The sequence below is a fragment of the Abrus precatorius genome, unplaced genomic scaffold (assembly GCF_003935025.1).
Source record: "Abrus precatorius isolate BTA unplaced genomic scaffold, Abrus_2018 Scaffold3, whole genome shotgun sequence".
NCBI classification, from domain to species: Eukaryota; Viridiplantae; Streptophyta; class Magnoliopsida; order Fabales; family Fabaceae; genus Abrus; species Abrus precatorius.
Window position 1 is genome coordinate 16730386 of NW_020874373.1, and position 59895 is coordinate 16790280.

General features: G+C 33.9%; 3 protein-coding genes across 5 annotated transcripts; 2 read left to right on the forward strand and 1 right to left on the reverse strand.

Moving 5' to 3' along the window:
• Positions 1 to 8950: 8950 nt before the first annotated feature.
• LOC113863094 lies at positions 8951 to 11229 on the reverse strand. The gene is made up of 2 exons (XM_027496513.1): positions 10844 to 11229; positions 8951 to 10311 (listed from the first exon to the last, which is right to left on the reverse strand). Exons 1-2 carry the CDS (start codon positions 11186 to 11188, stop codon positions 9385 to 9387), a joined length of 1272 nt encoding a protein of 423 aa, XP_027352314.1. The 5' UTR covers positions 11189 to 11229; the 3' UTR covers positions 8951 to 9384.
• Positions 11230 to 17549: 6320 nt separating this feature from the next.
• On the forward strand, positions 17550 to 32797 carry LOC113860647 (alpha-mannosidase At3g26720-like). The gene is made up of 29 exons (XM_027493099.1): positions 17550 to 17933; positions 18014 to 18097; positions 18715 to 18803; positions 19067 to 19241; positions 20400 to 20519; positions 20624 to 20707; positions 20801 to 20872; positions 21266 to 21379; positions 21510 to 21610; positions 22037 to 22130; positions 22242 to 22409; positions 22489 to 22578; positions 23028 to 23093; positions 23218 to 23274; positions 23428 to 23647; positions 23774 to 23913; positions 27199 to 27267; positions 28074 to 28133; positions 28220 to 28291; positions 28485 to 28532; positions 28644 to 28763; positions 30151 to 30216; positions 30530 to 30642; positions 30777 to 30861; positions 31177 to 31287; positions 31362 to 31457; positions 31584 to 31631; positions 32111 to 32179; positions 32261 to 32797. The coding sequence occupies exons 1-29, from the start codon at positions 17739 to 17741 to the stop codon at positions 32495 to 32497; spliced, it is 3063 nt and encodes a 1020-aa protein (XP_027348900.1). The 5' UTR covers positions 17550 to 17738; the 3' UTR covers positions 32498 to 32797.
• Positions 32798 to 34193: 1396 nt separating this feature from the next.
• Positions 34194 to 58898, forward strand: LOC113862823 (probable alpha-mannosidase At5g13980). 3 transcript variants are annotated; one of them, XM_027496051.1, is made up of 30 exons: positions 34194 to 34349; positions 34451 to 34674; positions 34768 to 34851; positions 35591 to 35679; positions 35843 to 36017; positions 36126 to 36245; positions 36381 to 36464; positions 36556 to 36627; positions 37052 to 37165; positions 37297 to 37397; positions 37509 to 37602; positions 37701 to 37868; positions 37954 to 38043; positions 45002 to 45067; positions 45165 to 45221; positions 45566 to 45785; positions 45877 to 46010; positions 46208 to 46279; positions 46388 to 46447; positions 46531 to 46602; positions 54047 to 54094; positions 54277 to 54396; positions 54647 to 54712; positions 55144 to 55256; positions 56468 to 56552; positions 57033 to 57143; positions 57267 to 57365; positions 57606 to 57653; positions 58319 to 58387; positions 58480 to 58898. In XM_027496051.1, the coding sequence occupies exons 2-30, from the start codon at positions 34477 to 34479 to the stop codon at positions 58702 to 58704; spliced, it is 3054 nt and encodes a 1017-aa protein (XP_027351852.1). In that variant the 5' UTR covers positions 34194 to 34349; positions 34451 to 34476; the 3' UTR covers positions 58705 to 58898. The 3 variants fall into 3 exon arrangements, 2 of the variants coding, with proteins under 2 accessions (XP_027351852.1, XP_027351853.1); XR_003504493.1 differs by lacking the exon at positions 58480 to 58898 and adding an exon at positions 55512 to 55557 and having other exon boundaries at positions 34222 to 34349; XM_027496052.1 differs by having other exon boundaries at positions 34270 to 34349; positions 34471 to 34674; positions 58480 to 58897.
• Positions 58899 to 59895: the final 997 nt, after the last annotated feature.

Consider the following 59895-nt stretch of genomic DNA (forward strand, 5'->3'; position numbering starts at 1 on the left):
TTCTAAGTCGGTCGTAATATCAACACCTCTAACACATTCACTGGTAACTCAGGTCGATCTTCCAAGATTGTCATGGTAATGATATGTAAACAAATATGTGAAGTTTGCTAGGGACCTAACCGTGTCTCTATAGATATAGATGCATAGAGTATGGTGTATTCTACTTACAGGAATATCAAAGGGAATATCATAAAATAGATCCATCTCTAACATAATAATATTCCTGGGTACATCATCAACATGGACAACAAACTTAAAATAACATGTTCTCTGTTACTCATTAAATACATAGTTTAGTCTATTGTGTACAGAACTGTCTATTAGCCTAATTCTTTCCTGAGGCGCCGTCATCCTAGTTTCTTTAAACATTCAATAAGGACGAACATCTATTTTATCATTTAAATATAACACTATTTTAAAGACCAACATCACATTATGATCATAATCATTGAACATAAGATAACATAATAATATCAATCTCAAAAACAATATATCACATATGCATATACTCCATCATAAATTATTATATTCCTCTCTTTCATATATGCACTCTCAGTACACTGTGATCACAGATATACGATGCCTCTAGCAGTTCTTGATGTCTTACACAACTAGGTAAATAGTCACCAGTTAGCCCATGCATACGGATACAACGTATACAATAACAGGTCCTTTAGCAAAGGTATAGTTGGAGTCTAGTCAGAAAATGGGTGTGAGGCTATGTGGTCATTCGCTCTTAGAAAGAGTGTGTACACATGTGTGAATGTCGTTAACCACACTATGTTTCCTCCAGATTTTTCATCGTCTCTGGACTTTATACCTTCAGTGTATCTCAGTAACTATTCATATTAGATCCATTCAGCTTTTTACACTTATACCTACTCTTTTTTGTACCAAACTCACAACTTAAGTAAAAGGTTGTGCTTAGTAAAGCACTTCCAGGCTAAGTTCCCAATACTTATACTATGAGAATTTATCACTAACACCCAAAATCAACAAAACATACTTTTACAACAATCCAATGTCATTCAATAAAAAAAATCATACAAGAACACATACACAAAGTACTCTCCTAGGTACAAAATATTTATTATGTTTAAAATAGCAAAACAAAACCCTCCTTACCTTGAAACGAAGTTTTGAAGGAAGGTTTATAGGGGGTTTTCATAAAAGGTCCTAGCTTTTCCTAGATATCACAAAAGAGAGCATTTTGAGAAGGGAGAAATATAAAAAACAAACAAAAGTGAGAGAACTAAGCTCCAAGAGCTTACTTGGAGTTGATTGGGTGAACTTCCAAGCTCGAATTCAAAGAAAAGTCGAAGTTTAGTAGAGATTTCTGAGAAGAGATGTTAGAGAGCAGAGATAACAAGGAAGAGGTCAAAAACTTAGATTGTAATCTAAGTTTTCTAAGTTGAAAATCCTTAAATACATCTTAACTCACGATATTCTTGGCTTGCTGTAGCGAAAAAATCAGACAAAATTTCACTTTGCTCTTTGTCATTCTAGCTACAGCGAGAGCTTCTCGCTACAGTGAGAGCATTCTCGCTACAGCAAGAGAATCCTTGCTATAGCCAGGGAGTGTTAGAGAGCCTGATTCTGGATGCTCTTTCTCGTCACAATGAGAGATATCTCGCTACAACGAGAGATCCTGCAACTTACATCATTTAAACTCTCTAAAATTCAAATAACTTCACACATACAACTAATATTCAATACTAAAATAATAAATATAAAATAAGGATATTACAATATATACCAGGTGAAAGTTGCTACGAGCAACTATTTACTGTATGGATCCAAATTGTCTACCGTGGAAATTGGACACCAATTCTATTCTCCCTTAAATGAATAATTCGATTAAGAAAAAAAAACAATTTTCATTTAAGCCACTTCCCAACATTTAAAATCCAATAACAAGTCCTTGTAATGCCCCACTGTGTTGGTATCCTCTTTAAGCTCTAGTTGTTGCATTCATTCTTCTCCTCATTGTTAACAAATGCAATGGCTTAAGGAGAGACAATGTTCTATTGCTTTCTTTCAAGTGCATAGTGCTTAACGACCCTCTTTATAAGGTTGTAAACTAGAACAATAGTGACAAAACTCCTTGTTCGTGGAGAGGAGTTTCATCTTCCTTCTTTTTGCTATAAACTCTCTGCAAGCTCTTCCAAATGCCCCTAATTGTTCTCCTTTTAAAAGGTTAATGAGTCTTAATTGAGTGAAACTTATAGTTATGGATTGAACAAAGTATTTAATAGGATGTGTCTAATAAGTGCCACCATCAATTAAGATGTTTACTCAATGCACCTTAATTCTTTTTGTTTTGTAAAAAATTATTAGATTATTTTAATGATTCATGTAGTATTATATGTAACTTATAGCATGGTTCTAATTAATGATTTAACGTGATAGTCGTTAAATATAGAATATAAAGCCATTGAGAGTATAATTGAAAATACAATTATAAAGAAACTTTTCCTCCCGCTTTAAGATAAATAAAAGAATAGTTATCAAAATATGTGTATATATATAGATTGTTTTACTCATATTATTATACACATTTTAGAAATTAAATAAAAGTATTATTTCTATTTGTTTACTTGTTATTTTAATTGTGTTATGTACATGTATGTTTTAAGGTTGATGTAGAATTAAGAGAGAAAGAGAGAGACAGATTAGTGTGTTAGAATTAGATATATACTCTACAATGTGTAGAGACTCTTATATTTATAAAGATATATATACAATCCTAATAAGTCTACTATAGTTATTCATAACACTCCTCCTCAAGCTGGAGCATAAATATTAATCATGTCCAGCTTGTTACAAATATAATTGCTACGTGTCCCATTAAAGTTTTTGTAAACACATCTACTAGTTGGTCGCTTATCCTAACATAAGAGATGGATATAATCTTTTGATCAACTTTTTCTCAAATAAAGTGATAATCTATCTCAATATGTTTAATCCATTCATGAAAAACTAGATTTGAGGCAATGTATATCACCGCCTGGTTATCACACCAAAGTTACATAGGCTTAGTGCTGCAAAATCCTATCTCTTCCAATATATGTTTCAACCACATTAACCCACACCAATGTATTTTAATTTTGCACTAGATCTTGATACAACATTCTGCTTCTTACCTTTCCATGAAATTAAGTTACCTCTCAAGAACACATAATATTCAGTAGTAAATTTTCTATCCATAGATCCTACCCAATTAGCATCAGAAAACAACTCTATTTGTGCATGTCTATAATCTTTGTACACAATTCCTTTTTTTAGTGCTTTCTTCAAATACTTCACAATGCAGATTAGTGTTTTGCAATGAGTATTTGTTGAAGATGATATAAACTAGCTAATAACACTCACTGGAAAACCAATACCCAACTTTATGACAGTCAAGTAATTCAGCTTGCCTACTAATCTTCTGTATTTTTGTGGATATGCAAAAGGAACTTCATTTGCTGTCAGTTTCACTCCTAGCTCAATAGGTGTTTTACATGGTTTAGCTCTTTTTGGTTTGGTCTCAGTCAATAAGTTTAAAACATATTTTCTCTGTGAAAAGAAGATTTCTTGCTTGGAGTACATGACTTCAATGCTCAAGAAGTATTTCATAAGTTTTAAGTCTTTTGTCTGAAACTTAGTTTGAAGAAATTTCCTTAGGTTGTTGATTCCTTCTTTGTCTCTACTTGTAACAACAATATCATCAACATAAAAAACAAGTAAAATAGAATCAATATTAGTCTATTTGTAAAACATTGGTCACTCTCACTCCTCACTAATCCAAATTCTAGAATCACATCACTAAATCTCCCAAACCATGTTCTAGCTGACTGTTTCAAGCCTTATAATGGGTTTTTTAAACGACACACTCTTCCACACTCCCCCTAAGCAAAAAAGTCAAGTGGTTGCTCTATGTACATCTCTTCTTGTAAGTCTCCATGTAAGAATGCATTCTTTACATCTAACTAGAATAATGGCAATGATGCATAGTTGCAAGAGAGATGAAGATACGAATAGATAAAAGTTTTGTAACTGGAAAAAAGGTATCAATGTAGTCAATACCATAAGTTTGGGCATACCCTTTTGTAACAAGTCATGCCTTCAGATGAGCCATAGAACTATCAGGATTAACTTTCACAATGTAAATCCACTTGCAACCAATATTATGTTTTTCCTTGGGAAGAGAAACCAAATCCTAAGTATCATTTGTCTCAAAAGCCAACATTTCTTCCTCCATAGCATGTCGCCAAACATTATTATTGAGGGTATCTACAAGGGTCTTAGGAATAGAAAGAGAGTCTACACCAGCCATGAAAGATTTAACGTAGAGGATAAATGAGCAGACGTCACATAAGATGAAATAAGATAGGTACAAGATCTCTTACCTTTATAGATAACAATAGGAAGGTCAAGATCAGACATAAGATCTGTTGACACTTGAGGAGAAAATGGTAGAGGTTGAGTACCATCTTGAATATCATTAGGCACAGGGGGCACATCATCTAAAGGCTATTTCTATATGTCTACTTAAAAAACTTGAAACATATATCAACAGGTGCTAGAGATATAATATGATGTGCAAATTAAACAACAGTGTAAGTCAAGAAAGGTTCATCTACCTCATACATGGACTCAGAAGATGAGGGCTTAAAGAATAGAAGACTTTCAAAGAAAGATACATTAGAGGAATAAGATAACGACCAAGATCAGGAGAAAAACAACGGTAACTTTTTTGTAATTGAGAATAACCCAAAAACACACATTTTATGGACTTTGTATCAAGTTTAGTTACTTGAGAACGAACATCAAACATAATAAGTGCAGCCAAAAACTTTAGGAGGTAAAGAAAAAAGGGATTGTAATAGGAAAAGTATAAGTGAGGAATCTCATCATGTAACATAGATGATGACATGTGATTAATTAAATATGCAACAGTAAGAACAACATGAGCCCAAAAAAGTTTAGGAACTTTCATTTCAAACATTAGAGCACGGACCACCTTTATAAGATGATAATTTTTACGTTCAGTAACTCCATTTTGTTGTGGGGTAATAATACAAGAGGACTGATGAATCATGTCATGTTTACTCATAAAACTAGTAAAGGATGCAGAAAAATATTCTTTAACATTATCACTTCTAAGAATGTGCACACAAGTATTAAATTGAGTTTTAACTTCAGTACAAAATTACAAAATATAGAAAAGACTTTAGATTTAGATTTCATAAAAAATAGTCACGTTACACAAGAATAATCATCCACAAAGGTAATAAAATATTTAAAACCAGATTTAGAAGTAACTGAACAAGGGCCTCAAACATCAGAATGAACAAGTTCAAAGGGGGCATGAGTCTTTTTATTTAAACGAGGTCAGTAAACATTATGATTATGTTTAGTAAACTGACATAACTCACAATCAAAATTAGACTCTATACTAGGACATAATTTCTTAAAAACTCTAAAAGATGGATGACCCAGACGACAATGAAATTGGAAAAGAGACACTTTTTCATTGCTAGAAGCAATAGAAGCTTGCAGAAGTCCTTCTTCTTCCAATAGATACAGCCCATTAGATATCCTACCTCTACTGATAATCCTTGGAGTCATCGTATCCTGAAAAACACAATAATCATAAAAGAATATTACTAAGTAATTTAATGATAAAGTGATTTGTCTAATGAATAACAAATTTAATGGGAATCGAGACAAATATAAAACAGAGGATAAAGGTAAGATTGAAACCAGGGTAGTACACCTGCTGCCCTTAATATGGACACTAGAACTATTAGCGAGTGTTATAGACTAGGTAGACAAAAAGAGGAAAGGATACTTGAATTCCTAGTTATATAACCAGTAGCGCCAGAATCAATGACCCAACACCTAAAAGTAAAGGAAAGACATGCAATAAGATTACCTTTTTGGACAAAAGTGGTTGTAGAATATCTAGACGGCTGTTGGGAAATATGAAACTGAGTATACTGAATAAATTCCTTATCATTCATACACACAATACATCCTTCTTTCTTCTAAGTAGCTATATCAGACTAAGACACCAAGTTAACAAAGTGAAAGTTACCTTGTGAGTGATAAAATGACTAATTATGTGGAGGATGAGTGCACTGATTTTTGATAATAGCCAAATTTTCCATAGTTGTAAAATTGTACATTACCATAGCCTCCACTATGTCCACGACCATGGCTACTTCTACCACTACTGCGACCACCATAGTTATCGTATTGGGCTGCCAAGACAGTGTGGTCAGGAGACTTATTTTCTGCAATGCTCTTGGGTTCCTCAAAGAAAGATTGCATAACTCTAGAGAAGACATTGGTAAGATTATCAACCTGCTTACTTGATAGAATTTAAGATTGAACTACCTCATATTCCAGATCAAGTTTGGAGAGCCAACTCAAAGCCATGAGCTTCTTCTGTTGTGCTATCATCTTGTCAATGGTTTTGCAGGCTAAAAGGGATTGTATCTCCTCAGTATGGTTCTTAAACTCCAAAAAATAGTCAATTAGCTTTTGATTATTCTGTTTAGGTCGATAAATTTCTTGCAAGAGAGCATAAGAGAGCATACAACTGATTCAAATTATCAGATTTTTCAAAAATAAATTGCAAGAAGTTGTGCAAATAAATTGCAAGAAGTCTCACAACTTCTTCATGGTTTTGCAATGAGTAATAATTGCTTGTATTCGCCTATTAATAAAATTTACTAGCAACGCAAGGATCTTTTTGTCGTGTATCATCCATGTGTCAATATCCTTAGGATTGACACGTGCCATTTTAGTCAAATGATTATCCTTTCTCATTCCACCCAGGCTAATCTCAATCAAATACTTCTACTTCATATAGTTCATACCATCCTCATTCAGCATAACATCGGTAAGTTTGGATAAAGATACAATATCCATAACAGCCTCCTTATGATGCGCATCGTGCACATCTTGGTTATTACGTTAAGACATTGTATATCCACAAACAGTGATGGAATTGCCTGGATTTTTGTCTCAATGGCTAGAAAGAAACGTCGCACTCAAACTATAAATGTCGAATCACTGCATATTTTGGCTATCGGACAAAATTTTCACCCTTATAGTAGTCATGGTCGGCCTTTTCTAAAGCTGTTGAGTTTTTGTTTTTTTTTTTTGGGGCGGCGGCAACAAGGGTAAATCCTAGGAAGCTCTTGATACCATGTAGAATTAAGAGAGAGACAGATAGATTAGTGTGTTGGAATTAGATAGATATTCTACAATGTGTAGAGACCCTTATATTTATAAAGATATATATGTAATCATAATGGGTCAAGCCTGTTATTATAATCCTAATAAGTTTATTATAGCTATTCATAATAGTTGATAATAGGTCGTATGTTAGAAAACACATCAAAGTTACAATATATAGTATAATTAATTAAAGTTATTTGATTTGAGTTAGTTTTGTGATACTTGAAAGGAATCATATCACATAATAACTTGTGACAGGATGATCTAATCAACATGATGACTTGATTACCTCAATGATATACACACTTATAGTTCATTGAATCTTCAAGTTGTCACATAAGTTGTGTGAGAAATTGTTAGATTATTTTAACAATTCATATAGTGGCCTATGTAACTTATAGTATGATTTTAATTAATAATTTAATAAGATGATTGTGAAATATAAAGTAGAGAGTCATTAAATGTATAATTAAAAATATAATTATAAGGAAACTCTCTTCTCTCTTTTCATATAAATAAAAACACAGTTACCAAAATAAAGTTTACATAAATTTCTTCAAGTCTTATGGTAGCTAGAAAGAAAACACTTTCTCTCAACCATAAAAAATGAGCTAAAGAAATAAGGAAAAATTGGGATAATACCAAAAGCTCATGAACATAAAAGAGAGATCACACAAAGACAATAGGTTGCTTTCTAAACTCTTGATTTGAGAACTATATGTTAACATGAGAACAATAAAATCCAAGATCAATAAGAATAATAATTTTATAATAATAAAATTAAAGATAGAAATTACATAATAGATTAAAAATTAATAGAAATGAGCTCACATTCCTCACAATAAGTAGACCATATAGGTGACTTTACATGTTAGGATACCTTACAAATTAATAGAAATGGGCTCACATTCCTCATAATAAGTAGACCATCTAGGTGACTTTTAGACCATCTAGGTGACTTTACATGTAAGATACTTTACAACCTACAGAGCATTTGTAGCCTCCGCTCTTATATAAGACACTTTGCGTGACTTTTTCTTTACCCGTCTTATTTCTGCTGTGTTTTATCACCGGACTATGGTCATTATTCAAGTATTCAACAGTTACTCAGCGGTATCTCTAGAAGTAACACAACCCAAAGTCTTAAGAAAAAATGCTTCATTGAAATGTCATTTAAGAGAAGGTGCTTGAAATTATCACTTTGCTTGGCTGTCTCGTAGCTTGTGAATTCAACAAGGAACAATGTTATTTGTGCAGTAGTTTTTGAGGTAAAACATGCTCGTGTGATATTTACAGGTGAGTTGCATTACAGGTGCGGTTAGAGTTTTGAATGTTGAGACTTTGGCTTAAGTAAAAATTGTTTTATTCACTCAAGCCAGAGCCAAAATATAATTGGAAGTCCAGTTCGGGCGCATGCTGAAGAGAATCTAAATCCTTATTATATTGTGTTTTAAAAGTGCGTTCAATTTTAATTTTTCTAACATTTGCTTCTTTTAGTTTCTCAAACGTTGAAACTAAGTTTTTCATCCCAAAATTTTATTTAATAGTTAATAAATTTTTTTTATTATCCTCAACTTTTAAGATTGAATTTGAACATCTACAAATAAAATTTTTTATTAAAAAATATATAATTATTATATTAAAATTATAAAAATACAATAAATACATCTTTATTAACTGCTTATCGTTAATAGCTAAAATTAACAAATTCTTAATAAAAAATGACATTTTATTAAATTATATAATAAAATAAAATAAAATATAACATATTTGAAATAAAAATATAAAATAAAATACATATGACAAAAGTAATTCTTAAGTTCGAAGTGAAAGATTTAATTTAAATATTTGAAAAATTAAAGCCACTAACAACAGCACCCATACATTAAAATATAGAAAGTGCATGTAAGCCAAAATTATATTTGAACACTTCTTAATCTCTAACTGGTGATTACGGTTGAGTTGGAGTTTACACCAATTGCAGTTCTAGAAACTATAACACAGCAGTCTAGGAACTAATAAACATAGCCAGGTGAAAATCTAGGCACAAGATGTCGTTCCCCAAATTTGTGAAAAGAACCGCTAGTCTGAGACGACCCAAAGGGGAAAAATAAACAAGTCAGAAAGTTCGATTTTGGCAAATTACGCCTGTTACACAGTAGGATCCTCCAACTCCTGGTTTTTCTTCCTGTACTGGCGGTTCAACCTCTGCGAGCTCCGTTTAGCATCCTCAATAACTTCTGGTTCATCCTCCTCCATTGCACAAACATCACTGTTTTCAGTGTCACCAGCAGCTATGCCAACAGGGAAAGCTCTTCTATTCATGGCCTCCTTGCCAGCATCAAGCTTTTGCTTCGACACCATTTCACTCTCTCCCATAGTGGCATCACCAGATTTCTTCTTTGAGATGAAGGTTACTGATGGAAGATCATCCAAGGCATCATCTGCTTCGGATCCAGTTCCCTTGGCAGCATTTGACCCCTTTAACTGTGCAAAGAAGCTCATATATGCTTCCTTATTAGATTTGTCATCCATGTCACTTGAAGAGTCAAAAGTATAACGCGTGTATCTTGATGGATTACGAACATAATCTGGAACTGCTGAATCAAATTCTTGTGACTTTGATGACTGATCCGAAGCTGCAACCTCTTCAATTGAAGAGGTCTTCATTCGAACATCCCTGGTTCTTTCATGCTCATCATCATCATCATCATTACCTCTATCATCACATTCAGAATCAAACCTAACACGTTTCTGTGGCCTGGGCTCCAAATGATTGTCTCTACTCTTCAAAATTGACTTGGGGTTAATAGCATCACCACCAGCACCAATGTCTGGTGCAGATTTCTCAGAGACATGCAAAGCATCAATTTTTTTAGCTGCTTCATCATCCTGCTTCAGCCTAATCCTAGCAGCCAAATGATTTGCACGCGGGTCTCTCACAAAATCTCTAAACGAAGTGGGAAGAACACTGGAAGAACTTATCTCAACACCATCGTCGTTTATATCCTTCATATACACGCGATCCCCTGAGTTCTCTTTGCCAATAGCCTGCTTGTCATACTGATCTTCCTCTGCCTGCATAAAGTGAAGATTAAGTCAATTTTTTTAATAATCCAAATTTTGAGGATGAAAAACTTACAACAAGCAGCAAAGACAACAAAAACAAGAAGCACAAAAAAGAAGAAGAAAAAAATCCAGTACCCATCAGTCAAATTGTTAATTGGAGCTCACTTTAATAAAGAGGGGGAAAAGGAATCAATTTTAGTATCTCTAATAAGTTGGGTGATGTTGGTTCAATTCAAATGGTAAATATTGTAACAAAAAGAAATGTTAGACATATAATCTTAGCTCATCGCCTTCTATTCAACACATATTGGTATCAACGCAAGTTTTCCCGAAATAAAAAAGAAAATTAACAAACGGCAAGAAGAAAAATCATAAATTCAAAGAAATATTAACAACTTCAAAGCCCTTAAAAATCAATTTCGGTCGTCTAACTGGTCGAGTAAAATGAAATAAATTAGAATTAGAATTATACAGTGTTAGTTCATGACAATAACAATAAGATATTGTTGGAAAAAAAAGGTAGAAAAAGGGATGAAGGTACCTCGTAATCGAGGGTGCAATCGAGGCCAATACCAGACCTAATCTGCCACTGTTCATCGTCGTAATCGGGTGGCTTAGAGGGGCCACGTGGCGCGTCAGCGTCAGCGTCAGCGTCAGCGTCGTCGTTGAGGTCTTGCAGGTCGTTCTGGAGCTGAACACGGAAAGTGGAAGAGGAATAGGGTTGGGGTTGGGATCGGTGGATGCGCGCTGACGGAGTGTTATTGATTTCTTCTTCGGTGAGAGACCAAAGAGAGTTAAGGGAAGGAGAAGAAGAAGCAGAGGAAGAAGAGGGTACTGGAAGAGAACCGAAGGCTCTCTCTACACGCACTCTGAAACTGTCTTCCATGTTAATTGTGTTGTTAGGTTACTCCACTGCTATGCTATGCTATGCTATGCTCCCAACCCAAATCCAAGTTTATTTGTTTTCAAAAGGAAAGCGAAAAGGGTATTATCGGTGTTACAAGCTCTTTGCCAATAAACTTCTTCCACATTGCAAGTGTCGTACACATTACAAAACCCAACGTTTAATTTGTTTACTCATTTTCGTGTTGTGCCCTACAAATTACCATTAATTCAACCTGAGTAGCACACAGCTTTCGAAAATAATAAATAATTCATTTTATTAAAAAGTATATTAAAATATATGAAGGTTAATAATTCATTTTTAAGCGGTATTGGTTAATATGAAAATTAAGTATTATTATTAAAGAATAATATAAGATTTTATTGAATAGTATCTCAATAAAAATAACGATGTTATTAATTAGTATATTAAGATTATTAAAAATTGTAAAAAAAAATAGCATTGCATTTTTAATTAAAAATCACCTTTAGTGTCTTCTAATATTTTTCATAATTATATTAGTAATAATTTTTATTTCATTTTAAAAATTATATTTTATTGTTATTTGAAATAAAGTATTTGTTAGTATGAAGGGTGAGATGACAGATCAGTGTGTTTTTTTTTAATTGAGTTTTGTTAATCTTTTAAGACTAAATTTAAAGATTCAAAATAGTAAGCTTTTATTTAAAAATATATTTATTTTATTAAAGATAAAAAATATTAAAATTATTTTTTCAAATAAAAAATTACTATCTTAGACGATTAAACTTAACAGAAAAAAGTTAATATTAATATATTTATTTAGTCATCTTGCAGGATTTTTGAAATTGACAACTTGTGTTTACTTTAATTAATTTTAACTCCTTATGTATGTCTTTTGTTTTTCTATTTTTTTATGTCCTAAAATACGTGAATTAAAATTGATGTTGTCACGAACCTTCATGCATGTCACCAAGACACCAACAATAAAGGGCTTATGCGGTGGGAAATTGAAGAGACATTTTTCTAGAGCTATCTCCAAAGACGAAAATGGTGATGTTGGGCAATATTAACATCTTAAGTGCATTATGTATATGCAGTATCTATGATTTTACGTTAATGCACTTGAATTTACGTTTATTTGAACACTATTTTTTTTTATATTGGATCAATATTTTAAAATATAAGAACATGACTTCAGAGAATAAGGACCTTGTTAATCACTTAAAATTTCCTGGAGTTTAGAGATACTTGAGAACACTGTTAGGTTCGATTTTGTAACTATTAGCTACTGAACTTTTAGCATATGCTCATGAGAGGATTTTTGGACGGAGCATCTATTTTTAAATTTTAAATTAAAAAATTATATATCATTTATAATAATATAAATTAAAATATAAATTTTATCCTCTTCTAAAATATTTTCTTTCCAAATAACCTTAGAGCCGAATTAATTGATGTTACGGTCTAAGAAAAATTATATATTTTTTTAGTTTTTTACTATACATTATTACTATTATTTTTAATTTTTTTTAAGATTTTGTTAACCTTTGACTTAGGGCTAAATTTAAACATTAATAAATAATTTTTTTTATAAAAAATATAAAATTATTATATTAAAGTTATAAAAATACAATAAATACTTCTTTTTCTAATAAAATTTTATTATTATTAACTGCTTATCCTCAACCCTAAAGGTTGAAATTAATAAAAAAAATTTATATATTCAATTACTTGATTCTTGCAATTATGTATTCGTCATTTATATTCTTTGTTATATTTATTATTAATGTACTTCTTAAGTTTTGTTTCAATATTAATTTTTAGGTTACTTAATTTTTTTTCAAACTAAATTTTTTATTTTATCAATTTTTATTTAAGATCTCAATAAATTTTAAATAAATTAAATTATTTTAAAATTATTTTCCTCACAACACATTAATTCAAATATTAAATTTCAACATAAATATAAAAAAAATTTAACATTTTTCTTCTTAAACAATAATTAAATATCTTAAAAATTATTTTCAAATGTTATCAAATTCTTATTATTAATAAGTTTTTTACTTTTAAATATTTAAAATTATTTTGTTTAACAAATTTATCATAAAACAAATTCCCTTCCTTTCCATTTTGTAGTCTCTTTCTTTACCCCTCTCTCCCATTGTGCTCTCTTCCTACTCATCCAAGGGTACCCATAACATAAAAAAAAATGATATTTTTAATTTATTTTAATAATTTTTTATATAATTAATCAAAATAAGTTATATTTTGTTTATCTTAATAAATTATATTGTTGAATTTATGACATAAATAATTATTTAAAAATAACTATTAAATAAAAATTGTAACGCCCCTAATTTTGTAATATTAATTATTGTTATTTATATAAATCTAAATGAATATTCATGTGTGTATTTTTGGATATATGTTGTGAATATGTATCTATATGGGTGTATGCATGACTGGTTGGACTGAAATAGGCTAAGTGTCTAAGTACAGGGTGAGATACTAGGTTGTTCTCGCTATAGCGAGAGAGCCCTGCGAGGAAGAACTGAAACTATTACTTTCTCGCTGTAACGAGAGACCGACAGTTTGAGGTGCATTTCTGGGTGCAGTCTCGCTGTAGCGAGATTCTGCAGAAACCATAATGCAGTTTTCTCTGATTTTTTTAGTGTAATGAGAGTGTCGCGACCAAAAAAGGATTTAAAGAGGGTTAGGGTTCGGGGAGAGTTATTTCTCCCTCTCCCTTCGATCCTTTTATGCCTAAAGCCCTATTCCATCAATTAATTGCCTCCAAAGCCGTTCGGGAGAGAGATTGGAGCTCAGATTTGTGTAGAGAATGCTTGAAGGTAAGTTTTAATGGTTAGGGTTTCAATTTTTTCATCCCCTTTCTCTGTTTTCGCAGTTTCCCTGGGTTCTCATGGAGTTTCTCCATGTGTTTAGGACGAAATCCGTGAGAGGGAGCACTTCTTGGTGAATTTAGCGTGTGAGACGTCAATCTGAGCTAAGGGGAAGACTCTACCCTATCTCAATGTATTGTACTTCTTGTGTATTTCAATGAATAATGCAATGTGGCTGAAATAGAGAGTAGGAATCGTGTGTTTGATGGAAATTGGTGTGCAATGTGATGTGTGCTAGAATAGTTAGGCCCCGTGTGGGTGATTGTGTGTGATGGAATGCTTTTGATTGGTGAATTAATGATATTGTGAATAAATAAAGGCTATGTGCCGTATATTGTGGATAAAATGTGGGTTATGTGTCGTGTAATGTGAATTGAATATGGGCTGTGTGCCGTGTGCAAACATGAAATTTGCGTGTGTAAATGAAATGTATGTGAATGAGGCGTGTAGCGCCGATGTAATGTCTTGTGAATGGTTCAGCGATACACTGGGAGTGTGGGAGATGAGGACGGTAGAAATACCTTGGGGAAGAAGGAGTGATGGTGACACCGACTGTGAAACGGGTGCACCACTGGCCACACACTCTCTTCCTGACTAGACTTATGACCATTACCTTTACTGAGCGACCCGTGACTACTCACGTGGCATCCGTGAGGCAGGAATAACCGACGACCATTCATGGTGTAAATCTGTGGTCACAGTGCTATAGTGAGTGTGGCTGTTGTGCGTACGCACGAGTTTGTGTGTTGTGCTTGTGAATGTGAAATATTGCCTGTGATTGTATTTGCTTAATGTATTGGTAATATGCTGGAGGTGAAACTCTATGCTGACTATGTGCTTTTGGAGTGTAAAGTACTCACCCTTACATTCATTTTTCAGGTAATCAAAACGATTAGCACCGGGCTCAGTGAAGGGACGGATAGACTGCTATAGGACATAGAATTTATTTTGAAAATGTTGTGATTGAACTAGTCCTGTAGTAGTCATTTGATATTAATTTGTAACCCTTCACTTATTTCGAAATCTTTTATGAAAAATTTGGTTATCCGATTTGCGAAATTATTATTTAATTGTAATTAAATTTAAGGTTACAAAAATTGTATGTACTAAATATTGACCATTCAATTTACATGTAACGGGCAATTGCCATTCAACTGCAATCCAAACAAGACATAAAATTGTTGTCAATCATTTAAATTGTGCTTATGCTTGGAGCACCACTCAACTTTAGTTTCTAAGTCAATTTCATATAACTTGTTGAGTTTTCAAAATTATATCATAAAATGAATATATATTAACATTATGGTATAGATGACTATAAGAAAGTTAGATATTTTCAAATGACTATAAATATTGTCCATGTAAATAATTACAATTGATCATGAAAGTAAGAGATAAATGTTACCACGTGTTTCTTAGATATATGACTCGTAATAACTTCATGTTTTGACGCATTATCACATTTTTATATGTATTTATAAAAGTTATTGTAATTTTTATGTCAATATACTTTATCTAGAAAAATTTAAAGGTTTTGTGAGTATACATTGGAGATTTATATTATAAAGTTTCACTACTATTTATAATGCAAGTAAGCTCACTTTGGCATTTTTAATTTCTTTTCAAATTTTAGTTGCTCCTATTTTTTTTACTACTTTCTCATATGCCAATAAGAATTATGTGGCATTAGTCGTTTTATTTATAATCTCATACAATTTATTATTTGTAATTTGCATTTTCACTCCTCTTAAGAGGACTTGCTATTAGCACTTGTAACAAGTTTCACATTGCCCAACTAATTATGATCATGGATCTTATGTACTCATTCATAATTTCCTTTTTAAGAATTTCCAAAATCTTCTTTTAAATAACATGTGTACATTTTTCAAATAAGTTTTGAAATTTTCATGATAACATTTATGTGACAATAAACACTTTTTTAGTTATATGCCATAGAAATCGATGACATGCATTTGACATTGAGTATTTAATTTCTTTTGCCATATTTGCATTTCACATGTAGAGTTTTTTTTTTTTTTGGTTACAGGTATTCTCTACAAATACTCTAAACAATCAATTAAGAAATATTAAAATTTCATTAAATAACAAAGATAAGCAAGCATGACATTTTCTTAACAATATTTAATATCTAATACTAACAAAAGAATATGAATCAAGTTATATTAAAAATACTTATAATAATTATAAAAAAGTCTTCTATCCATCTCTTTTCCTAAACTCTTCTCCCTCTCCACACCCCAACCTTGCCCCCTCCCACCTCCTCCTCTTCCCCAACTCTTTCCTTTCCCCTTTCCCACTCCCTCACCCTCACCCCAACCCTATTACCTCTCCTGTAACCATTCTCCTTCCCCTTTTTTACACTGAACTCTACTCCATACTCTAACTCTAACCCCACCTTGTTCTCCATTCCCTCCTCCCAACCCTCCCTATAACCCTATCCTTAACCCCACACTTTTACTCATTCTACACCTAACTTCACATGCTTCCCCATCTCTTTCTCTACCCTACCCTACCCCACGCCCAATTGCACACTTTCCTCTACTTTGTTTTCTAGTTCTCCCTCCCACCTCCACCCCAACTTCACACTCTTCTCTATGTTATTTTTCACTATCCCTTTCCAACCCCACCTTGCACCCTAGACACTGCACTTTCCCTCACCTTGCAAGTTTGTATGTTATATCTCAAGTTTTGATATGAATTTTCTATTATTGTTATATTTGCATATTTATATGTTTTTGAATTTTGATTTGTATGATAATGAAAGAAATTTGTACAAGTAATTTTAAAATAATCAATGGTTGAAACTAGATAGTTTAGTATATGTGGAGGTGTGGAGGGATAAAGAGAATGAGAAGGGGAAGAGAAAAAGAAGGGGGAGTTAGGGACAATGATTTGGAGAATGAAGAAATGAGCGTTAAAAAAGATTACATTTAAGGAACTGTTCTATAAATATTAAAAATATATTTAGAGACTTATTTATAAATATTAATTTTAAATAATAAAATATAAAATTAAATAATAAAACTACATAAAGTGCTAAGTTAGATTTTCATCAATATTTAATCAAAGAAATTTGACAATAAAAGTTAAATTTTATCTTTTTAAAACTAAATTTTAACATAAATTTTTATTAAAACTTATCACATAATGATCAATATTTATAAAAAATAAAATAAAATAAAATAAATAATTTTTTATATTATAATTTTTTAATTGATATAATTATGTTAACGTATTTTTTAATATTTTAAATTATTATTATTTAGAATTAACTAATATTATTTGAAACTAAAATAAATTAAAAATCATAAATTCAAGTACTAATTTTAATGTTTTATTGGTGAATTAAATAAAATAATTTTTTATCTTGCCTAATTTGAGATTTTTATCGTCAATGCTCCCTCACCTTTCTACGAAATTAAAAAATAAAAATAAAAATCATAAGAAGTGCAGCAGCCGGCACTTTCGTATGCATCAAAAGCAACTTGATATTTTTATTTTTTTTTAAATTTGCTGTTTAATCATCAATGGAGTGGGCCAATTTCTTTTCTTTCCTTGCACTCCACAGTTGCTAGGTAATAAAACGAAACTCTTCATAATATCAAGCAAAATCACTGCAAAATCGGCGAGTGTAGTAAACGACAGTGACTATGGCCAATGCGGTGCTATTCACCGTTTTGATGGCGGTGATTTGGCTTGCGGAATCAGAATACATAGAGTACAACACGACGCAGAGAATAGTCTCAGACAAGATAAACGTGCACTTGGTACCTCACTCCCACGACGATGTTGGGTGGCTCAAGACCGTTGATCAGTACTACGTTGGAGCCAACAACTCCATTCGGGTTTGTCTTGCTTTTTATTTTTGGTTCTGTAATTTGGTGATTGATGATCCAATCATTTTAAAGGTGATTTTGGGTTGCAGGGTGCATGTGTGCAGAACGTGCTGGATTCTGTTATATCCGCGTTGTTGGAGGACAAGAATCGCAAATTTATCTATGTTGAAATGGTAATCATAAGAGTAAATATTTATTTTGGACCCTCAAATTATAACCGTAAATTAGTTTAGTTCTTGACTTTACAATGAATGTGGTTCTGTGAAGTCGATGATTAAAGAAAAATCTTTATAAAGTTAGCTATTAAAGTGATTGACGACTACAATTTAAGCAACTAAAGTGAGTATTTACTTGCAATCATAATAATACCAATGTTTAGTGCTTGGATTTTTCCTTTTTGTGTGTTTGTTATTTACTTTTGTATTTTTGGAGGGTAAGATTGGTGGGTTTATGTTAGAACTGGTTCGATATAGATGGAAAACAAAACAACAGAGTATTTATTCACAAGAATGCCTCCTGATTAAGATGACAAAGATGTTACACTGTTCACAGGGTATTTGAGAGATCCTGGACTCTCCCCAAGCTTACAATGATCTTGTTCTCTTCCTGCCTTCTATCCTGTCATATTTCCTTTTTTATACAATCTCTTACTAACCACCTCCAACTAATTTAGTTAGTTGGGTTCTGACTCCCTACCCCTTTTAGTCTTTTTAACATACACTTGCTTTATTAATGGTTTCCTACCAGTTAATTGGAATGCTGATATTTCTTTCTTTCTTTTTATGCTTAGGCATTTTTCCAAAGATGGTGGAGACAGCAAAGTAAAGCTATGAAAATTAAAGTCAAGGAGCTTGTCAACTCGGGTCAGTTGGAATTCATGTAATGTAACTTTCTTGTGTTATTCTTCCTGACGTTAGTGAATAATAGTTACTGCTTCTCAAATTAATGTCTAAAATTTACTGTTGCAGTAGCTAATGATTACCTTGCAAGTGAAGGAATTTATTTTGGGAGGGGGAGGGGTTTACTTTTGCCTTATTTATTGTTCGCATAGATTATGCATAAGTTGATGACTTTTAAATCTGATTATTATTTTCTTATTCCTATTTTATTTTTTGTTTTGGTTCCTTATTTTGTTTTTGAAGAAATGGTGGAATGTGTATGCATGATGAGGCCACCCCGCATTACATTGACCTAATTGACCAGACCACTCTTGGGCATCAATTTATTAAAGAGGAGTTTGGTAAGGTTCCAAGAGTTGGTTGGCAGATTGATCCCTTTGGTCATTCTGCAGTTCAGGCTTACTTGCTTGGTGCTGAGGTATGTATATTATAACTAGACCATGTGGAAACTCATCTGTCTTGATTTTGCTAGATATAGTGTCTTGAAGACTGTTCTATATGATAGTGTTTGGATGATGTTCCTAGACACTAGGGACAGAGACACAGTGGGTAGTGTCTATGTATTGTGTTTGGATTTGAGTACAAAACATTGTGTATTGTGTCTTATATTATGTTTGATTTTGTGTACAGAGACACAAAATTGTTTGAAATGTCTTAAATGCCCATTCGAGTCGAAACCTCCTTTGCGTCTATCATCCCTACCAGCATAGGGTCCCTAAACCAGGGAAAAATTGGTGCTCTCATTGTCAATAGTCATGCATAGGAATATCAGCAAAGCCATGTCTTGCCCGTGGGCATTGATAGAAGTTGATTTCATAATATCTTGTAAAGCATTTTGAAACATCGGAGATGAAGAAGAAGAAGGATTCTGCAACCCACCTAATTGCTTATGAATTTCTCTACCACCCATTTCATCAGATGCATTGCAAAACTGTACATTAAGTTTATTGTAACCAGCCACATTGTTGAGCTCAGAAACCAGAAAAGAGTTAGCAATCGCATTGCTTCCATTGACAAGAGAACTACTTGCATAATTTACGAACCAATCAAAACCTTGATGGGAAGCACTGTTCCTCCAATTTCCAAAATTACGAAGTTCACACTGTTCTTTTTGGGAAGAATGAATAGCAAGACATGGAATGGGGAAATTCATCGGAAGGTTGTGCTGTACCTGGGTTGTGTTGGAAACGGAAGCTGCAATGGCTCCGTGTGAGGAAGAATGAGAAGACAACTTAAGGTTAAGGGTAGAAGTTGTCATTTTTAATAAAATATGAGGGCATTTTTGTCATACAAAAATTATGTTCCATGTCTCTGAACCAGAGACACCAATGTCTCTTCTTCCACGAAGTACACTAGTGTCCTTCGTTTTTGTGTCTCCAGTGTGCCTCCGTGTCTCTGTCTCATTACTAAGACACTAACTAAGCAGAGGACATGTACCTCCATATCTCTGTCTTTGTGTCTCTGTCCCTCAACCAAATGCTACTTATTATCCATGGAGTCATTCACACAATCATATTGAAGTTGTGGCATGTCATTACAAATTTGCAAATCCTATGTGATTGTGTCTTTGCTGCAGCTAGGATTCGATTCACTCTTTTTTGCTAGAATTGATTACCAAGATAGAGCCAAGCGATTAAAGGAGAAGACTCTAGAAGTTATTTGGCAGGGTTCCAGGTCTCTTGGCTCTTCTTCACAAGTTAGTTGCCTAATGATTCCGTTTCTTCTTAAAAAGTAATAATTTTTTTTCCTTCTGTCCAGTTCTGTCTTACATGAATTAATTCTGTGGCTGACATATTGCAGATATTCACTGGGATATTTCCCAGGCATTATGATCCTCCTGATGGTTTCACGTTTGAGATAAATGATGTTTCCCCTCCTATTCAGGTAGACTCCTTTTATTTATTTAAAATATACATGCAGAATACATTTAATACTCTATTTTCTCTGTTCTAAGATTCATGTAAAATTCAATTGAAGGATGACATTCTACTGTTTGACTATAATGTTCAAGAAAGAGTCAACGATTTTGTATCTGCCGCCTTGGCTCAGGTGAAGTCTGACTGACAATTGAACCTCCTTTTGTTAGATAATTCTATGCATATTGACAGCTCAAATGCACCATGGGGTATAGGAATGCAAGATATATTCTAATTAATAAACTAGGAATGCAGTGGCTTTTGATTTGGTTTTTTTTTTTTTTTTTTTATATATAAAAAAGCCCAAAAAAATTTGTTTCAGTGGGAAAATTTGTACATTTTTGCAAGTTATCTTTCTCATTGAATCTATAGCACCACAGCTTTTGAAAAGCCTGATAGTGCAATAATAACTTTGTGACAGTAAAAATTTGTTAGTATACATATATTTTATTTGGTTTTATGTTGTTTGAAATGGAATATTAGCGTATCATGGAATTTACAGAATAAATTCTTTACTTGTTTCTAGGCTAACGTGACCAAAACAGATCACATTATGTGGACAATGGGGACCGACTTCCGTTATCAGTATGCTAATTCATGGTTCAGGCAGATGGATAAGTTTATTCACTATGTAAATCAGGTGCTCTAGCTTGCAATTATTGTCTAAAATGTTTCTCTGGAGTTCTTATTTTGCATCTTTGATAATACTTATTGGCTTAGCTCCTTTTGAGTTAAAACATGTACTTGCTTTATGAGGCATACTCTCTCAGGATGGGCGTGTCAATGCATTATACTCAACACCATCTATCTACACTGATGCAAAGTATGCAGCTAATGAGTATTGGCCTCTTAAAGTTGATGATTTCTTCCCGTGAGTTTATCTTGGATACTTTAGTTTTAGATTTTTGTTTGGATTAAGAGGTATGGTGGGAGAAAGGGAAGGGGAGGGAAGTGACTCAAACTTTTGTTTAGCAGATTTTAATGAGGGGAATGAAAGGGAAACGGCTTGTTCTAAATTAAATAAGGGATATAACTGTCTTTTCTCCTATTTTTAATTACCTAATTAGCTAAGAATCAATATCCAGTAACAGCTAATCTGTATTATACATGTGCTAAGCTCTATTTTATGTGCTTAACTGTAACACACACATACTTTCGTGAGAGTAGGTTCTTGACAAAGGGGAAGTAGAACCTCCCCCTCCCTGCCTCATTCACTTCCCTTCCATCCTGTCCTTCACTCCAAAGCTTCCACTTAGTTTAGGGATGTCAATTTTGAATTCAAGACACAAAATTTTAGGTATGCAGATCACCCAAATGCATATTGGACTGGATATTTTACAAGTAGGCCAGCTTTGAAGGGTTATGTCAGAGTGATGAGTGGTTACTATCAGGTAAGATATTTTACTCTTTTTACTTTATGAAGTAATTTGTTATGTTTTTGTGAGCTCTCAGCTCATTCTTTCTTGTTTGGGCTACACTTATTGTTTTTTTGTTGACATTAGGTAGCAAGGCAGTTGGAATATTTTAAAGGCAGGAATGAAACAGGACCAAATACTGATGCATTAGCTGATGCTTTAGCAATTGCTCAGCACCATGATGCTGTTAGTGGCACAGAAAGACAGCATGTTGCTTCTGATTATGCAAAGCGACTCTCAATGGGTTATGCAGAGGTGCATATTAATAACCTTCTGTTTAAGTATTGATATCATAAACACAAACTTATATGATCTATGACTTTTTAATTTGCAGGCAGAAAGGTTGGTTGCATCTGCACTTGCTTTCATGGTAAACCAAAGATTAAGTTCGCATGGGTTGAACCCAGTGACAGACTTCCAACAGGCAATGCACCATAGTCATAGCATAAGTTTTGTCAAATTTTTTACGGAAGAATCTATCATAGATGAACTGCTACTGTGCCATATCGGCCACATGCCAAATTTATTTGGCACATAAACTCATCCTCAAACTCCCTCCACTTGATGGGGGAAAAAGTTGCACACTTTCACTACATTAACCTTTCTTAGCTGATAAGGTTTCCTATTTATTTTTTCTTTTGGTCCAAAGTAAAAATGATTTAAATGAATAGGAAAGGAATTGTTTTATCCTTCTGAAAATGTTTTCGCCTGAATGTTCTTTATGTTGCTTTAACTATTTTGCTTTCTGATATATGCAATTGAAATCTATTATTCATCTTCCATTTTATTTTTCTTTATTAACTTAGGCTTCCTAAATCTTCTTGAGTTTGAGAACACTTGATATTATACTAAATTATGTGAATCTGTTGGCAGTGTCCTCTTCTTAATATAAGTTACTGTCCTCCATCAGAAGCTACCTTGGCTGATGGAAAAAGCTTGGTATGGATTTTATTCTATCATATTATTGTTACATAACTTATCAATTCAAAACAAAAGCAATGGATATAATTATATGTGAATCTTTCTTATTGATATGTTTCTCTTAAATTTATGCCTTTTGTAGGTGATTGTTGTTTATAATCCTCTGGCTTGGAAAAGAGAAGATATAATTCGAATTCCTGTAAGTGCTTTTAAGGATATTTTATTTTGTCTTGTTGGGTATGAACTATAAGAAATGCTTTGTATTCTGATTATCTATAACTATAACTATTCAAAGACCTTAGACCCTAATATATGCTTTTACATGACTGACCCCCAAACATATTTGTCACAGGTTTCCAGTGAAAAGGTTTTTGTCCAGGATTCTACTGGGAAGGAAATTGAGTCTCAGCTTCTGCCTGTGTCTAATGCTACTTTGACCATCAGAAAACGTTATATTGAAGCATATTTCGGAAAAGCTCCTGGTGGTGAACTTAAGTATTGGCTTGCATTTCCAGTGTCTGTACCCCCCCTTGGATTCAGCACCTATACAGTGTCAAGCTCTAAACAGACAAGTTTGTGATAAATCATTTTACTTTTTTTCTTGACTTGGTTTTCTCCTCTGTAGTCTGTACTGGTAAAGTGGGATTGAAAGTTAATACTAATTAACTCAAACTTTTATGACTCTTCAAATGACAAAGGTCATAGTTCAACTATCTCAAAGATGCACAGATCAGAAGGAAGTATGAATAAAAGCATAGAAGTTGGACAAGGGAATCTAAAGCTACTTTATTCAGCAGATGAAGGAAAACTGACTCACTATGTTAACAGTAGAACTATGGTAAGTTCTCAATATCAATTTATTAGTTTTTGTACTTGCAGTCTTTTCAATATGCTCCATGATCAGATGTTATATGAACAAGTGATGCCAACTGTAATGCCTTCGTTTTCATTATTTCATTAAAATTGTAAGATGCTGTTAAATGCCTTGGAGTTTTAGAAAATAGTACAAGAATTTTGAACATGTTTCCTTAGATAAATATGTTTAGACTAATTTTTTATGATTTTATGGTCATATTTGTTTTTGGAACTAAAAACTTTGGTTGGGTCTTGAAAAATGACTGTCTGTATTGTTTTTAATTATCAAAGCTCTAATAAAAATGATTTGTTGTAAAATATTTTGATTTCCTTCCCTATTTTTCTCTCTTTCCTTATTTTATGTAATTAGCATAATTTGGTATGATTGACACCCATGATTTTAGCATATAATTAATTACCATAGCTGTATAAATGCGCACCATTGTATACTGTAAAAATTAATGAGAAATATTCATTCAATATTCTGTTCGGTACCAATTTTTCAACTTGATTAAAATATGTTTTTAATTAATAACAATAATAGATGATTAAAATAATTTTTTTAGAAATTTTCTAGGTGTTCTTTTAATTATTTAAGTAAATATATATAGTAAATCAGGATGTTTTGACAGAACTGTTCTAATTTCTTCGTCTTGAGTTATTTCTAGGCAAATCGTGAGAGTATTTAACAGATTAAAAATTGTCTTAACTCATCCCTAATATCAACAAAGCAAGATCACTAAAAAGATGAAGTTTTTAGGAAGTTTCTCAAAGTGATGGTATATTCTTTTTGACTAAACTCTTACTTTAGTCCCTAAGATTGTTCATGTCGAACATTTTAGTTTTGAGATTTAAAAATTTCCTCATAAGTTTTTGACTTTTATCTTTGTCATTTACTTTAGTCTTTTAAGTGACACGCCATCAACACATAGTAATGAAATGCTGACATGTCACGTTAAGTGATATGTGTGATTGATTGTATGGCAAAAATGACGTATATGGTGTGATATATGTTTTTATTTTATTTTAGTCCCTAAGATTGTCAGCATTAGGCATTTTAATCCTTGAGTTTCTTAAAATCTTTTATCTACTCACTTTTGTCTTCTTTATTCTTCCTTAACATTGTCAATATAAGTGTCCAGTCAATATCAACATAGAATAAACTCCATTAACCATGATAACCCTCAACATCTAGTCGAGGCGGTCAAGCTCGATTGTGGGAATCTCAGCTATAAGGGATCTACTCTAGACCATTAAGAAACCTCATACTCAACTGAGAGACTCCTAAGTCTTCCCTATCACTCTTCCATACCATTATCCATTAGACAAGTATCTTTTCAGTCACCACTTATCAATATAAGTGTCGTCATGCACATGATCGGTGATTTATACTAGAATCGTCGCAGTTCAAGAAATAGAATTTTTCCTTATTCATTTAAAACTTTTTTACAACTATTCATTTATGACCTTGTTTAAAACGAACAAAGTTTCTTCTATAATTCTGACTTTTTTCAACATATTTAACACTTATTTATAACAATTATTACAGCTAGAATCCAGTTCTTAAATGAGAGTTTACTCATACTCAATCACAGTACCATCACAAACTCACAATTTAACAGATATTTCTAACATATTTTCTAAAGGCTTCATTAACATCAAGTCTCAAAATGAAGCAAATAGGAAAATAAGTAAATTATCCACAGAATTAATTATTTATAGAAATCATATACATATATAGATTATTAAACAAATGTTATTTTTCTCTTATGTTTTGATAAAAGATTGTTCTCCTAATTTTATCAAAATTTCAAAAACATTTCTCTTTTGAAGAGATACTTAAATTACAAAATTTATCAAACTCTTAAGAAATTTTTTAAACTCTTATTTTAAAGAATCAAAAAGTCAAAATGGGACAACTATGGACAAGGTTATCTACATAAAAAGAAGTTGAATGTTTAGATTTGCTTAAATCCCTTAAGATATACAAATTCATCGCCAAGTTTGAATCAATGCTATTTAACACCAAAATCACCAAGAGCCGAACTATTCCTATGTGGCCCAAACATGCTCATAAATATCAAATAAGCTTATCTACCACAAAGATTCCATGCCGTCCACACCATAAATCATTCAGAACATTCATACATACCATAAGACATAAATAAGTTAAAAATCCATCAAGACACTAAGAAGTCCAACTATTCTCATATGGCCAAGCATTTTCACCTACATCAATCAACCCATTAACAATAAAGAAACCTTTCCAACAATATTCTGCATTTCAAAAGTTAGAATATACTTTAAATTCATAAACAAATTACCCAACACCACTTGATTCGTTAAAATGGTAAAATCTTAAAAGGGCTAGGGAAACCCTTTCCAAAATCCATTATTTTCCTATTGTAAATGTTAATCTGAGGCTTTACCTAATATTTTCGTGCACAGCCCCAGGGAGAGAAAGAAATGGAATCCTCTAAAACTAGTTCCAACTTCCTTCTTGAGGTCACCCTAGGCAAAACCAATCATGAGCACTCATACATCCTTAGAAAAACAACTAAGAGGATCCAAAAAGCTCAAGAAAAAAAGGAGGGCCATGATGAACACAGTCCACTCAGCCTTGGAGAGAAGAAATGGAGAGGAAAAATCATGACTCATTAAGAGAAACTTACTTGGATGGAGTTTCTAAGCTCCAAAGGATCAAGATTTGGCTCCAATGGTGCTTCCACACAAGCAAGCAAAGAGATGAAATGAAAATGGAGGAGGAGAGAGCACGGAGGCTGTTCAGCCAGCTGAGAGGGAGGGGTTGAAGGGGGGGGGGGGAAGTTAGGGTTTCTTGATTCTTATGAGAGTGAAAATATTAATAAAATAATGGTAAGGGAATGTACCATCACTTTTGGAAATCTTCCTAAAACTTTCATCTTTTTAGTGATCTTGTTTTGTTGATATTAGGGATGAGTCAAGAAAATTTTTAATATGTTAAGTACTCTCATAGTTTGCCTAGAAATGACTCAGGACTTGACCAAAGTTTCCAGTTCCAGAAACAGATGTGACCATAAAATCATAAAAACATTATTCTGAACATATTTGTCTACAGAAGCTTGTTCAAAATCCTTCTACTTTATTTTCTAAAAATATAAGACTGTTCAACAATATTTTACAATTTTGACAAAATAGTGAAAATGCCAACAACATCAAATTTCAGTTTGCTTAAGGCATAATGTTAGTAACTCTGAAGTTTCTTATTTTGTTTTGGTTATGGCTGAAGGTTACAGCATCGGTTGAACAATCATACAGTTATTATTCAGGAAATGATGGGACTGACAAAGATCCTCAGGTACTCACATGTACATAGAAATTCTATATCTTTAAAGTACTGCTAGCAGTATCTTCAATTCAATTGTTGGTAGGAAAAATTTTGTGAATATTCTTGTCTTTCGTACTGTGCAATGTATGTTTGGTAGTCTGACTCAGCTGATGTAATTTCTTTTTACGCATTCATTTTTTTATAGTATTTTCTATTTTTAAATGTAGAGAGCACAAAAAACACCCCAGAAACTGCACAAAAGATGACAAGGTGTCACCAAACAGCACCAAAAGACTGACCAATTTACTCCAAAAATAGCACCAAGCCCCCAGTTGGCTTCTTTATTAGAATCTGACCACCATACACATTTTCTAACTCTCCAGCACCCCTGGGTTGTAGGGTTCTTTTTTGGAACATGGATGCCCTAGATGATCAGTGGCTACCCTAGTATACTTGTGATACCATGTAGAGAGAGGAAAGAAGATAATTATTTCCTATGTATATAAATACTAGGTTGGGAGTGTGCTGTACAATGCCATAAATTTGGGTCAAGCCTGTATACTCCAATAACCTGACAGTAACTAACAAGAAGAAATAATGTTTGCGTTCCCTACTTATGCAGGATGAACAGTGCCTCTGTCAATCGGAAGGTTGACTCAATCCTCTAGATTGTACTTATTGTGTTTTTATTTTCTTTAGTTCCTTTTCAGTTTTTCCTTTATAGTGTATTCTACTTAGTACTATGATAAGATCTTCATGATACTTTAATGTATTGTATTCCTTAAATGAAACTAATTAGAATGTTTGTTTTGATTGCAAACTATATTTTTCTTAAGGCTTCTGGGGCATATGTCTTCCGTCCAAATGGCTCATTTCCCATTAAATCTGATCACAAGGTTACAGATTTTGCCTTTTAAAATTTCAACAGTTGATGACCAATCCAGATGACTGTTATGATGTTATTCTGCGTGTTTGTGTTCAGGTATCTTTTTCTGTCCTACGTGGTCCAATATTAGATGAAGTACATCAACAGATCAACCCATGGGTATCCCAGGTAAATTATGGTTAAAATAAGCATGAAATGAGCTGGTTTCCTACAAATATTCACAAATGACTCCCCCTTTCCTGCAGCACCCCCTGGCTCCTCAAATTTCAGTAAAATTATAAGTTGTATTTCTTTGATCATCTATTTCTATGCAGTATGCAGATCAAGCATGGAAGTCTTATTTTCTTTTCTGCATATGCAGATTACAAGGATATTCAAGGCAAAGGATCATGCTGAAATTGAGTTCACAGTTGGTTACCTTCCCTGTTATCTGATTGGCAGAGCAACTTATAGTTTCATTTCTATTATATAGCTCAGAAACAGTTGAAAAGTTGAATCTTAAATTTATATATACGTGTAGGTTGGGCCTATACCGGTGGATGATGGCATTGGGAAAGAAATAATTACTCAATTTGCAACTACAATGAAGACCAACAAGACATTCTACACAGATTCTAATGGGCGTGACTTCATTAAAAGGGTGTGTTAAATTTGTTTGCCATCCTTCTATTATAATTATATGGATTGTTGATTATTAGATTGCAGTATTGACTCCATTAGTCCATTTACTTTTATATTGTGATAAACTATTATAATTGTGGGTTTAACTGTGCAAGACTTTTGATAGATTTGAAAGAGGAAGATACAATATAATTAATCGGAAAACCTTGACTTGGATCCATCTTTAAATGTATTGGGGTGATTAATGGGGATGTCAAAAATAGGAATCAAACTGGCTGGATGAAATGGAAAGAGACTGTTAGGTAACCCCCATTAGTAGTTGGTTATGATATGTTAGTTAGGGGACAATTAGTAGTTGGTTACATTATATTAGTTAACCTTAATTAGTTAATACCTGAGATTGTAGAAGAACTAACCATATTGCCTCTATACATAAGAGGGTGGTAGAGAAAGAGATGAGCTTGTCCATTGTGAGAGTTAGGGTATGTTTGGGAGGAGGTTTTTGGAGGGGAAGGGAGGACATATTTTTTAATTTTAAATTAAAAGAATTATATATTATTTATGATGACAAATACATTATTAATACATTAAGTTTTTGTTAATATATTAAATTATATTTTTAAAAAATGTTAATTTTAAATATATTTATTTAAAATATAAATTTTGCCCTCCCCTTCCCTTAAAAACCCCCCTTCCCAAACAACCCCTTAGGTACTTTTCTTGTGTTTCCTAATAAATATACCAGGTTTCTATCAGAGAGTTTAGGCTTAACACTAATGTCATGCTACAAAAGTGCAGGTTTCTCACTGATTTGTTTCCTAACATAGTAACATGTATAGAATGGGAAAAGGATTCTCTGCAGTGACATTATCACTAGAGAGGATCTCCACCATTGAAATTAATAATTTTTTATTTAAAAAATAACTACTATAGTAATGGGTATAATTGAAACTGGACCTGGTGCAGTAAGAACCTCACTGCAGAGGATCCAGATCCTGTCAAATTTTCTTCCAAATTAGATGTTTGGAATTTTCTTTATGAGAGTTGGTTCTGTCCTTAGGGTTTGCATCAGTTTCTCTTTATCAAATTTAGAGGTTTAGCTTGTATTCTGTGGTCATGCTCTTTCTTCTTTGTTCTCTAATGACTTTGGCTGGAAAGGAATACTAAAACTTCTCTAGACAACATCTGGGACAGGGTTTTCAGCTTTTAACTTCATTGTGGTGGTTTACTCATTAGTCTCTCTTCCCTCCTCCCCCCCCTCCCCCTTTTTTATTAGACATGCAGAGATATTGGGAGTCTTGTTACATGATTCAATCTCTAGATTAGCTTGTATTATTGCTGAGAGGATGTCTTGTCCTCTAGCTTTGATCCCATCTGTTCTTCCTTAATAAATTTTGGTTTTGCAGATTCGAGATTTCAGGACCGACTGGGATCTACAGGTGAACCAACCCATAGCTGGAAACTATTACCCAGTATGTACTTGCAATCCATCCATCTATTTTCTGTTTATATTAAATTCTGGCACATTCATATGTATGGTTTTTTTACTATCTGCTTTCCTCCTGGGCAAATGAATTTTCCTCTCGTCAAGATTTGCCTTTCTTTTCACTTTTTTATTTAAATGTCAATCACTAATTTGAGCTGTCAGCATTTCACTTGTAACATAAGTTTTTTATATTTCTTATACCCATTGTTTGCTTCAAATAGACATTTTTGCATTTTAATCCATCTGCTTATTCTTCAAATGAATTTAACAAATATTATGGCTTTTCACCATTCTTTCAGGTTAATTTAGGAATATATGTGCAAGATAGCAGCACGGAACTTTCAGTGTTGGTGGACCGCTCAGTTGGGGGTTCCAGCTTGGAAGATGGTCAAATGGAGCTGATGCTCCACAGGTTAGTTATATTTGTCCTTAATTTCTAGTGACTTAAAGTTCAGATTACTTTTGCACTTTACTGCATAGGATATATAGATAATGAATAGTGACTGACATCTCCTTGTTCTATGCTTCGGTTTTATATTTTGTTAGGAGGTTGCTTCATGATGATGCAAGAGGTGTAGGTGAGGTACTCAATGAAACAGTTTGCATTGCTGATAACTGTGAAGGCTTAACTGTTAAGTATATCTTACCAACAAATCCATTTACTACCGCTTGCATAATGATTTGTTGTTATTTCCTCCCCATGTGAGGACATTTTGCTGATGTTCAGAGGTCACATTTTACTTTTGTTAACAGAGATATGGATGCTGTATTGCGAAGTGCAATTACACATTTTTGTTTCATTGATCTCTTATACGGAGCATTTTCTTGCCTATGAATCCTGTTGTGTTTGTAGCCTACATTAAAGATATTATAAAGTTATAAAGTATGCAGTTATGACCAACTTACCTCTTACTGATGATAGTACTAGTTTATGTGATATTTCCAGATTCAAGGAAAACTTTACCTGAGAATTGACCGTATAGGTGAAGGTGCAAAGTGGCGTCGCACAGTGGGGCAGGAATTATATTCCCCAATGCTGTTGGCCTTCACAGAACAGGTAAAATGAAGTGATACCAAGAAAAAATGTGGGAGTTAAATCCTTTGCCATGACTGTTTCCTCTTGGTATTCAGGAAGGGGATAATTGGTTGCATTTCCATCCATCATCATTTTCTGGCATAGATTCTTCCTACAGTTTACCTAACAACACGGCTCTTTTAACCCTCCAGGTATGCAAGGGAGTGTGATAGAGGGAATTTAGATAGAAAATAGAAGATGGAGCTTTAAGATGCCTTCTAACATTTTACCCTGTCTTTTCTCTGATGTTTATCTGTTGTTTTTACGAACTTCTGCAGGAATTTAAAAATGGAAAAGTACTCCTAAGATTGGCTCACCTTTACGAGGTTGTAATTATTTTGTGGATTTACTGATTATAATCTTTGGTTCTCTCAGAATTAAACTGCCCTTACAAAATAATCTGCTTAGGATTTTGCTTGATTGCTATCACGTATTCTTAACCATGATCAGAATGGTTTTTTTCTGTGACGTATTTTGCTTGCATTTAACCTTTGCTATAGAAATGCAAACATGCATGCATTTCTATCAAAAGAATGGAAGAAATATACTAATATTTAATATATGTAACTTATAGAGATCAATAACAGTTTGTCCATGAAACTAGAGGTAAGTTTACGCATGCAAAGAAACTTCATAATCTAGCTATGAATGATTTATATGATATGTGGATGCATCAAGGGGAGTTTGCACGATGTACAGCTTCTTTTTCCAACATCTTTATTAGCTATCAGCTATTTGCTTTGCATTCAGACATCAAATATCCTATATTCTTGAATTAATGTTTGGTGGATATTTACGTGTGAAGTTAGGGGAGGACAAAGATTACTCAGTAATGGAAAGTGTGGAATTGAAAAAATTGTTTCCCAACAAAAAGGTAAGAGCGATACCTTACTACTTCAAAGTTACTTTCTCACACATTGTGTATGGTTTCCTTTGAACAACATTATCTTTTCAGATAATTAAAGTGACAGAGATGAGTTTGTCTGCCAATCAAGAAAGAGCTGAAATCGAAAAGAAGAAGTTGGTTTGGCAGGTAGAAGGCTCCACTGAAGAACCTAAGGTGGTGAGAGGAGGACCTGTTGATCCTACAAAGCTGTTGGTTGAACTTGCTCCAATGGAGATTCGGACATTCTTTATTGACTTTGATTCCCTCCAAACATTTTATGAATCAGAAAATCATGTGGCAATGTGACAGAGCACCATACAGAGTGGCATCTATGCATCGCGTGAGACGGTGTGTGTTAGCTGATATTACAACTGAACGTGTGTTTTCCTGTTGTAGTGTCCTCTACTGGTGTGTTTTTGGATTGGAGTTCCATTCTAACTTCGTAAGTTATAACTTTTATGAAACGTAGTTTAACGTGATTTTTTTTAGATTTTTAAATAATTCTTATACAGGCTTTTGTAAATAAATGAAGGACAAAACTTAGGTGCCATAAGTGCTTTTCATTGATTAAAATTAGAATTTTATTTTAGTAAAAGATTTAAATTCAATATTATGATTGATTATCAAAATAAACTTTTAATTTTGACTAGCAAATAATATCAACACTTAAGTAGTTGAACTTAAATTTTTTTAATAAATGAAAAATTTTGTAATTTGAGTGGGGGTGACTATAAACATACAAGAGTTGCGCATAATAAAACTTTCTAAAAGTAGAAGTCTTGTATAAATTTAATTTATGTAAAGTTATTTATAATAAGAAATTGTTATGTAACCTATACACTTCTGTTTGTACCAAGTTAAATGAATCGGTGATTTATGACCACTTTAAAATATAAAATGTTTGTGCAATACAAAGGTTTAATATTAATTGACTCGTTGCACATGATATTGGGTGCATTATTTTTACAAGATATTTTTCATGAATTATAAGTTAATTTTAAATTGATACGTGTAAAATAACGATGTGGCTTAATTTACATGGCTTGTGGATAAGTGAGTCTTTATATGAAAGAAATTTTTCAAGAATTTCATTGAGCTATGCACTTGAAGCAATTCAAGGTGGACGACATGGTAATAAGATAATTCAAATATCAAACTTTTTATATGCCCAATAAGAAGATTGTCAGAAAATATTTTATAGTTTCCTCGAGTCATAATAAATTATTATTGTTCTTGCTTGAACGTTATGGTAAGCAGTTTATTTAAATGTCTAACTTTTTTTTTCAACGTGATTTGAATATAAAACTTTTGGTTTCCAAACTCATGATTCGTGACTCAGCAAAAGGAAAATAAATCATCCACAACTCAGACATGTCAGAAATATCACTTTTTTTTTTCTCTTAAAAAGAAATATCACTTGTCTTTGTTTGAATCTGGCTCTTATGCAGTTATCCCAAAAGGTGATTAATTAATAATTCTAAAATTGCAAATTAAAAATGCTATAGTGATGATGTCAGTCAGATAGATAGAGACTACACTAACCACCAAGGAGACTCCAAATGATTTTGAAAAAGGATAAAATACATTTTGATAAACTTTTTAAAGTCACCATTTGTTATCAATTAAAATTGAATCGTGGTTCACTAAATTAAGTAGATGTTCTTTTTTAATTAACTATATATTTAATATGATTTATTTTAAAAAATCATTTTTTTTAAGAAAGTTTTGTTATTAAAATAATCATTTCTTTAAATTTAAACTATCCCAAACACGTTATTAATGAATTATACTTTCTATTTAGGAGGTTATATACAAATAATAAAGAATATTAAATAAATTTTATATGTTGTTTTTCTATCATTTCTGATGAGAAGTATTATTGATAATATACTTTTTGATGCATTATTTATTATTATTTAAAATTTATTAAAATCATACATTATTGTTATTTAAATAAAGAATAAGATTGATATAATTTCGTAGTATTTCCCTTCCTCAGTTTGGCTTTTGGTTACATTAGAAGCGAAGTCAAATGAACTTATCGTACATAAGAGCTGATAAAACCACCTCCACTTGTGCCTGTAACCTTCGTATAAAACAAACACATGGAAGTGACTGAAGAGCTTGCAACATCAACACAGTGCATGATCACCAAGTGGTAGGTGTTCCTTCTTCCATTTTGGCATAGAAATTAAGAAAATGAAGATGTTTTTGGCTGATCTTTTGTTGTCTGAAACGTTTTTCCCTTCTGGGGTGAAGACTCCATTCGTCATTTTCAGAATCCGATGGCGAAACTATTGCTCTTTTTGTTGACCCTTTTGGGAACACTCCTTTGTGGGCAATCCAAATTTATGGTGTATAACACTTCTCAAAGCATTGTCCCTGATAAGCTCAACGTTCATCTGGTTGCTCACACCCACGATGATGTTGGTTGGTTGAAGACAGTTGATCAGTACTATGTTGGTTCTAACAATTCGATTCAGGTTCTCTTTTTCTTTCTCTGACTAAACTTCTTGTGAATAATGTGTCTGAATATTGCAAATTGATGGACTTGGTTGTTATATTGCTATCTGTAGGGGGCTTGTGTGGAAAATGTGTTGGACTCCATGGTTAATGCTTTGTTGGCTGACAAGAACAGAAAATTTATCTATGTTGAGATGGTAAGTTAACCCTTTTTTTAACCTCATGTGTTGCTCTCTTGACATTGATTTGTTGGATTAAGTGATTCTGCGTGTGTAACTGATAAAGTTGATCTTTTAGGTTCAGTGTAGTGATGTTCCATGATACAATCTGACAAAGCATTTCATTTCCTTATATAAACTATGCATTCCTTAGCCTTTTATCTTCTAAATGTGATGTTCTATTTTATATTTAACACCCTTCTGGTGCCAACAGATTAATGTTGCTTCTACCGTGAGTTTGATACTGTTAATGCTTGTGATATAGCAAGGAAATGAAAAATATCGTACAGACTCATGGATTTGGAACATTTTGAAACTTCCCACCACCACCAGGCTGTCTTATTTATAAGCTCTTGAAATTTGGGATCCCTAAACTTAATTTTGAAAATATGGAATACTTTTGAAGCTTGTTTGAATGCTGACTGTGAATTGCTCTCTCTTAGATTAACTTGGTACTGCAGTGTAAAAGGTTTGCTAGCTTATGAAATTGTTAGATATGAATATCAAGGAAATTTTAGGAATTGTCAAACTACAAGGCTTAAACTGCATAGGTAGCTGAATTTATTTTTTATACTGTAAGCTTATGTTTATCTCACACATTAATGTTTCATATTCCTTCCCTGTTCCTGTTTATATACTTGAACATAGCGCGTAACCACATATATTCATTTTATGTATGGACCATTTCTTATTAATTCTTTCACTTCCATTAATGCAGGCCTTTTTTAAGCGATGGTGGAGAGATCAGAGTGAAGCTGTTCAGGATGTAGTTAAGAAACTCGTTAGTTTGGGTCAACTAGAGTTCATGTAAATTATGTTTCTGATTAAAATATTCACTGTGATTAGGATCAAAGTCATCCTTCATTTTTGAAAAAAATGGCTGATTGTCTCTCTCTATCATTATACTTTTCTCTTGTTTTGTATTTGGGTATTGATGTTATTTCTTTCCTTTATTTACTCCTTGTCACAGAAATGGGGCAATGTGTATGCATGATGAAGCAGTAACTCATTATATAGACATGATTGATCAAACGGCACTTGGACATAGATTTCTAAAAGAGGAGTTTGGCGTGACTCCTAGAATTGGTTGGCAAATTGATCCCTTTGGACATTCTGCTGTGCAGGCTTACTTATTGGGAGCTGAAGTATGCTATAAATCTTCAACCATAGAATATTTTCATTATTTGGAAAAGGATAACTGTCAAAAGTACCATTTTCTTTGACGGCTATCAACTGGTACTACTGTGATGCAGGTTGGCTTTGACTCACTTTTCTTTGGTCGGATAGATTACCAGGATAGAGCTAAGCGCAAAAAGGAGAAGAGCCTTGAGGTTATCTGGCAGGGCAGCAAGAGCCTTGGCTCCTATGCCCAGGTGAAAATCTAGAAATAATTTTTCTCTCTTTAAACATTTATATCTATGCCTTCATCTATTCATGATTGGTGTCTCTTAAACTATATGTTTCTTTTAATTATGTTGTGTATCCTTGCTGCCTTTGTGTTCTTCCAGATCTTTGCTGGAGCATTCCCTGAAAATTATGAGCCACCTTCAGGATTTTACTTTGAAGTTAATGATAACTCACCAATAGTTCAAGTAATATTATAAGAACTTGTTAATTTTGCTATTGCATTTTAAATATTTTTGTTTTTTTGCTCTGCTAAATTTTGATTTCTTCTTGATGTAGGATAATATGGATTTGTTTGATTACAATGTCCAAGATCGTGTGAATGACTTTGTTGCTGCTGCATTATCACAGGTAAGTTGATCAAGGTTGTCTTCAAACTGCTTAAGAAGTTATATGACTTTTGTGATTCAAGAGTTTGTTTAGAGATTTGTGTGATTCAATTTTATTCTTGTAGCATGTTAAATATAAGGGTAGTATTTGGCCTAGCTTCTCTTCTGAAAAGAAGTTAGGCCAAATAGAATTTTAAGAAGATCATCTTTAAATAAAGCAGTTTTTTTAAGATGTAGCTTTTAACAAAGCTAATTTTAGGAGCTTTTTGCTTTTACTTATCCTTTTCCTTACCTCATTGAATGACAATCCATTCAACTACACTTGTTCTTAGCTTGAAACTTGAATGAGAACATTAATGTACTGTTGAATTCTAACTTGAGGGAATTTTAACAGCTTTTATGTAGGATCTCATCTGAATTGTTGCCCTAAATTGTTTCATTTTTAGGCGAACATAACTCGAACAAATCACATAATGTGGACAATGGGAACTGATTTTAAGTATCAATATGCACATACATGGTTCCGACAGATGGACAAACTTATTCATTATGTAAACAAGGTAACTTTCTCACTTGCATGAATTCGTTTAGTTGTGCTTTGACCCATAATTTTAAGTATCAATAGCTGTCTTTATTCTTGGTTTTGTTATGAACTCTGATTGTTATAAGTTTGTTTGATGGACAACTTTAGGATGGACGTGTCAATGCTTTGTACTCGACACCATCCATATACACTGACGCAAAATATGCGACAAATGAGTCCTGGCCAATCAAGACTTATGATTTCTTCCCGTGAGTTTAATATTTAGTTGTTTCATAATCTGATAACTGTTCACATATTTCTTGATTTTTCCTTATGTGTATAATATTAAATTTACCTCATATGAGTGTAAAAATTACCAGTTATGCAGATCGTGCAAATGGTTACTGGACAGGATACTTTACCAGTAGGCCAGCTATTAAACGCTATGTCAGAATAATGAGTGGCTATTATTTGGTACGATTTGTATACAGTATATCTATAGTTTATAAGGAAATTGGTATCTTTTGGTCCACTGGTATCAGGATATTTACTTTATGCCAATAAATTATTAGGTTGCAAGACAACTAGAATTTTTTAGAGGCAGAATGTATTTGGGGCCAAATACAGACTCATTAGCTGATGCTTTAGCAATTGCTCAACACCATGATGCAGTCACTGGCACAGAAAAGCAACACGTGGCCAATGATTATTCTAAACGGTTGTCAATAGGCTACAAGGAGGTGCAGTTACTGTTTGTCTGTCTTCAAGTAAATTTGTATATCCAAATTTTAGTGTATCTTCTAGTGGTACATTGCCTTTTTGCAGGCAGAGGAATTGGTTTCATCAACACTGGCTTGCTTGACTGAGTCATCACTACTTACTGGATGCCAAAACCCAGTTACAAAGTTTCAACAAGTAAAAGATCTTGAATCCTTTTAAGTTTGTGCATTATTTTCATTACTTGCTGAATTGCCCTGCGTCTCCCTTGTCTTAAAACTGTTTTTTATAACTTGTAATTCTTGATAAATTATTTCTGATCATTTATTATTCCTTAGCTTGGTAGGGAATTTCTATATATCATGGAAAATGTCGTTTAAGATATTTTTTTATGGATTCTATTCCATTCTTCATCTTCACTACATACAAATATCTATATTTCTTAAGTATTCAGCATGCAATGTTTGCATATGTTATTGATACATGCCATCATATTTCCTGCATAAAGCATGTTGACTTATATGGCAGATTTTTTGAACAATAATATTTATTTTTGTATAAGAAGAAATTTATTGAGATGAAAATAAGAATATGACAGAGAGAATGGAGGTTAAGCAATTCTCCTTAAAATAGAGACAAAAAAGGTATACATCATACAGCAAACTGGTCAGTAAGGGGTGGAGCATCAAACTCTGGTGCATGTTTTTTACAATATATGGAAGACAAACACCAAATATGATCCCAAACTAACTGCTGATCTGAATACAATCCTCAAACAGCAAAAGTTGTGCTCCACCCAAATGCACAAAAATGTAACAAATATCACACATTGCCACAAAATATTGGCTTCTTTACTTCTTCCAAAACCAGAAGAACTGATGCAAGGACTTAGGACACACCAAACTGTCAATGGAATTGATGAGCAAATTTTCTGGTCATTAAAACCAGCAAATTCACAGCTGGACATTTAATATGCAATTGTATTGTACAGCTGTAACTGTTATTCTTTTCTTAATTAGGATTGTAACTGTTATTCTCTCCTTAATTAAGTTGTAGGATAAATGTAAATATAGCCGTTTAGCTAATTATTGGGCTGAAAATCAGCTTGTATTAAACAGTATATATATGAGAATTCTCCAGCAGGAGAAGACAATTTTTCTGCCTACATTTCTCTAAGTTTGACATGGTATCAGTCTGGCTTACGATCCTAGCCTAGCCCTGTCCCAGTTTTTCCGATCATTGTCCTAGTCCAAGCTTTTACGGTCCTTGTTTTTTTTCTCAATTCTATCCTAGTCCAGATTTGGTCCTTAGTTACCATTTCATTTTCTTTAGCATCATGTCTATTGAAAAGTATGACGTATTATTGGTCCGCCTAAATGGCAAGAACTACTCAGCCTGGGCATTCCAATTCCAGATATTTGTCAAAGGAAGAGATCTTTGGGGTCATGTTGATGGTAGCACTCCTGCTCCTAACAAAGACCAACAGAAGGATGAACATCGCAAATGGGAGGTCAAGGATGCTCAAGTCATGGCGTGGCTCATAGGTTCTGTGGACCCAAACATTATCCAGAATTTACGACCTTTCAAGACTGCAGCAGAAATGTGGGCCTATTTGAAGAAAATCTATAGTCAGAATAACACTGCACGCAGATTTCAGCTTGAACATGACATCGCCATCTCTCAATAGGATAGTCTCTCCATTTCTGAATTTTACTCTCATTTCATGAATCTTTGGGCAGATTACACTGACATAGTTTATGAAAATTTGACTTCTGATGGTCTTACTTCAGTGCAATCAATTCATGACACTACTAAACGAAATCAATTTCTTATGAAATTGAGATCCGATTTTGGTCCAATCTAATCTCATGAATAGAGACCCTGAACCCTCACTAGATACATGCCTCAATGAACTGCTTCGTGAAGAACAGCGTCTTCTCACACAATCGACCATTGACCAACAAAGCTTCTCTACTGTCCCAGTGGCTTACGCAGCACCAGAAAAACCAAAAGGCCGTGACATGAGTGCTGTTCAATGCTACTGTTGCAAAGGATTTGAACATTATGCTTCACACTGTCCACAAAAATTCTGTAGTTATTGCAAAAAGGATGGCCATATTATTAAAGAATGCCCAACAAGACCACCAAAGCGATCTGCAACAGCTTTTACAGCATTGGCTGGTTCCTCTACTTCTAGTAGTTCTACGAATACAGCCTCTGTCCAACATCCTGCTCCTGCTCCGGTTCTAACATTGACTCATGAAATGGTTCAACAAATGATCATTTCCGCATTCTCTGCCTTGGGACTTTTAGGTAAAACTCTTTCTACATCTTCACCTTGGTACTTTGATTCTGGGGCTTCCAACCATATGACCAACAATGCTCAGTTTCTTACTAATATCACCAAATATTCTGAAAATCTCAAGATTCATACTGCTGATGGAAATCATTTACCTATCACAGCAACTGGTGATATTTCTTCATCTCTAACCGATGTTTTTGTCTCTCCTGGTCTGACTAATAACCTCATTTTTGTTGGTCAATTAGTTGACAATGGTTGTCTTGTAGAATTCTCAAAATCTGGTTGTCTTGTGCAGGATCAACAATCAAGGAAGACAATCGCGACGGAGCCTAAAATTGGACGCCTTTTTCCACTTCATTTCCCTTTGTCTCCAAATCTTTCTTTACCTTTTGTTTCTTGTAATTCTGCTACTGTTGATTATCAGATATGACATAAGCGTCTTGGACATCCAAAGTCCAATGTACTGCATCACATGTTAAAAACTTGTTTTCTTGGAAATAAACAGTCCCCACCTCTTCATGTTGTTCAATTTGATTGCCTTTCTTGTAAACTTGGCAAAAGTAAAATTCTTCCTTTTCCAACACATCAATCAAACATAGACAAACCTTTTGATATGATTCACAGTGATGTATGGGGGGTGGCACCAATTATTTCTCATGCAAGTTATAAATATTTTGTCACTTTCATTGACGATTATAGTCGTTTTATGTGGGTCTATTTCTTGCGCGCTAAAGATGAAGTATTGTCTGCTTTCAAACTTTTTCATGCTTATGTTTAGACCCAATTTTCCTCCAAAATTAAAATTCTTCGCTCTGACAATGGAGGGGAGTACATTTCTCATTCTTTTCAGAACTTCTTGCAAACTAATGGTGTTATATCTCAAAGGACATGCCCCTCAACCCCCCAGCAAAATGGGATAGCCGAAAGAAAAAACCGTCACTTGCTTGATGTTGTCCGCACCCTGTTGTTGAAGTCTTGTGTGCCACCTCGGTTTTGGTGTGAAGCTCTCTCCACTGCTGTTCACCTTATAAACCACTTGCCATCTACATCATTAAATAATGATTCTTCTTTCATCCGGTTATTTGGTCACCCACCAAATTATTCCTCTCTTCGAACCTTTGGTTGTGTGTGTTATGTCCATCTTCTTTCACAAGAACGCACTAAACTCACTGCACAATCTATTGCATGTGCTTTTCTTGGATATTCTCCTTACCAAAAAGGTTTTCTCTGTTATGATCCTAACCTTCGTCGGATTCGGGTATCTAGAAATGTCATCTTTCAGGAAAATAAATATTTTTTTTGTAACTTATCATGATCCTCTTCCTTCCCAAATTTCTATTTTGCCATTGTTTTCTACCTCTTCTGCAGGACAACCTTCATCTAGACCTCTCTTAACCTACCACAGACGAAGTCATACCACTCAAAATCAGCCACCAGATCCTCCTGGGCCCCCTCAAGATTATTCCTTGCCTGCTGATCCGGTACAAGGGCTGCAACTAGTACCCTTACGACGAAGTTCCCGCACTCGTAAACCCCCAGAAAAGTATGGTTTTACCTCTCCCTTATCCTTGACAGCAACATTATCATCAGTCCCTATTCCTTCTTCTTATAAACAAGCAATGGAGCATGAGTGTTAACAGCAAGCTATTGAGACAGAACTCCTAGCACTAGAAGAAAATCAAACATGGGATGTTGTGCCATGTCCCCCCTCTGTTAAACCTCTTGGCAGCAAATTTATGTTCACAATAAAGCTTTGTTCGGATGGGTCCATAGACCGTTACAAAGCTCGTTTAGTTGTGCTAGGAAATAAGCAAGAATATGGACTTGACTATGATGAGACTTTTGCCTCGGTTGCCAAGATGACTACTGTGCGAACCATACTTGCCCTTGCTGCATCACAATCTTGGCCATTACATCAAATGGATGTCAAAAATGCATTTCTCCACGGGGACCTCAAAGAGGAAGTTTACATTAAACTTCCTAATGGTATGTCCACACATTCGCCTAATGCTATTTGCAAACTAAAATGCTCTTTATATGGCTTGAAACAGGCACCTAGAGCATAGTTTGAAAAATTTTGCTCCACATTACTTGGCTTTTCCTTCACACAAAGCCAATATGATCCGTCTCTTTTTCTACAGAGGACTTCTAACGGCATTTTGGTGCTTATTGTTTATGTGGATGACATTGTCGTGACCGGTTCTGATCAAGCCGCTATTTCTAAAATTAAACACTTGCTGCATTCAACTTTTCATATGAAGGAGCTTGGCCACCTCACTTACTTTTTGGGGTTAGAAGTACATTATCAACCTAAAGGGATATTTTTAAATCAGCAAAAGTATATTCAGGATCTGGTTCAGTTAGCTGGCCTCACCAATGCAACCTCTGTTGACACCCCGATGGAAGTTAATGTGAAATATAGCAGAGATGAAGGTGAACTTCTCCCAGATCCTACTTTATATCGCAAACTGGTTGGTAGTCTTATCTATGTGACCATCACTCGTCCGGATATTTCTTTTGCTGTCCACACAGTGAGTAAATTCTTGCAATCTCCTCGACATTTTCATCTTTCAGCAGTACACCGCATCATACGATACCTCCTTGGCACCTCCAAACTTGGTCTATTTTTTCCTGCTGATTCATCTCTCCAACTCCAAGCATATAGTGATGCTGACTGGGCTGGCTGTCCAGACACAAGGAAATCAACTACTGGCTGGTGTATGTTTTTGAGTAATGCTCTAATTTCATGGAAATGCAAGAAACAAGATTCAGTTTCCAAGTCATCCACTGAAGCAGAATATCGTGCAATGTCTACTGCATGCTCTGAAATAATTTGGTTACGTGGTCTCCTTACAGAGCTTGGATTCTCTCAAACCCAACCAACTTCGCTGCATGCTGACAACACCAGTGCCATACAAATTGCAGCAAATCCAGTTTATCATTAATGCACGAAGCACATTGAGGTTGATTGTCATTCTATCCGAGAAGCCTATGATCGCAAAATTATCACTCTACCTCATGTCTCAACATCTGTGCAGATTGCTGACATTTTTACTAAAATTTTGACACGTCAGCGGCACAATCTTCTTGTTGGCAAATTGATGCTTGTAGACTTGCCAGCATCAATTTGAGGTGGGATGTCAATGGAATTGATGAACAAATTTTCTGGTCATTAAAACCAGCAAATTCACAGCTGGACATTTAATATGCAATTGTATTGTACAACTGTAACTGTTATTCTTTTCTTAATTAGGATTGTAACTGTTATTCTCTCCTTAATTAAGTTGTAGGATAAATGTAAATATAGCCGTTTAGCTAATTATTGGGCTGAAAATCAGCTTGTATTAAACAGTATATATATGAGAATTCTCCAGCAGGAGAATACAGTTTTTTTGCCTACATTTCTCTAAGTTTGACACAAACTTTCTCTATTAGAATTTTAATATGGGTCCAACTCAAGATTGGGAGAGAGAGTGAGTGGGCTTTAAACTTGAGTGATGTATTTGTCTAAAATGCCTTGGGCAAATTAGAGTCATAATCCTGTTGCTTATATATACTTCAATTTGTTGCAAATTCACCAATGTGGAACTTTATTATCTTACACTCCCTCTTGTCTAACTAGCTTAAGCCTAGCTGTGACTTGCATTTTTTAACCCTTTTCTTTTTCTTATTTAGCCTGAACCTGTACTTCAAGTCTAGGTTTCTACCTCAGGTCTTGTTTTTCTTTTTTTGTTTACCTAGGTTTTTACTCCTTTTTCTTGATTTTTTATTTTAATGGCACAGGTCTATTATTTTGTATTTAAAATTTTGGCTTGACCCTTATTTTATTTTAATTTTGGGCCTTTTTTTTTTTTTTTGTTTGGTTCAAGCTCTGATACCATATCTAGTTTAAAAGCCCACTCTCTCCCTTAATCTTGGATTGGGTCCATCTTAAAATCCTAATATGGTATCAAAGCATTTGATTCCTCACTCTCTTTTAAAAGGGCTTCAATTTTTAGTGAGTCCTTTGGAACTGTGTGATTTCTTCTAAGATCTTTTGTTCATCAAGCAACAATTTTTGCAGTTTTTTGATATTGTCCTCAAGTTTTGCTATCAGATAGTTAATTCCTCACCCTCCTTTATTCACCAAATCCAAACAAAGAAATCCATAAAGAACTGGCAGCAGAACAATGCAAGAAGAAGCTAAGAAAAAATTCTGAGCTTGCACCACCACAACACACTTACAAGGAAAATTTCCTTTTTTGGCCCTACGCATCTGTAGTTTTCCATTGATTGGTATTCATTCCTTAAATAACAGCTGTCCAAATAAAAGACTTAACTTTGGAAGGAAAAGACTTCCAAAAGAGTTTATCAATTTCTGGGGATTCTTTATCATTTAAATTACAAAAAAAGTGGAGATATATTTAAGTGTAAATTGATGAAAAAAGCCAAGGGATAACTAAACTAAAAGCGGAATCTCCAACCAAACAGTGACATGAGAGCCATTGCCTACCTGGAGAGAAAGCAAAACTTCAAAGGTGGCAAAACTTCAAATCCTTGTCTGTATAGAGTTTGTCCATCCAATCTATGCTGTTATATTTCAATATGGTCCAATTAACCTTACTATACAATATTAATAACAGATAATATAGGTATGTGTTCCTTCTCTCTCTTTTACCTATCTATCTCTAAGATTATAATGATTGGATCTTAGACAGGATACTTATCAAATCCATACGTTCTAAAGGTATATATAAAGACTGTTGTGATGTTAGCATTTAACTTGACCATTGATTATTTCTAATTATCATATCCAAATTCAAGCTGCAGAGGATTTTGATATTTGCAATCTTTCTTTCTTTATTTATTTAACAGTGTCCACTTTTGAACATAAGTTACTGTCCTGCATCAGAAGTTGATCTGGTTCAAGGAAAGAATTTGGTAATAATATTTATTTCATTGCATATTTTGTTCTCTTTTCCTTAGTGTATATTTTATTTTTGAATTATATCTTCTCACAAGCTCTTCCCATACTTAGGCTATTGTGGTTTACAACTCTCTTGGTTGGAGGAGGAATGAAGTGATTCGGATTCCTGTGAGTGACATAAGACATTACTCTAGTATTTCTTGATTGTTGTAAATTCAATATATGGCAGTGCTGACAACATTTGAAACTAATATCACGAAAATTATCATAACATTTTGGTTCTTTCAGTGATCTTAATTAATGAAGTATTAGCATGTCTTCAGTATGGTGTTAAAGATTATTTCTCATTGGTGTTTACTTCTTAAAATCTACTGAATTGTATATAGTATTTCTGAGTATTGGCTAATAATTTATGATCTATTTAACTGTTTAACTATGATAGTGCTTACCCTCGGTGTGTATTTATATATAGATGTGAGTAACATGTCTTTTGGTGTTGCAAACATCTTCAGGTTGTTGATGCCAGTGTTACAGTTCATGATGCCAATGGTAAAGAAATAGAATCTCAACTTCTTCCTCTGGCTGCGGTATCTGTAGACTTAAGAAACTACTATGTCAAGGCATATTTGGGACAAACTCCACCCAAGACACCCAAGTATTGGCTTGCTTTTACAGTTTCTGTACCACCACTTGGTTTTAGCACCTACACTGTCTCAACTGCCAAAAGGACAGGTTCAAATATAAATTGCATTGGTATTTATTATACTAGAGTTTATTTGTTTTCCATACTCATAACAAATAAATGCTTTCTGCATGTTTTCAGGTTCCACTAGATCATCAGTAGTTAGATATCAGAGTAGTGAAAATTCTGAGTTTGAAGTTGGTCAAGGAAATTTGAAGCTTACATTTTCTACAGATCAAGAAAAGTGTACCAATTATGTTAATATAAGAAGCTTGGTTTGTGATACTTCACTTTTCATCACGATTCCCCTTTAATTAGAAACTTTTTGTGTGTAATCATGGATATGTATTTGTGATGTTCTCTTCCTCTTTTCATGTTTTAATATATTTTTCTGTTTGAATTTACGTTGTTGGATGGAAAAATGAAAAGGAAAGAAGTATAACTGTTATTAACACTGTTATTTTGATGGTAGGTTGAGGAACAAGTTGAACTGAGTTACCTCTACTATTCTGGATATGATGGAACTAACCAAAAGGATCCACAGGTGGATATTTTTATAATAGATTAGATGCCAATATGTTATTCACTTTTTACTTCTCCCAGCATTATATTTTTTATATAACATTGGATTGCAATTTAATTTCCATCACAGAATTCTGGTGCCTATATCTTCCGCCCAAATGGCACATATCCCATAAAACATGAAAAACAGGTTTGAAATGCTTTCTGACATATAATGCCCGAACAAGTAAATTCTCCTAGCTACCTTCTCTTAAAAGGTTATTGAATCTTCAGGTTCCTATGACTGTTTTGCATGGACCAGTACTTGATGAAGTGCATCAACAAATCAATTCATGGATATATCAGGTGTTTTCATTATTACAAGTTTTCCATCTTTAACAACATCATCATATTACTTTCTTATTAATAAACTTGTTTCCTATTAAGCAACATGAAATTGTCATTGTCTTGAAATTTTAAATTGTATTGGGAATTTACATTATAATTTACATGTATATTAGGGGTCTAATCCTAATATTAGAATATTAGATTATCTTCTAATAATCATAGAGATAATGACAAATAATTATAAAGATAATGACAATAACTAAATTCTAATAATTAGGAGATATCCTTAACACTCCCCCACAATCTAGTGAATGGATATCTATCATTCCCAGATTGGGTGAAAGATCTTGGAACCACTCAGCTACCAATCCTTTAAAAAGCATATCTGCTAGTTGATTGAAATTAATGTTCCAAACCCACAAGTCACTTGGGAAACTGGCAGAGACAGAAGACTAATTACAGGAATTAACCTCCTTTCTTCCAACATTGTCTTGGAGTTGATTTGGTCCTAACTGAAAATAATATAACTCTCCCTGTTCCTCAACAACTCCAATCGTCCTCCTGAGGCAAGATCCAGACCCAAGAATGGGAATTTGGGAATCATTAGCAAGTTTTAACAAAGAACGTATAAAGATTGAAGAAATGATCACCCAAACAGCTATGATTTGAGCAACGAAGGGTCAAAACTGATGGAGGAGGTCCTAACAAACAAAATGATGTTTGTGGTGAGGCAAACAGCGGCCAAGAAAGTGGCTGAGGCAGAGGAAAGAAAATGTCTAAGCACAATGGTGCAGACGTATGCCGTAATGAAGACAGTTGCTAGTGTTTAGATGCCATGATAAATGTGGTTAGGGTTTGGGTAGCTGACAAAAAGGAAGAAATACCTAATCACAATGAAGGTGCATATGTATGCTATAATGAAGATGGCTGCTAGGGTTTGTATGCTGCAATAAAGGTGGTTAGGGTTTGAGTTGCTGTGATAAAGGTGGCTAGGGTTTGATGTGTGAAAAGGATTTGAGTGTGTGGAAGTGTGTGAACTTAGAGACCCCAGGATTGGAGGCTCTAACATCTTGAAATTCTGAATTGTATTGTGAATTTAAATTATAATTTGCATGTATATATAGGAGTCTAACCCTAAAATTTATATAAGTTAATATCCTAGATTATCTTCTAATAATCATAGAGATAATGACAATAACTAAATCCTAATAATTAAGAGAGATAACACATTGCATGATGACTTGAATATGTAATGTGAAAAGGAAGACATGAATTACATTTTATCTTCTTGATGATCTTAATATGATAAGTTTTCATTAGCTTATATATCATTTTTAATCCTATGAATTAACCATATAATTTTAGTGTAGTTGCCCCTCTAAATGCTAATTATGGCTTCACCTTATGGTTTAAATTTTAGATCTGTTGGTTCTTGACAGTCTATATCATGTGGATGACAGAAACTGGGTATCTTATTAAGATGAAATAGGGACAAACCCCGATTACATGGTGTTGAGAATAATGTATATAAACTATGTAAATAAGGTATCTACGTAGATGGCGCGATTTAGGATAACAGAATATCATATAATATTATGTGATCATTTAGCATTATTATAAATAATAGCTGCACTGTGTATTCGAAGTTTCCAACACATGGATTTATCTTATATTTTCTCATTTCTCTATCAACTTGGTATCTAGAGCTTGACGAGAGAGCATTCCCAATCTGTACATTCCTATTGGGCCCATTGCCCATTGGTGTGTTTTTTTAATTTTTTCCAGTGCTTTTGTTCATGGTTTCTGGACACTGTTCCTCCTGGCAGCCATTGTTTTCCAGCAACCTTTCAAATCTCTGACCATCGGATCTGGTTTGCCATTGCCTGCACTATCCAATGTCACTGGTCCTACCTTCATTGGAGCTCCCACATGTATCCACAAGCAAGTGCGATTTCATTGTTTTTCCGTCACTGCTGCCATGCGTGGTGGTGAGTACAACCATTTTTTCGGCTGCTCTTGACATCAATGGGATCATCAACGTGTGCTCTTCCAGTATTTGTCCATTTTCTCTTTTGTAGTTGTTTTTCTTCTTGTTTGGCATTCTTGACATTGTTGACATTTTACACTTGGGCTTCAAATATTCTTCTTTGGCTTGTTGGAAAAGATTATGAAGACCATCTAATAGTGATGATTGACACTATTGCTGAGACTGATTGCCCTCGTTGGAAGAAGATTGACACCCAACTTTGTTGCATTATTAAGGTTACTAGTCATCTTTTTGTGTGACCTTTTTTGTGTCCATGAGACATGTAAAGCTATATGGATTCAAGCTAAGTCTCTTTATGATAATAAAATTTGACGACTTTATGAGGTATGTCATGAACTAATGCCTGTTATTGGAGCTCACTCACTTAATGATTCCATGGCTATCTATCTAGGTTGGGTTTCTGGTCTTCTTCATGATTTTAATGAACTCTTACTCTTGTTGACAAAACTGGTAAGGAACTTGAGCAATGCTAGCAATACTTTGTTACTGATCTTATATGGTTTACTTAAGAATTACTCGAATGTTCACAATATAATCTTGGGCTGTCCCACTATTACTACTCTAGAGACACAACCTGGTCCACCTACGCCATGTTCCAGATAAGACATTTATTGAGGTTATTCCTTCTCTAGTGGACTCCTCTACTTTGGTGTCTCATCAAGGTGACCGTACTTACTCTTGTAAACCTAGAAAATCTCGCCTTAAGTGTGACCATTGTCATAAACTTGGTCATACTATTGATTGCAGATCTGGATCTTCTCCAGTTAATGCAAGAACTAAATATCTAGTTTTATTTTTGCTTTAGCGAATCTTTTCACTTAAAATATTCGCTTAAGTGAATATCAGTCTACAACTCTTAATCCCAAAAGATTGAGTCTTTTTCATTTCATAGTTGGCAACGGTGCGCCACTCCCTCTCCATCCCCAAATGTTTTCTCTCTCTTCCTCCTTTCACCATGTACCATCCTATCTTTATCATCATATTTGCAACACTTAGTTCAATTTCTTAGGAAATTTCTATTTTTGGACACCACCAAGAAACCACAATTAGGGAAATAAAGCGGTATTTAATTCTCCTTTATCCCAAAGTTGGCTCCGTATTAGGCTCTTGGCATGTATGTGTCTGTGGAATTGAAATCCCTCCTAATGCACCAACAGCAATGATGATAGTAAGACATCCCACCATTAGAAAATGACTCAAAAGTAAGGTTCTTTCTTTTTATGCTATTTTTGGAAACTAACACAGAATCGGAAGTTGGCTTTGAAAGTTGAAGTTTGCCTTTACCAACAACTTTTGCTATGTTAATGTTATAAATACCTTTTTTTTCCCTTAATCCTACCATGCTTGTCAGAGGATATTTCAGGTATTCAATCCTTAAGAGTAATTTTCTCATGGGAAATAAAGCAGTGTTGTATAAGTAAGGGAAAGGAATTTTAAAGATGTTGGTGAGGGTGGGGCAATGAAAGCATGGGACATGGGAAGTGGAGGGTATGTTGTGGATATGATAATAAAGATAAGATGCTACAGAGAGAGAAAGCATTTGGGTCTAGTTTTTTGGGAACGGAGAGTTGTAGACTGATATTTGCTTAAGCAAATGTTTTAAACAAAAATTTGCTTAAGCGAATTTAAATTGGTTTAAGCAAAAATAAAACTGGACATTCCAGTTTCTGCATTAACTGGGGAGGATCTGGATCCCATTGATTGCTGCCATGCCTTTATGGTTGCCCTTCTTGTGCGGCCAATGTTGCTCCCTCCTTTTTAAAGGGGTGTGAAACCCGACAGCCTTCTTGTTCCACTGTGTCGATTGCGCAAACTAGTAATTCCTTTGTTGGCATCTTCTACTCTCCTCTAAGTTGTCTATTTTAAATTGTCAAGTTGGTATATTAGTAAACTTGAGCCTAACTCACTTCTAAAATCAAAAAGACTACACAAGCCCTTGTAAGGAGTATTCTAACTTTATTCTTAGTCAATATGAGACATCTTAACAAGATAGACATGTTCATAGTTCTTTTCCTAATCATGTCATTAGTTGGGCTTCATCTACCTTTGTTTTAGTTCTTTCATATATTTGGAGTCCTAGTTGTGTAGTTTTTAGTTTAAGATCAAAATACTTTGTCACTTTTATTGATGATTTTTCTCGATGAACTTGATTTTATTGAATGAAAGATCGTTTTGATTTCTTTTTTATCTTTTAGTCTTTTAATAATGAAATAAAAATTCAATTTGTCCTTTCTATTTGTATCTTACAAAGTGATAATGCTAAAAAATACTTTTCTACTTCCTTTAGTAGTTTTATGGTCTCACATGGGATTCTTCATAAGATGTCTTGTCATCTTACACAATGAAATGGGGTTGTTGAACAGTAAAAACAAACATCTTCTTGAGACTGATTATACCATCTTGCTTTATGCTCATGTTTCCCATCGTTTTTGGAGTGTTGTTGTCTTTATTGCTTATTACCTCATTAATAGGATGCCTTCATCTGTTTTAGATGGAAAAATACCTCAATAGATCTTGTAACCACATCAACTTCTCTATCTCCTGCCTCCTCAAGTCTTTGATTCTACCTATTTTGTTTACAATGTAACTCTTGTGTTAGACAAACTCTTTGCTTGCTCCCATAAATATGTCTTTCTCGTTTATACTTGGTCTCAAAAAGGGTACAAGTGTTACTTTCTTGCTCTTCATCGATAATTTATATCTTATGATGTTTCGTTTTTTGAATGTGACATGTTTTATAATTTTCCCAATTTCTATTCATTTTTTCCCTCTTGATGACTCTCTAGCACCATCTGCTTCACTTATCAACACATACTGCTTTCTTTGGCTCCACCATAAACACATGACTGCGTTGCTACCGAATCTACTAACTCACATTTGGTACTACATCATCCACCTCCTTCGGCCTCACTTCTTGAGTCAGACCATCCCATTACACTTGTCTCTCTTATTTGTCTTCTATTTCATTGATAAGTCCACAGGTGATGCCCTTGCTCATTATGGCTGGAGATAAGGCACGATTGATGAGATGTGTCTGCTCCAACATAGTGGTATTTGAGACTTTGTACCTTTTCCTTCTTGAAAGTTTGTTGTTGATTATGGATGGGTTTACACCGTTGAAGTTAGTCCTAACAACAAAATAGATCAATTAAAAGCTCATCTCGTAGCCAAATGTTACACACATATTTTTGACTTTGATTATGGTGACACATTCTCTCTTGTAGCCAAGATGTCCTTTGTTCGCTTGTTCTTATCTATGGCAGTCATTGGCATTTTTATCAATCAGACATCAAGTGGTTTCCTACGTGGGAATCTTTTTGCATAATTTTATATGGAGTAATCTCTTGGTTTCGTTGCTTAGGTAGAGTTTTTGGACTTGTTTGTTGGCTGTGAAAGTCTCTATATGGTCTTACACAATCTCCTTAGGCATGGTTTAGCAAGTTTAGTACCGTGGTTCAATAATTTAGTATGACTAGGAGTGAAGCTTATCTACTGCCACTTTGCCGTAGGATGCATTTACCTCATTGACTATGTAGATGAAATTGTCATCATAGATAATGACTCCATGGAATTTCATAGGTGAAGTAATATCTCTGTCATCACTTCCAAACATAGAACCATGGCAGGCTGAAATACTTCTAGGGGATGGAAGTTGCTTAGTCCAAAAATGATAGTGTAATTTCTTGTGAAGTATGCCATAGACATCCTAGAAGAGACATGGTTGATGAGCTTCAAATTTGTTGATACTCCTATGGACCCTAATATCAAACTCAATACTAGGACAGGAGGAGCTTCTTGCAAATTCAAAAAAATACAAAAGACTTGTTGGAAAATTAAATCATCTCACTATCACTCGTCTTGATATCTACTTTGTTGTAAGTAGCGAGTCAATTTCTCAACTCTCCTTGTACAGAACATTGGGATGCAATTATGTATCAAGGGAGCTCCAATGAAAGGCCTTTTATATGAAGATAAAGGACACACTCGAATTGTGGAATATTCAAATGCGGATTGGGTAAGTTCTCCTAAAGATAGTAGATAAGCTTCTGCGATATTGTGTTTGCTGCACTGGTAGCAACTTGATCTCTTGGAAAAGTAAGAAACAAAGTGTTGTTGCGTGATCAAGTGCAGAGGTGAAATATCAAGTCATGACTTTAGTCACTTGTGAACTCATATGGCTTAAAGAATGACTGAAGGAATTGATGTTTGGAGAGGACACTTAGATGACCCTAATTTGTGATAATCAACTACTCTACATATTATCTCAAACCTAGTCTTTCATGAGAGGACTAAGCATAGTGAGATAGATTGTCGTTTCATTAGAAAAAACATTTATTACGGTATACTGTTACTCGATTCTTCAACTCTAATGATCAATTGACAGATATCTTTACTAAATCTTTAAGGGGGGCCTGTATTGGTTATATATATGGAAAAAGCTTAGTGCATATGATTTATATTCTCCATCTTGAGGGAGAGTGTTGATAATAATGTAAATAAAGTAACTAGTAAATAAGGTAACTATATAGAAAGCGTGATTTTAGATAACAAAATATCATATAAATATATTTAAGAAACTTGGGTAGGAATAGAGTTAGAATACTCCTTATAAGGGTTATGGTAATCCTCCTATGAGTTAGCTTTTAGGAGTGAGCTAGGCGCCTTGGCCCAAGTTTCTTAACAAATATCATGTAATATTTTGTAATAATTGAGCATTATTATAAATAGATAGTTCCACCATGTATTCCAATGCACAAATCTATCTTATGTCTTCTTGTTTTTCTCTCTCTCAACACATGGATAGAACATTGGAGTCCTTCAAGGGACTGCTCCTCCCAAGCCAAAGGCCCTAACTCTTTCATAGTTGACAAGATACCCCCATCTTAACCTACCCTTTTTATTTATAAGCAACATGCCTTGTTTATGCTAATTATTACAACCCGACGAACTACATCACTGATAGTAGTTACTGACAAATGCTAACAAATATCATATACTAATACCTAAATCTAATATTAACATACAACTAACAATGGATTACTTTGACGTTCTTTTGATAGAAGTAATCAAAACTTGGAGTTGCACCTAATGTCACCCTGATAGCCATTACACTGCATCCAGTTTTACAAAATAATAATTGAATGTTGTTATTACATAGCCTGGAGGCAGTCTTGCCTGAGTCAGCCCACATGCTTAGGAAAAAAAAAGTAGGCCCCACTTCATGAATATCTACCAAAGTGGGACAGACCCCATTATTAGTATCCATTCAAATATTCAACTCCAGTACGTATTTGTCCCAGCTCCTAAGTTTTTTAATGATGATAATAATTATGTAATAAATCCTGAGGAATACAAATTTTGTATCCATTTCTTATCCAATGTTGGGAAATTAATGTGCATCAAATATGTCTGCAGATTACCAGACTGCACAAAGGAAAGGAGCACGTTGAAGTAGAGTTTATTGTAAGCTTTTATATTTACATTTTGTCATCCTACTAGTCATTGTATAATCTATCTATGATTGATTGATTTTCATTTGTTGGCATTGCTTGTATCCATTGTGTTATACATAGAGATATATTTCTTATAAGGATTTTTTACACAGATAATTAGAACATTTGAACGTATGGTATTTGGAATATTAGGTTGGCCCTGTACCTATTGAAGATGGAATTGGTAAAGAAGTTTCCACTCAGATTTCAACTACTATGGAAACCAACAAAACATTTTACACAGATTCTAATGGGCGTGATTTTATCAGAAGGGTATGCAGATTAGACCTTACTGTGTCTAAGTAGTTCAGACCATCTATAATTGCTGACAATAGACTACGTTGCACTGTTATCATTATTAATATTATCTTTGTATTTCTAGATGCTATTCACTCTTAGAGAAGTTAAGAAATGGAAACAACTTCTCTTTGAATTGATCATAAATTTGTAAAAGTATCTGACGTTTATCATTTTTCCATTTTCTTTAGGCATAACTTAAATCTATGGATTTATCTTACTGCAGATACGTGACTACAGAACAGATTGGAACCTGGAAGTGAACCAGCCCATTGCTGGAAATTATTACCCGGTATGTAAGCTTTTACATAACATTTCTGTCAAAGTCATCATTGGTGCCCAAGACCTAATTTTCCGCTCTTCCTTGCCTAGAGGACTGTTATTACTGAAGCTGTTATGCTTTCAAACTCTTGTATGATCAAATATGCAACTTCTAACTAATGATAAACTGTATTTTTCAACTATTTGATTTATTGAAATCGTTTATCTTTACCAGATTACTAAGCTAGATACATGCAAATTCCATTCTTTTACTTGTATTTTTCTTTTCTTCTCAAAGAAAAAGGAAGGATTTTCTTTTGGTTGGTGGGGGTTGGATTGCAGCAAATGTATGCCAAACCCACTTTAGAATTGAGCCTGTTTGCTTTGTGGTGCTTATTCATAAATTCAACAAGAAGTTATATCCAACCTTTAGGTTTACAATATTATTTACTTTCCTCTCAGATTAATCTTGGGATATACATGAAGGATAATAAAACAGAATTCTCAGTTTTGGTGGATAGAGCTATTGGAGGATCCAGCTTAGAAGATGGACAAATAGAGCTGATGGTCCACAGGTATGTGTTATTCTTCAGATGATGCTTTAAATAGATTGCTATTATACTGGAGTTACTTGAAATTATAATTGAATGACACTTAGCTGTTAGCACTACCTTTTTCCTTGGAAATGTGGTCTTTTTGGCCTTTATGTTGAATATTGTGTAAGCATATAGAAGGGGACAAATCCTTTAAATCTTTGAAAAGTTTTGGAAGAAAGGAGGGTAGGATTTTTGTATGTACAATCTAGGCAGTGATTTGGTATTTTATTGCAGCATAACGCGAAGTTTTTCAGGGAGCATATCTGCTTTGGCATTTTATGTAAGAGTGTTGGTGTCTTCAATTCATCATCATTATCATTGTAATTTTAGTGGTCAGGGCTAGATTGCCTAATTCATGCATCATGCCCTCCTCTTTTGCACACTTGAGTATGGATTTCTTCTTTCTAAGTGGACAGGCTTAGCTGGTGAATTAAACTTTTGCTCTTCACAGATATAACTGTTTTCTGACTGAGGCTCACAAATGGGTAGCCTTTGTGAAAAACTTCACTGGTCCATCACAGATCTGAGATGTGACCTATTACCAGAAGTGTGAAAAATGCGTCCTTGGTGTCAATATTTTTCTGTCATTTAGTTAAAATATTTTTTTTTCTTATAAATAAATCCTGTTATTCTTACTTGATCTGTCTTCTTGCCATCATTAATTTCTTTACTTTATTTTAGTTGGAATATTGGATACATTTCTTAATTGACGTATTGTATAGTCTTTTAGCTTTTTATTTACTACTCTTTTATTGAAAAAATAATGCTATTAAAAAATTGGTATTTATTAAAGAAAACATGCAATTATTTTAAAGTATTTTGTATTATTTTTTTTTATTTATATTAATTGTATATAGTTTTGAATAAATTATTTAGATGAACAAAAGATGCATTCATCATGGTATATACTATTTTTACAATTTGAAGTTTTCATGAATTTGCACCTGTAATGTATGGGTGACTTAGAGAGGGAGGGGGGAGGTTGAAGTGTTTTTTCATTGATGATATGTAATGGTAATGAGGCCCCCTCTTGCTTTTATCCCTAACCCCCCCCCCCCCCCCCCCAATGGCAACCCTCGTTCTATTTGTTTCTCTGTGGCTATCCATTTTCACTCTTGGCTTCTGTTAACATTGCTTATTTCTTTTAAAAAAAATGTTAACCAAATTTATATCTTTCCTCTCACCAACAGGAGGTTGCTACTTGATGATTCAAGAGGTGTTGATGAGGCTCTAAATGAAATTGACTGTGTTGGTGATGATTGCAGGGGTCTAACTGTAAGAATTTCTTGCCTACTTCAAAGTCATTTAACTGTTATTGTTGTTTCTTTTATTAATATCAGATGTTTATTTTGGTTATAAATTCTCTGTTGATCAACTTGATAATTAGTCTCAAATGGGTCTTAATGCTGATAGCAGATAAAGGTTTGACGAATCAGTGTCAATCCATTTTAGCGGAGGCTGAACAACACCAGGGTCAAATTTTGGCATGTACAAATGTTTTCTTGATAGACATACTGAGAAAGAAAGTAACCAATTTTCAATTACATTGAGGTCTTGAAAAGCAGGATGTAGTCCCCTTGCTGTTGACAAAAACTATGCCTTCCAAACTTTGTGTCAGTCTGCAGATTTGCTGTTAGTTTATTTGGTTGGAGCAGAATGCCGGTGTTTTTGCCAATATTTATGCATAAAAAAATGTAACTTGTGTGAATTAGATGATATCAATTTTGAATTTGTAACTTACTACCCATATTTTAGGTCCAAGGTAAATTTTACTACAGAATAGATCCCTTGGGTGAGGGTGCTAAGTGGCGTCGTACATTTGGCCAGGAAATATATTCTCCACTTCTGTTAGCCTTTGCTGAAAAGGTGAAATTCAATACTAGAAATGAAAAAATAGTTCTTGTATATATATGTACCATTTGTTGATAAAATCTGAAATTTACAATGATATCATGTATCAGTCACTCAAAGACCAATTTCATTTGGCAGGATGATAAAGATGATTGGATGAACTCCCACGTACTAACATTTTCAGGAATTGATTCTTCTTCCGCATTACCTGATAACATTGCTATTATAACGTTACAGGTATATGTTTCTATGTCCCTGATTAAAAGGGATTTACTTGACCCCAATATTAGTCAGTATAAACAAGAGGTTGATTACTTACTTTTGGCCAACACTAACAAGTGACAATTACATGGCCAATACAATGATGGCATCAAACCCTGCTTAATTTGTTTGTATGTGTGAGCAACTGCACATACGTACGCTGTTATGTAGAAATTCTATGGCTTTTAACTATAACTATTTTCTTGGACTATTCAGGAACTTGATGATGGGACGGTTCTCCTCCGTCTAGCGCATCTATATGAGGTTTCCATTTCATTTATATTCAGTTTTTTTTCACTTACACTTTTCTTTGCTAATCAGCACTTTTATATGTAGCCTCGCCCCTTCAGTTCATTACATGCATAATGGTTATGTGTATATTTGAACTTTTTTTAAGTGATTTTTCCATTAGAAGATTGTTTTCTCCGGGATAAGAAAGATTATTTGTTCTTTAATTTATCAGATTTGTTGTAATGGTTTATGCTACCATTTCTCTTGTTTGTATGTTTCTGTGATAATTTTACTAGAATGAAGCATAAGCCTTGGCCCTGAAAATAAAATGCATCAATTAGTGAATGAATGAAGGGATTCAATTTCTTATGCCAGCAAGTTTTGTTGTGATTAATCAATGAACCTATGAAGGGTTGGGAAAAACCATTCTCAAACTTGCACAAGTTTCTTGTAAAGAAGGATTCCTGCTATCCTGATTGTTAACCAAACAAATAAATACATCATGATTGTTACTTGTGAATTTGGAGGTTCTTAAGATGGAACCAAAGACATTCAATTAAGATTGGTTCTGATGACGAAGGGCACTTACTCTGTTAGCCCACGCTAGTCGTTTTTTACTTTCTTCTGTAATTAGTGCATTATATATTTGCTTCTTGTTTTACTCCCTCATTTTCTTGGCCCATCAAATTTATGCACAGATTGAGGAAGACAAGGATCTCTCTGTAATGACAAATGTGGAGCTCAAAAAGCTCTTCCCTGGGAAGAAGGTAAATAGTGACAGGTTTCTTGAGAGGGTAGAATTTTTTTTAAGACTTGTTTAGCTTGTTTTGTGACTAAAGTATGCCTTCTTTGAAATCAGATCAAAGAGGTGAAAGAGATGAACTTATCTGCCAACCAAGAAAGGACAGAGATGGAGAAAAAAAGACTTACTTGGAAAGTAGAAGGCTCATTTGGAAATAGACAGGTTTCAAGGGGAGGGCCAGTTGATCCAAAAGAGCTAAACGTGGAGCTTGCTCCAATGGAAATCCGCACTTTTATCATTTACTTTGATCACGTGCCTAACCATCTTTTTGATGCATTGTAGAGCAAAATCACTTGTTGAAGTCCTTGCTTTGAACAAGAATATTGGTGTTTGACGAGTTCAGCTAGCCATGATAACCTCTCATAATTGCGTTGCAAATACTAGTACCATGTGGGGAAAAGTGATTCTTATTTTTCACTGATCTAAGAATGAGTATAATAGAGGTATTTAAAGGAATAAAATTACAAATCTTAGTTCAAATCTAAGCCTATAATTCTATAATTACAATCACTCCCAAATCTAAAAAAAGGAAGAAAACAATACCATTACAATTATACATTAGGGAAATCGAGAATTATGCTTTATTTCGAAAATTAACTTCTTGATTCTGATGCGCATCAGATCTTGATTGGTTGCTGTTGTAACGGCACCATATTTCAACTTATTTTTGCCTTCATGGACCGACACTTCCCCTCAATCTGGGTGATAGATATCTATCATGTCTAGATTGGACCTGATGCTTTCATAGGTGTGTCTAGACATAGCTTTAGTCAAAATATCCGCTGCTCGGCTGGATGATGGCACATGATTCATACTAATAGTCGCATTGTCCAGCTTTTCCCTGATGAAGTATCAATCAATTGTCACAAAAATTCTTACTGCACCAGTGTTAGGAACTTCAAGTTCTTCCAGCCTTGTTTTTAGCCCAATTTTTTCACAAATACCTTGTGCCATTGTTCTAAACACATATTCAATGTTGCTTCTTGCCACTACCTATTGTTCTTTGCTTCACCAAGTTACCAAATTTCCCTAAACAAAATAAGGTTGACTTTCTGAAAGAAACAAATTATATGTTAGTGTTATTAATCAGATTATGCAGTAAAATTAAGTAAAAGAATTCAAGCTTTACAATGCTAAGGTAGATTTTTTAGAGTCAGTAATTGACTCTTCTAGAAAGTAAACTTTCTTTAGCAAAACTCACAATATTCTTGCCTACCTCACTCCCACTCCCTTCTCTTCCCATATACCAGAATTCTCCTATTTCTTGGATTTCTTCCACATCACCTCCTCTCTAACTAACTAATCATTATTCTCTGACCCCATTTTCTGTCTCCTAGTATAGACTCTCCACACATTGGGCTTTTGTAAAACTGTCCCTTCACCAGACACAGGCTGATCACCCTTCCTTATAGTATTTGCCATATTTGGTACCCTATCATTGCCCTCCCTTCCGCAATAGCCTTGTTCTCAAGG

Excerpts from the sequence above, each read along its gene's own strand:
- LOC113860647 (XM_027493099.1), top strand. The coding sequence starts at position 17,739 with ATGGCCAATGCGGTGCTATTCACCGTTTTGATGGCGGTGATTTGGCTT. Across the intron at positions 18,098-18,714 it reads AATTTATCTATGTTGAAATG|GCATTTTTCCAAAGATGGTG; the intron begins GTAATCATAAGA and ends TTTTATGCTTAG. Across the intron at positions 20,520-20,623 it reads CTCTTGGCTCTTCTTCACAA|ATATTCACTGGGATATTTCC; the intron begins GTTAGTTGCCTA and ends GACATATTGCAG.
- LOC113863094 (XM_027496513.1), bottom strand. The coding sequence starts at position 11,188 with ATGGAAGACAGTTTCAGAGTGCGTGTAGAGAGAGCCTTCGGTTCTCTT. Across the intron at positions 10,312-10,843 it reads ATTGCACCCTCGATTACGAG|GCAGAGGAAGATCAGTATGA; the intron begins GTACCTTCATCC and ends CACTTTATGCAG.
- LOC113862823 (XM_027496051.1), top strand. The coding sequence starts at position 34,477 with ATGGCGAAACTATTGCTCTTTTTGTTGACCCTTTTGGGAACACTCCTT. Across the intron at positions 54,397-54,646 it reads GGCGTGATTTTATCAGAAGG|ATACGTGACTACAGAACAGA; the intron begins GTATGCAGATTA and ends ATCTTACTGCAG. Across the intron at positions 57,366-57,605 it reads TTGCTATTATAACGTTACAG|GAACTTGATGATGGGACGGT; the intron begins GTATATGTTTCT and ends TGGACTATTCAG.